This window comes from Perognathus longimembris, unplaced genomic scaffold, assembly GCF_023159225.1.
Source record: "Perognathus longimembris pacificus isolate PPM17 unplaced genomic scaffold, ASM2315922v1 HiC_scaffold_5522, whole genome shotgun sequence".
Lineage (NCBI taxonomy): Eukaryota > Metazoa > Chordata > Mammalia > Rodentia > Heteromyidae > Perognathus > Perognathus longimembris.
Window position 1 is genome coordinate 1 of NW_025960959.1, and position 58,497 is coordinate 58,497.

Here is a 58,497-nt window from a genome sequence, read left to right on the forward strand (position 1 = left end):
TAACTTACTTGGGCTGTCTTTCTAGGAGTAAAAGTTTCTCTGGGATGGGAAAACTGCGATGTCGGAGGGAGCTTAGCTAGGGCTCTGCTGCTCCTCAGCTGTCTTCCTGGAAGTCACTTTTGAGACCTTTACAGTTAAGTCTTTGAAAAATGTTTCTTAAATTCATGATTTTTTACTTTTAAAATTATGGGTGGAAGTAGTGTTGTGCCAAGTCGTGAAACCACCACCAAGAAGACCACCGAGACTCAGACATTCCGAAATGCAAAAGCAAGGCAAGGCTTTATTTAAGCGAGCTGCAACTTGGGCCTCGTCCTACCCCACCGACACAGCGGAGGTTAGGAGGAAGCCCCGAGCTGTGATTACACAGGGCTTATATAGGGAAAGAACAGGGTAACAAGAATCAGGTGTTCAAGCAAGCAAGATTAGGACACAGGTACAAATCTGATTGGCTCAGGGTTCGATTCTAAAATGGGGTTCACGTGGTAAAATGGGGCCGGACTTCAAAGTCTGGCACTTCATTTCCCCCTTTTTCTTTTTGGTACCTTGGGAGCCAATCATGGCTCCATTCTGTCCATTTCAATGGCTTGCATGTCTAGGGGATGATATAGAGGTAAGTCATGGGCCAGTAGGGCCCAATGTAGTAACCAAAGGGCCTGTCACCATTTCTTACAAGTATAGTCTCTGTACCTCTGTTTTGCATTCCTCTAGTTTATCCTGCCTCATCTTCCCAAAAACAACTCTGGTCCCTCGGTTTTAAAGGGGTGCTGATGGGTGAAGATCATCCATCTTCTGTAACTCTTCAGGCTGACTCAGGGGCGTTGAACCTTACCTAGCCAGGAACATATAACCTTAACTTTACCTCTCTCTCTTAACTTTAACTCTCTCTCTCCCGTTCCTGTGTAGGAGCAGACCAGACAACCCCGAATATAGAGTGGACTGGACGGGCGCCCGTTAGAAGGGCCTCCCGGTCCAGTCCTTCAGGTTCACGGTGGTAGTGGGAAGCCTGAGCCCCCTGTGGAGGGCTTGAGGTGTTCTCCAAGTCCTCCAGGACTGCCCATATGAGCGTGTCCACTCCGGCTGGTCCTTCACTACCTACAGGTTCAGATTCAAGTGGCTGGCCTAAACAGAAAACAAAACTACAAATCACACAGACACAGACACACAGAATGAACAGCGCTATTTTCTTACCTTCGGAGTCTGGGGTCTCGGGGGTCTCTGGGGCTATCCCGGACGAAACCCCAAATGTTGTGCCAAGTCGCGAAACCACCACCAAGAAGACCACCAAGACTCAGACATTCTGAATGCAAAAGCAAGGCAAGGCTTTATTTAAGCGAGCTGCATCTCGGGCCTCGTCCTACCCACCGACACAGCGGAGGTTAGGAGGGAGCCTCAAGCTACAATTACACACGGCTTCTAAAGGCAAAAAACAAAGTTACAACAATCAGGTGTTCAAGCAGGCAAGATTAGGACACAGGTACAAATCTGATTGGCTCAGGGTTCGAGGCACCCCAGGGGTGGTCAGAGTTAAGCATTCCCAGTGGTTAGAGTTCTAGACCGACTGGGCCCTAATGGGCTTATCCTGGGTCTGCTCACAGGGCCTGCTTATCTCAGGTTCACGTGGTAAAGTGGGGTTCACGTGGTAAAGTGGGGGCCTGACTTCAAAGTCTGGCACTTCAGTAATACTGAAGGTACAGGAGTTCAGGGTGCTAGTTGATTATAATGATCCATGTGGTCACTAGTCTTATATGTAATCAGAAAGTATGGGCTTTGTGCTCATTGAGCTAGACCTGCATTCTGAGCTTAGCTGTCATAGATACTGGAACAAGTTCTTTTTTTTTTTCATTAATTTATTGTCAGAGTTATGTACAGAGGGGTTATAGTTTCATATGTGGCGCAGTGCATACATTTCTTATCCAACTTGTTACCTCCTCCCTCATTTCCCCCCCACTTCTACCCTCCCTGTTTCCCTCTCCCCTTGAGTTGTGCAGTTGGTTTATACCAGATAATTTTGTAGGTATTGCTGTTGCCTTGGTTTGTCTTTTTATCCTTTGTCTCTCGATTTTGCTATTCCCTTTCCCTTCCCTAGTTCCAATACACATATATGCAATATCCAGGGCACCAAAATCACAGTGACATCAGAGGTTAAACCACAGGAAAGAAAGACAAAAGAAAAGGGCATATTTTCAAATGGTATGTTGAAAATCACAACAGTGTTAAACCACTTGTTTCCATAACTCGGAGTTTATTTCACTTAGCATCATTTTATGTGTTCATATGTACATAGCTATTGAGCTATTGTGCTCTTCTGCTAGGATAGTCCTAGACGTGTACTAATTATTCCTGATAAGGGAAACCATAAAGTCTGTGTTTCTTTGGGTCTAGCTCACTTCACTTTGTATGATTTTTTTCCATGTCCTTCCATTTCCTTATGAATGTGGCAGTGTCATTCTTTCTGACAGAGGCATAGAATACCACTGTGTATATGAACCACATTTTCTTGATCCACTCATCTACTGAGGGGCATCTGGCTTGGTTCCATATTTTAGCCATTACAAATTGTGCTATGATGAGCATAATTGTGCTGGTGGCTTTAGTGTGATCTTGTAATCTTTTGAGTAGATGCCCAAAAGTGGGGCTTCTTGGTCTTAGGGGAGCTCTATGTTTACCCATACTGCTTCCCAGAGTGGTTGAACAAGTTTACACCCCCACTCACAGTATAGTAGGGTTCCCTTTTGGCCACATCCTCTCCAGCATCTGTTATTATTAGTTTTCTTGATAATGGCCATTCTTATTGGAGTGAGGTGGAATCTCAATGTTGTTTTGATTTGCATTTATTTTATGGCCAGTGATTTTGAGCACTTCTTCATGTGTCTCTTGGCCATTCTGGTTTCCTCTTCAGAGAAGTCTCTTTTTATGTCTTTAGCCCATTTGCTGAGGGGGCAGTTGGTTCTTTGAGAATTTGTTTTGGAGGAATTTAATTTTTTTGAGTTGTACATAGATATGAGGCCTTCCTCTGTTTGTTGTATGGCCAGTAAAGATCTCCCAATCTGTGGACTTTCTATGTATCTTGCAAGCTATAGCCTTTGCCATGCAGAAGCCCTGCAGTTTGATGCAATCCCATTTGTCCAACCTTTGTTTGATTTGTTGTGTTTCTGGGTCTTTGTTAAGAACTTTCATCCTGTACCAAGGAGCCCAGGTGTTTCTCCTATTCCTTCTTGTAAAGTTTTCAGGGTATCTGATTATTACCTTAAGGTCTTTGATCCATTTGGAATTGATTCTGGTGCAGGGTGGTATATAAGGATCTAGCTTTAGTTTGTTACAGATGTTGAACCAGTTTTGCCAGCACCGTTTGTTGAAGAGGGCTGTCTTTCTTCCATCCTATTTTTTTTTTTAGCTCCTTTATCAACGATTAAGTAGGCATAGGTCTGTGGGTTAATTTCTGGGTCTTCAGTTCTGTTCCATTGGTCCTCAGACCTGTTCTTGTGCCAATACCAAGCTGTTTTTATTACTATAGCTTTGTAATACAGCTTGAAGTTTGGTACTGAAATTCCTCCAGCACTGTTCTTTCTGCTTAAAATTCTTTTTGCTATTCAGGGTCTTATTTGGAACAAGTTCTTATCTGTATAATTGGAATCATGATAATACTTCATAAAACTGATATGGGGATTAATTTCACCAGCTCTTAGTAAGTGCTCAATTAATAGTATATCTTGTCTGGATACTTGATATGTAGCAAAGTACTCTTTTGTGATACTGCTGAACTGGGTAGGATTATTGACAGAAGTTGTCAGAAGTTAAAAGGAATGTCTCAGGAGTAAGAAAACCTTGACTATCTGGAAGTAAGAAAAGATACCGATGATTAAATAAATCTGCTAAAGAATAAGAACAGAAAACCAAGAGTCATGCTTAGTTTTCAGTCCAGTAAGAATACAGATATGACATTTTGATTTTTTTTTCCATTAATAAGCTCTCCTTTAAATTTATCACAGGCTCTGTTACTGTCAAGGTCCCATCTTCTCCTCAAACCTATTTACAGTTATCAGGAAAAGAGGTTGATATGAACCCAGAAGTCAATGTTCAGGAAGTGGCTGAAGATGATAAAGATGATGGTGTAACAATTATTGGTAAGGAGGCTGCATTTTCCCTTGTATGGACTTGCTACTGTTGGTTTATAAGTAGAAATATGGTATAGTTCACTTCGGTCATAGTCCTTTTGTTCTTTTTCATTCTCACATTTAATGTTGACAATTATCATAGCATGATATAGACAGTTAGTTTGAAAAGACCTGCATAGATTATTTTAGAACCCTCCTTCCTGCTATCCTAGATAAAACTGATTTGAAAAATTGTCTGGAATGGCTGCTTTCTAATTCTTGGACTTAACCGGCAACATGTGATGCAAGATTAAAGATAACGTTACATGATTAAATAGAATTTTTATTGAACTTATTGGTTTGCTTTTTTAGTACAGCAAACTCTCAGTCCAAAAAGATTCATGTATTTTCCATTACATCCAGCTACACAGATTGTTAATACTATTCTTTTCTTATAGATACAATGTTTTAATAAGCACTATAGTAAATGCTGGTGGATTTTCTATTAAATTCTCACAGAATGGCATCAAGAACACTTAAATTACTCTGTAGGAAGATGCTTATTACTTCATAATTATTATGAAGCTCCTTAAACTACTTGTTTTTATTTATTTGTTATGTCTTGCTGGTTCTGACCAACAAACTCTGCATAAAGAAATGCTCATGCAATAATCTATCATATTTACTATCTCAGTGTCAAATAATTAATATTCCAACACCACCTGAGGTGAGAAATGGGTTTATTGACAAGTATTGTTAGTCTGAAGATCTCTTCCCCAACCTCTGCTTTTATAGGCTCATTGTGGCCCAGGGCTTTTTAAAGAGATACATTCTAAGAGATAGATAGCAAGCAATCAGAAATATGAAGATAAGTACCTTCAGGGCTTTATACCTGTCTTTGACAGGATTACTGCAAAAGGTCAAACACTCAGACAGTATCATTCAAACACCAGCCAGATCTGCAGTCAATTACAGTCTCCATAGTGTTCTAGAGTTTCCACAGGGTCCTGTGTTTGGACCCTTATTTTCTAAACCAGGAAGGGCCAAATTAAAAAGAGGTCTTTTGTACTCAGTGTACTCAGTGTAGCAATCAAGGTTACAGTTGGATATTGTACTTCATGCCTAGGATTTCAGCTACATGGGAGACAGAAATAGGAGGCTCACAGTTCAAGCCAAATCCATAATACTAGCCTAAATCTGGCCTGAACAAAAGCAGGAAACCCTATCTTAAACACAAGCTAAAACTAAAGATTCCGCTGGGGGTGGGAGGAGAGACATGGCTCAAGTAAGTATAAGACCCCAAGTTCAATTCCCAGTGCTAACAAAAAGAAGGGAAAAATAGATACTGATTAGCAGAGTCTTAGAGTTCTGGAGGGCACTCTGCACAGCTGGACCCCTGGTAGCTCTGGGCATTGTCTCTGAGAGGTATATTAAGGGGTTAGTGTGGAGGGTGCTCATATGAAGAGGCAGCAGTCTTCTTAGAGCAACTCGTATTTTCTTTTCATCTTTAAACTATTTGGTCCCCAAAAGGCCTCAAGCCTTTATTTATCATGTAGATGAAATAATTGAAGCAACTCAGAAAATCAGAGCAGTTTGGTTTCCCCCACCACCATAAGATTTCCACTCTGAAACTTAATTTTAGAAATAATGAGCAGCTTTATATGTGACTTGTTGTTATAAGCAGCCGAGCTCAGCTCATCTGGGCCTTCCTCAGAGAGCCTTTGAGGCAGAGAAGCGGAAAGACTACCCTCTATGCTATGAGGTTTGCATTTTTTCTGTAGCATGACTTCTACTGGGTAATTTCTACAAGAAGCCAGGCCAGTAAAATTTAGTCCTCTAGGCTCAGGCTTCCCACAGGATTTTTATGTACCACGCGGTAATTTTATTTATTTATTTCAGTTTTTTTAACTTTATAAACATACTTCAATTGTTTTGCTATTAAAATCTTAAAGTTTAAATTGCTTATTATAAATGTATCAAAAGGAAATTGCCTGGGCTGGGGATATAGCCTAGTGGCAAGAGTGCCTGCCTCGGATACACGAGGCCCTAGGTTCGATTCCCCAGTACCACATATACAGAAAACGGCGGCGCTGTGGCTCAAGTGGCGGAGTGCTAGCCTTGAGCGGGAAGAAGCCAGGGACAGTGCTCAGGCCCGGAATCCAAGGCCCAGGACTGGCCAAAAAAAACGAAATTGCCGAAATACTGGCCTTGTATATGTAATATTGCTAAATTCTTTTATTAAATACAGTATGCTATGCTTTCTGAAAGTAGAATTAGTCTTTTGATTTGCATGCCTTTTCTCTTTTCCATTGCTTATTGTACTAGCTATAATTTTAGTATGATGCTCAATAGAAGCCATGAAAGCAAGGATAATGAAGTGAAAAAAATCCCAAGGTATTGCTGGACACTGATGGCTCCTACCTGCAAATCTACCTATTCAGAAAGCTAAGTTCTGGGGGTCACAGTTGAAAACCAGCCCAAGCCAAGTCTGTGAGACTATTCAATTATGCACACACACATACACACACACACACACACACACACACACACACACACACACACACACACACACACACACACACACACACACACACACCAGAAGTAAAGCTGTGTCTCAAGTGGTAGAATGTTAGCCTGGAGAAAAAATGCACAAGGCCCTGAGTTCACCCCCCAGACTGGCACACACAAAATAATATTTTTTCAATGTATATCCTACAAAATTAAGAAAAGTGAGGGAAAGGAAAAGGAGTTGGTTGGGAGGGATGGATGAAAATGCTGAAAGAGGAGACATTGATCAAGATGAATTTTACTCATCAACTACTTTATTGAATGGCAACTCCTTTGTACAACTATTGAAAAACAACAAAAATATTTTTTAAAAAGTTCTTAACTAGACACTAGTGGCTTATGTTTATAATCTTAGCTAGTCAAGAGGTTGAGATCTGAAAATCCTGGTTCAAAACCAGCCCAGGTAAGGAAAGTCTGTGAAAGTCTTATCTCCAATTAATTACCAAAGAAGCCAAAATTGGAGCTGTGGCTCAAGTAGTAGAGAGCTAGCCTTGAACATAAAAGCTCAACAGCAGTGCCCAAGCCCTGAGTTCAAGTCCCAGGACTAGCATAAAAGTAAAACAAAGCAAAACATATTGCTAATAATAGCATTGTTTTTATTAAAAGATTCCTTTTTCATCTATTGAAATGATAAATCCATTTATAGAGTGAATTGCACAGGTTGATTTCCTATTGATAAAAAGGATTCATGTGTCCAGTTTAAATTCTTTGTATGGTGTATCAACTTTGGACACATCTTGCCAGATCCAATTTGTCAAGACTTCATTAAAGTCTTATCTCTGATGAATATTTGCCTGTAGTTTGGTAAGCTATAGTTTTTTTTTTAATTCACTTAGTGTTTTTATTCTTAGTGAGCTATTATTTGAAATCAGATCTTGGCAGCTTTTCAAGTTATGGGCTTAAGTAACCCACTTGCTTCAGCTTCCCACAAAGGTTTATTAAAGGCATGGATTACCAAGCTTTAAGATTATTTTTATGGTAAAAATTAGAAATATATAGTCTATATATTTTATGCTTTTCAGCAGTAATGGAGTTAGAACTCAGGGCCTTCTGATTCCCAAACAGATGACCTACCCTGGAGCCACGCTGCTTGCGTCCATGGTTTTTCTCTCTAGCGTGACTTCTTTCATGACTCAGAAGGTGATGTAGTTGAGTGAAGGCTTTATCACAAGCTTATAGCTTATAGCGAAGCCATGGGCAGAGAGGCCAGACTGAGCATATCTGCACTTTGCCCACTGACAGCACTCCTGCGGCCTGAGGAAGACCATCTGCCTCCTGAGGTTTTACTCAGAGTAAACCATCCGCTACGAGGGGGCGTGTCGGTGGGCGGGGCCGGGGCGGAGCTGTCTTCCAGAGGCGGCGCAGCGGCAGGAAGCTCCCGAGCTTCCCACGGAGTCAGCGACCCCGGAGAAAGCTCCCGGGACTGGGCCGGCCGAGTGGCAGGACTCAGCGTTCTGATTCCGGCGACTTCCGGGCGGCGGAGCTCTGCCCCTCCTTTCTTTTCTCTAGATCAGGTCTCCTTCTGGCTGCGCTGGACCTGCGCACGCGGGGGACTTCCGCATCGGGCCCTCCAGCCTCCCGCAGCGTCCCGCAGCGCCCTGGCGGGCAGCAGCCTGGGTGGTAGCGGCGCGCTTGGTGCTCGGCGCCAGCACCTGCTACTGCCATCTACAGGCTGAGGCGGGGCCCGCGGCGAGGCGGCCGGGGGCATCGGCTGAGCCCCTCTGGATCTGCAGGTAAGGCGGGGGGGGGGGGGGGGGGGGGGTGGGGGGGTGGGGGGGGCCTGCCCGGCAGGTGTACGGCAACTGACACCAAGGCCTCCCTGGCCAGGGCGGGCCCAGTGGCTCCTCTGAGCTCGCAGTGAAATCAGCGGCCCAGCGGGAGGAGGGCGGGGAGCCCCAGTGGAGAGGGCAATCGCCCCCTGAGAGAGTGGGCAGTCCTGAGCCACCTCCTGGCATCAAAAAGATGGCCCCAAAGTCTTCTGCCTGCTTCAGGCGTCAAAGCAGAGGACTGCCAAATGCCTGCTGATGGCCTCCTGCTTTAAAGCTTGCTGTGGGTCTTTGTGCTGTGGAAGGGATGCCGGGACTGTGGTGGGGACAGCTGGTGGGAGGGGGTGGGGGGGGGGCTAGAGCCAAGGATGAAATTCTACTTGTGCCAGCATGGGGGCTGTTCTGCCTGCAGTTTATCCCGCCTGGGGGGGAGGGGGAGGGAGAGAGATGCTGGAAACTGGAACTATTGAGAGAGAGAGACAGAGAGAGACAAAGAGACAGAGACAGAGACTGAGAAGAGAGGGAAGGAGGAGGAAGACCAGGAGGGGGAGGGGGAGGAGGGGGGAGAGGAAGGAGAGGAAGAGGAGGAGGAAGGGGAGGAGGAGGCTGGAAACTGGAACCTTGCCTGTGAGAGACACTGGATATAGGTCTGTTTACAAGGTTGTCTGCTGGATATGGGTCTGTTTAGAAGGTTTAAATCGTCATGGTTGAGTTTGAGGATATCAATTTTTGCTAGGAAAGCATCCAATTCTTCCAGGTTCTCGATTTTGTTGGTGTCAAAGTTTGCAAAATAGTCCCTTATTGTGTTCTGGATTTTGATTGTTTCTGTGGTGATGTTACCTCTTTCATCTCTGATCTTGTTTATTTGGGTAGTGCTGCCTTTGTTTTTTGGTCAGATTTGCTAGGGGTCTGTCTATCTTGTTAATTTTTTCAAAAAATCAACTCTTCATTTTGTTGATTCTTTCGATGGTTTATTTTTACTCTAAGTCATTTAATTCTTATTTGGTTTTAGTTATTTGCTTCCATCTATTGGCTTGGTGTTTGGCTTGTTGTTCTCTTTCTGGGAGCTTAAGGTGATCCCTTAAGTTTTTGAGTTGCTATTTCTCCAGTTTGTTGATGTAGGTACTCAGAGATATAATTTTTCCTCTGAGTACTGCCTTTGCTGTGTTCCAAAGGAGCTGGTACTTTGTGTGCTCATCTGAGTTTAATCCCATAAACATTTGGATCTGTGTTCTAATTTCTTCAATGACCCACTTATGGTTCAGCAACGTGTTGCTTAGTCTCCATGAATTGTGGGATTTTCTGTGGTGACTGTTTGAGTTGAGCTCTAATTTTATTCCATTGTGGTCTGAGAGAATGTAGGGAATGATTTCGATACTTCTGAGTTTGTACATATTTTCTTTGTGCCCTTTGTGTGATCTATTTTGGAGAAAGTTCCATGAGCTGCTGAAAAGAATGTGTATTCTGGTGTTGCTGGATGGAATATTCTGTAGATCTTGGTTAAGTCTAGTTGGTCCATGCAGTTGTTTAGTTCTGAGGTTTCTTTGCTTCGTTTTTGGTGTGTTGATCTGTCCAGATGTGACAGTGGAGTGTTAAAGTCTCCAACTATCAATGTGTTTGGATCTATGAGTGTTTTTAGAGTCAGTAGTGTTTGTTTGATGAAGTTGGGTGCTCCTGTATTTGGGGTGTAGATATTTAGGATGGTTATATCCTCCTGTAGGAGAGATCCTTTTATTAGTATGTAGTAACCTTCTTTGTCTCTTCTTACCTTTTTTAATTTGAAGTCAATTTTATCTGATACGGGGATTGCAACTCCAGCCTGCCTATGGGGGCAGTTTGCCTGGTAGATTTTATTCCAGCCTTTCACTTTTAGAAGATATTTGCTTTTGCTGGATAGATGTGTCTCTTGGAGGCGGGTTCATTTCTCTATCTTTATTGTAATCTTGATTATTTTCCATGTGTAGTATATTTTCCATGTGTAGGACTTTCTGTAAAGCTGGTGTGATGGAAATATATTGTTTCAGTTTTTCCTTACTGTGGAAGACTTTTATTTGACCATTTGACCTTCAGCTATGAATGAGAGTTTAGCTGGGTACAGTATTCTTGGTTGATAGTTTTTTTTGTTTTGTTTTGTTTTGTTTTTAGGGTGTAGTATACCTCATTCCAGGCTCTCCTTGCTTTCATAGTCTCTCCTGAGAAGTCTCGGGTAATTCTGATTCATTTTCCTTTATATGTGATTATTTTCCTCTCCCTCGAAGCTTTAAGGATTCTTTCCTTGGACTGCATTGATCCTGTTTTGATCAAAATGTATAGGTGGGATGTCCTATTCTGATGTGGTCTGGTCTGTTTGGGGTTCTAAATGCTTCTTGTATCTGGATAGGCCTATCATTCTGGATATTTGGGAAATTCTCAGCTAATATTCTGTTAAATAAGTTGCCTATTCCATTGACTTCTTTCTCTAGGTTTTCCTTGATACCTATTAGCCTTAAATTGGGCTTCCTGATTGTATCTTGGAGCTCCTGGAGTGATCTGTTTTGCTGATTGGATTGGTTTTGTATAGTTTTTTGTTCTTTCTCCATAGATTGTAGGGAATCTTCAGTTCCTGAGATTCGATCCTCTGCTTTATCTAGTGTGCTCTGTAGGCTAGCTACTTGATTTTTAATCTCCCTTCCTCTTACTGGTCTTTCTTGATGGCTTCCAGGTCTTAAGTCCTGTATGGACTTCTTTACTTCATTAATTTGGTTCTAAGTGCTGTCTCTCAAATCTTTTAGCTGGGTAGCTCTCTTGGACTCTTGAAGTTCATTTATCTTTCTATTTGTGTTGGCCATGAAATCCTCTATTACTTTATGGACGGATTGATGTATTAATCTTTGGTTCGCCTCCTCATGCTCTAGAATAGCTGTCTGAAGAGATTCAAACTTTTCATTTAACATTTTTATCAGTAGAGTTGTAGAGCATTTTGAGGGTTCTCTTCTAGGTCTTTGATTGATTGCTCTGCTTCCTTCTTCTTTTGAGCGGGAGATGAGATTCCCTTGTTTGCCATCTTTCTTGTGCTTCTTCTGCCCATTTTGGTTGGAAATGCCAATTTACAAGCACCAGTGAGCACCATTTAAGATCCAAAGCAGACCTTACCAAGCACTGTTGTATAAATCTTAGAAGTTCACAGTTATATACAGATATCTTCCCTCTCTTTTTTGTATATAAAAGCAAATTTGGTGTGCCAGAAGAATATAATTTTAATGTAACAACCAACCCCGAACCCTGTATTCAGTAGTTACTTATTTACCATTATAACCCTATGAGCAATTTTTATTCTCATATTTAGTTCTTTTTGGACTAGTGGGATTTCTCTATGAACCTCTTTGACTCACTCGTATTGAACAAGGATACCCTCTATCCTATAACCAGGGGTCAATGGAGTCTGGAGGTCCTAGAAGTAAATTTAGGAGGGTAAGTTAGGGGTATTGAAGAGAGTAGAGTAAAATGAATGGGGGATGATGATTTTGGTTTAGTTTCAGTGAAATGGAAAGGTGGAGAAGAGTAGAATCGGTAGAAAGAGCGAGGTTAAAATAATAGACAAAATGGAGAGTCAACAGAAAAGAGTAAAGGTATTAGTCAAAGGAAAGTAATTTTAAAGGGGGTGGATCTACTCTGACCCTCCTCCCCTAATAGTTAAATCCTGGGGCTCTGTGGTTAGCACAGCTTGCAGGTAGGACTTAGGTGTCCTCTGTAGTTGGGGGAAGCTGAGCAATCTCCGGAACCGTAGCTCCTCCCATCTGCTGTGGGACTGCTGCCTTTAAAGTCTGGCTCTGAATAGGCTTGGACTCAGCCAGGTGGGGCGCCTGGGGCCTGGTTTAGCTGGCTGAGAGCTGCTTGCAGTGGGGGAGGTTCCTCCCTCTTGGGCAGGGTGACCTCCTGGGCAGAGCTGGCTGTGGAATTCAGCTGTTTGCTGGTGAGACTTGGGCGTTTGTAATGGAGCTGTTTATCTGTCTCAGGAACTGTTTACTCTCCTGTCTGTTTGCTCCTTCCTGCCAGTAGCTGCTTGCCACTTTGGGTTTGATTTTAGAAATTCCTGCTGCTGGAGAGTCGGCAGCCACCGAGTCAGCGGGGCACCACTGGCTGAGTTTACCTGAGTCTGTGAGTCTCAGCCCGAGGAGAGATACTCCCACGTGGGCAGAGGGATCGTCTTCTGAGCAGAGCTAGCTCTCACTGTTCAGTTACTCTTGCCCTTTGCAAAGATGGCCCCTGTAATGGAGTCACCCCCCACAAGGGAGGGGATTCCTGGTTCCTGCTAGAGTCCACCACTCAGTCTCCAGCAAAAAAGATGATAAAAGGATGGATTTATTGGGGAAGTAAAAAGCAAACCGACTGGCCAGAGTCGCAGCCCATACTCGAGACCTGGAACTGTGACCACGTGTTGCCTTTCAGGCCTGGTTATATAGGCAAACATCACATAGTCAAACCTGCCACACGCAGGTGGCCAATGGGGTTACCACCCTTACAGAGCGTGCTATGTCATATGCAGGTGGCCAATGGAGTTACAGTCTGTCTCCCAGTATCTGTTTGAACCAACCTATTATTCTAGTTAGAATTGTATTTGGTGGGGCTCCCAGGATGCAGGTGAATACGCCTACTCATGGGAGGGCACAGGTTTAACCTTGAACATTCCTTGAACCTTCCACATCTCAAGAGGTCAAGTGCTTTACACAATCTTATCACAGCAAAGGGGAACTTCCCTGGATAGGGCGGGGAGATCTTAGTGAAGATGGAATTGGCTTCTGCTCTCTTTAACTAATCTTGAATGGAGTCAATCTGATACCCCTCCAACAGCCAATGATGGCGCTGGCCAGATCTGACCTCCCTATTACAGCTCTTTCATCCTTGCTTTCCCCAGGCCTGCTTTATTTCCAGTCTGCTCTGGCCAGGTCTATGCCAGAGGCAAAGATGGCACTTTGCTCTGGTGATGGGGGAAGGGCTGCCTTCTGTGGATGTGAGTGAGAATGTCTTTCATGGGGTATTCACACTTTCTCTGCTATTTTGGCCCATTTCATTGTGTATATGTACTACATTTTCTTGATCCACTCATCTACTGAGGGGCATTGGGTTGGTTTCATATTTTAGTTGCAGTGCTCAGCCTGCTATTGGCATCTGTCTGCCGCCGTCTGGAGGATTTCTTCATGGTCGCCACTGTGTGCTTTAGGTGCGCGGGGTGTGGGGCGCTGTGCCAGCGCTAGTGTGGCGGCAGGACACCACCTGGAGCTCAAATCTGTGTTTTCAGGCCAGCAAAGTCGATATTTCCTTTCTGGCCAGAATCCCTGTACTGTTATAACTTACTTGGGCTGTCTTTCTAGGAGTAAAAGTTTCTCTGGGATGGGAAAACTGCGATGTCGGAGGGAGCTTAGCTAGGGCTCTGCTGCTCCTCAGCTGTCTTCCTGGAAGTCACTTTTGAGACCTTTACAGTTAAGTCTTTGAAAAATGTTTCTTAAATTCATGATTTTTTACTTTTAAAATTATGGGTGGAAGTAGTGTTGTGCCAAGTCGTGAAACCACCACCAAGAAGACCACCGAGACTCAGACATTCCGAAATGCAAAAGCAAGGCAAGGCTTTATTTAAGCGAGCTGCAACTTGGGCCTCGTCCTACCCACCGACACAGCGGAGGTTAGGAGGAAGCCCCGAGCTGTGATTACACAGGGCTTATAAAGGGAAAGAACAGGGTTACAAGAATCAGGTGTTCAAGCAAGCAAGATTAGGACACAGGTACAAATCTGATTGGCTCAGGGTTCGATTCTAAAATGGGGTTCACGTGGTAAAATGGGGCCGGACTTCAAAGTCTGGCACTTCATTTCCCCCTTTTTCTTTTTGGTACCTTGGGAGCCAATCATGGCTCCATTCTGTCCATTTCAATGGCTTGCATGTCTAGGGGATGATATAGAGGTAAGTCATGGGCCAGTAGGGCCCAATGTAGTAACCAAAGGGCCTGTCACCATTTCTTACAAGTATAGTCTCTGTACCTCTGTTTTGCATTCCTCTAGTTTATCCTGCCTCATCTTCCCAAAAACAACTCTGGTCCCTCGGTTTTAAAGGGGTGCTGATGGGTGAAGATCATCCATCTTCTGTAACTCTTCAGGCTGACTCAGGGGCGTTGAACCTTACCTAGCCAGGAACATATAACCTTAACTTTACCTCTCTCTCTTAACTTTAACTCTCTCTCTCCCGTTCCTGTGTAGGAGCAGACCAGACAACCCCGAATATAGAGTGGACTGGACGGGCGCCCGTTAGAAGGGCCTCCCGGTCCAGTCCTTCAGGTTCACGGTGGTAGTGGGAAGCCTGAGCCCCCTGTGGAGGGCTTGAGGTGTTCTCCAAGTCCTCCAGGACTGCCCATATGAGCGTGTCCACTCCGGCTGGTCCTTCACTACCTACAGGTTCAGATTCAAGTGGCTGGCCTAAACAGAAAACAAAACTACAAATCACACAGACACAGACACACAGAATGAACAGCGCTATTTTCTTACCTTCGGAGTCTGGGGTCTCGGGGGTCTCTGGGGCTATCCCGGACGAAACCCCAAATGTTGTGCCAAGTCGCGAAACCACCACCAAGAAGACCACCAAGACTCAGACATTCTGAAATGCAAAAGCAAGGCAAGGCTTTATTTAAGCGAGCTGCATCTCGGGCCTCGTCCTACCCACCGACACAGCGGAGGTTAGGAGGGAGCCTCAAGCTACAATTACACACGGCTTCTAAAGGCAAAAAACAAAGTTACAACAATCAGGTGTTCAAGCAGGCAAGATTAGGACACAGGTACAAATCTGATTGGCTCAGGGTTCGAGGCACCCCAGGGGTGGTCAGAGTTAAGCATTCCCAGTGGTTAGAGTTCTAGACCGACTGGGCCCTAATGGGCTTATCCTGGGTCTGCTCACAGGGCCTGCTTATCTCAGGTTCACGTGGTAAAGTGGGGTTCACGTGGTAAAGTGGGGCCTGACTTCAAAGTCTGGCACTTCAGTAATACTGAAGGTACAGGAGTTCAGGGTGCTAGTTGATTATAATGATCCATGTGGTCACTAGTCTTATATGTAATCAGAAAGTATGGGCTTTGTGCTCATTGAGCTAGACCTGCATTCTGAGCTTAGCTGTCATAGATACTGGAACAAGTTCTTTTTTTTTTTCATTAATTTATTGTCAGAGTTATGTACAGAGGGGTTATAGTTTCATATGTGGCGCAGTGCATACATTTCTTATCCAACTTGTTACCTCCTCCCTCATTTCCCCCCCACTTCTACCCTCCCTGTTTCCCTCTCCCCCTTGAGTTGTGCAGTTGGTTTATACCAGATAATTTTGTAGGTATTGCTGTTGCCTTGGTTTGTCTTTTTATCCTTTGTCTCTCGATTTTGCTATTCCCTTTCCCTTCCCTAGTTCCAATACACATATATGCAATATCCAGGGCACCAAAATCACAGTGACATCAGAGGTTAAACCACAGGAAAGAAAGACAAAAGAAAAGGGCATATTTTCAAATGGTATGTTGAAAATCACAACAGTGTTAAACCACTTGTTTCCATAACTCGGAGTTTATTTCACTTAGCATCATTTTATGTGTTCATATGTACATAGCTATTGAGCTATTGTGCTCTTCTGCTAGGATAGTCCTAGACGTGTACTAATTATTCCTGATAAGGGAAACCATAAAGTCTGTGTTTCTTTGGGTCTAGCTCACTTCACTTTGTATGATTTTTTTCCATGTCCTTCCATTTCCTTATGAATGTGGCAGTGTCATTCTTTCTGACAGAGGCATAGAATACCACTGTGTATATGAACCACATTTTCTTGATCCACTCATCTACTGAGGGGCATCTGGCTTGGTTCCATATTTTAGCCATTACAAATTGTGCTATGATGAGCATAATTGTGCTGGTGGCTTTAGTGTGATCTTGTAATCTTTTGAGTAGATGCCCAAAAGTGGGGCTTCTTGGTCTTAGGGGAGCTCTATGTTTACCCATACTGCTTCCCAGAGTGGTTGAACAAGTTTACACCCCCACTCACAGTATAGTAGGGTTCCCTTTTGGCCACATCCTCTCCAGCATCTGTTATTATTAGTTTTCTTGATAATGGCCATTCTTATTGGAGTGAGGTGGAATCTCAATGTTGTTTTGATTTGCATTTATTTTATGGCCAGTGATTTTGAGCACTTCTTCATGTGTCTCTTGGCCATTCTGGTTTCCTCTTCAGAGAAGTCTCTTTTTATGTCTTTAGCCCATTTGCTGAGGGGGCAGTTGGTTCTTTGAGAATTTGTTTTGGAGGAATTTAATTTTTTTGAGTTGTACATAGATATGAGGCCTTCCTCTGTTTGTTGTATGGCCAGTAAAGATCTCCCAATCTGTGGACTTTCTATGTATCTTGCAAGCTATAGCCTTTGCCATGCAGAAGCCCTGCAGTTTGATGCAATCCCATTTGTCCAACCTTTGTTTGATTTGTTGTGTTTCTGGGTCTTTGTTAAGAAACTTTCATCCTGTACCAAGGAGCCCAGGTGTTTCTCCTATTCCTTCTTGTAAAGTTTTCAGGGTATCTGATTATTACCTTAAGGTCTTTGATCCATTTGGAATTGATTCTGGTGCAGGGTGGTATATAAGGATCTAGCTTTAGTTTGTTACAGATGTTGAACCAGTTTTGCCAGCACCGTTTGTTGAAGAGGCTGTCTTTCTTCCATCCTATTTTTTTTTTTAGCTCCTTTATCAACGATTAAGTAGGCATAGGTCTGTGGGTTAATTTCTGGGTCTTCAGTTCTGTTCCATTGGTCCTCAGACCTGTTCTTGTGCCAATACCAAGCTGTTTTTATTACTATAGCTTTGTAATACAGCTTGAAGTTTGGTACTGAAATTCCTCCAGCACTGTTCTTTCTGCTTAAAATTCTTTTTGCTATTCAGGGTCTTATTTGGAACAAGTTCTTATCTGTATAATTGGAATCATGATAATACTTCATAAAACTGATATGGGGATTAATTCACCAGCTCTTAGTAAGTGCTCAATTAATAGTATATCTTGTCTGGATACTTGATATGTAGCAAAGTACTCTTTTGTGATACTGCTGAACTGGGTAGGATTATTGACAGAAGTTGTCAGAAGTTAAAAGGAATGTCTCAGGAGTAAGAAAACCTTGACTATCTGGAAGTAAGAAAAGATACCGATGATTAAATAAATCTGCTAAAGAATAAGAACAGAAAACCAAGAGTCATGCTTAGTTTTCAGTCCAGTAAGAATACAGATATGACATTTTGATTTTTTTTTCCATTAATAAGCTCTCCTTTAAATTTATCACAGGCTCTGTTACTGTCAAGGTCCCATCTTCTCCTCAAACCTATTTACAGTTATCAGGAAAAGAGGTTGATATGAACCCAGAAGTCAATGTTCAGGAAGTGGCTGAAGATGATAAAGATGATGGTGTAACAATTATTGGTAAGGAGGCTGCATTTTCCCTTGTATGGACTTGCTACTGTTGGTTTATAAGTAGAAATATGGTATAGTTCACTTCGGTCATAGTCCTTTTGTTCTTTTTCATTCTCACATTTAATGTTGACAATTATCATAGCATGATATAGACAGTTAGTTTGAAAAGACCTGCATAGATTATTTTAGAACCCTCCTTCCTGCTATCCTAGATAAAACTGATTTGAAAAATTGTCTGGAATGGCTGCTTTCTAATTCTTGGACTTAACCGGCAACATGTGATGCAAGATTAAAGATAACGTTACATGATTAAATAGAATTTTATTGAACTTATTGGTTTGCTTTTTTAGTACAGCAAACTCTCAGTCCAAAAAGATTCATGTATTTTCCATTACATCCAGCTACACAGATTGTTAATACTATTCTTTTCTTATAGATACAATGTTTTAATAAGCACTATAGTAAATGCTGGTGGATTTTCTATTAAATTCTCACAGAATGGCATCAAGAACACTTAAATTACTCTGTAGGAAGATGCTTATTACTTCATAATTATTATGAAGCTCCTTAAACTACTTGTTTTTATTTATTTGTTATGTCTTGCTGGTTCTGACCAACAAACTCTGCATAAAGAAATGCTCATGCAATAATCTATCATATTTACTATCTCAGTGTCAAATAATTAATATTCCAACACCACCTGAGGTGAGAAATGGGTTTATTGACAAGTATTGTTAGTCTGAAGATCTCTTCCCCAACCTCTGCTTTTATAGGCTCATTGTGGCCCAGGGCTTTTTAAAGAGATACATTCTAAGAGATAGATAGCAAGCAATCAGAAATATGAAGATAAGTACCTTCAGGGCTTTATACCTGTCTTTTGACAGGATTACTGCAAAAGGTCAAACACTCAGACAGTATCATTCAAACACCAGCCAGATCTGCAGTCAATTACAGTCTCCATAGTGTTCTAGAGTTTCCACAGGGTCCTGTGTTTGGACCCTTATTTTCTAAACCAGGAAGGGCCAAATTAAAAAGAGGTCTTTTGTACTCAGTGTACTCAGTGTAGCAATCAAGGTTACAGTTGGATATTGTACTTCATGCCTAGGATTTCAGCTACATGGGAGACAGAAATAGGAGGCTCACAGTTCAAGCCAAATCCATAATACTAGCCTAAATCTGGCCTGAACAAAAGCAGGAAACCCTATCTTAAACACAAGCTAAAACTAAAAGATTCCGCTGGGGGTGGGAGGAGAGACATGGCTCAAGTAAGTATAAGACCCCAAGTTCAATTCCCAGTGCTAACAAAAAGAAGGGAAAAATAGATACTGATTAGCAGAGTCTTAGAGTTCTGGAGGGCACTCTGCACAGCTGGACCCCTGGTAGCTCTGGGCATTGTCTCTGAGAGGTATATTAAGGGGTTAGTGTGGAGGGTGCTCATATGAAGAGGCAGCAGTCTTTCTTAGAGCAACTCGTATTTTCTTTTCATCTTTAAACTATTTGGTCCCCAAAAGGCCTCAAGCCTTTATTTATCATGTAGATGAAATAATTGAAGCAACTCAGAAAATCAGAGCAGTTTGGTTTCCCCCACCACCATAAGATTTCCACTCTGAAACTTAATTTTAGAAATAATGAGCAGCTTTATATGTGACTTGTTGTTATAAGCAGCCGAGCTCAGCTCATCTGGGCCTTCCTCAGAGAGCCTTTGAGGCAGAGAAGCGGAAAGACTACCCTCTGTGCTATGAGGTTTGCATTTTTTCTGTAGGATGACTTCTACTGGGTAATTTCTACAAGAAGCCAGGCCAGTAAAATTTAGTCCTCTAGGCTCAGGCTTCCCACAGGATTTTTATGTACCACGCGGTAATTTTATTTATTTATTTATTTATTTATTTATTTATTTATTTATGTATTTAGGCCAGTCCTGGGCCTTGAACTCAAGGCCTGAGCACTGTCCCTGGCTTCTTTTTGCTCAAGGCTAGCACTCTACCACTTGAGCTACAGCGCCACCTCTGGCCGTTTTCTATATATGTGGTACTGAGGAATAGAACCCAAGGCTTCATGTATTTGAGGCAAGCACTCTTGCCACTAGGCCATATTCCCAGCCCGTGTAATTTCATTTTATTTTATTTCCTGTTCCATGGTTTCCTTTGCTGTTGCTGTCACTGATAAATAGCTCTCAGCTGTATAATTCTTAGAGTGATTTGTGTGTATAATATGCTGTTCTGAGGTCAAAGGAAAGCCCAGGACTTCTCAGGCTAAGATATTTATTTACCAAAATACTAAAACTGCTGAACTTTAGAGGACATTCTTTGAGCTTCCCTCCTGGAATAGCAATGGTTAAAATTAGTCAGTGGCAAAGTAATCCCTAATACATGTTTTTTAAGTAGGTAGAATTTGAAAATAGAGAACCACCTGCTAAAGACACACTGACATGCACTGGTCTTAACCCAGAGTCCTCCCATCCCTGTTGGAATCAGAGATGAACTTCAAGGGAGACCCATAAACTTCGTGAAAGCCCATTAGTTTTGTCAGAGGATGTTCTGACTCTTAAGAATTGTTCAGGACTGAACAGTTAAAAGTACTGTCTTGGTCTCTCTTAGGAGGAAGAAAGAGAATATACAGATATCAGAAAGAAGTATATCTAACTTGTAAATGAAGCTGTTTTGAAATCAGAAAGGCTTTCCTGGGAAGTTGGTTTGAATGACAAGACTGTACTAAAAACAAAATGAGTGAGTGGCTTTTTTTAAAATTTAGAATGAATAAGGAGATACTTGCTTAAGTACTGAGACTGTACATTACACTGATGATTAATTGTAAAGAAATTGACCCAATTGATGTGGAGCAGTCCTTATAATATACTTGAAGTTATGCTTATGCTACATAGCCATAGGAGTTCAGGTAGGCCAATGAAACTAGGAAAAGCAGTGCTGGTTTTAAATGCAATTTAATTTTAATTAGGCTTTAAAGAAAGATAACCAAAGCACTGTGAATTTGGTGTCTTGGTTTGAGCTGCTGAAATCTTGTTAGGAATATTAATGTAAGATGAGAGAGAGAGACAGAGACAGAGAGAGAGAGCAAAACAAAATATGTCCTTAACTTAGTAACTTCTTTTTTTTGGCCAGTCCTGGGGCTTGGACTCAGGGCCTGAGCACTGTCCCTGGCTTGTTTTTGCTCAAGGCTAACACTCTGCCACTTGAGCCACAGCGCCACTTCTGGACATTTTCTGTATATGTGGTGCTGGGGAATTAAACCCAGGGCCTCATGAATACGAGGCAGGCACTCTAGCCACTAGGCCATATCCCCAGCCCATAGTAACTTCTTAAACCAAAGAAAAATAACAAAGTTTAAGTGACTTTTTGAATTATTTATAATGTGCTCATATGAAACATGGAAACTTAAATAATAATGTAAATAAAAATAGTTGCTGTATACTAATTTCTAGTTCTGATCCTCTAATCCCTGTGTGCAAACTTGGTAAACAAGTATCCTCTTTTAGAGAAATACTTACTCTCAAGTGTGAAAATGAGGTTAAAAACAAATAAGATGCCACATTCTGTTAATTTTTTAAATCTTCAGTATTTTAACTCTTAAAATGTTAGGATTTTGAAATACAACATTATATAAAAAGAATAAACCTCTATCTTTTGCTTTCTCCATATTCTTATTGATATTTCTTCTTTTAATTCTGTGGGGTTGAGATTACTACAGCTCTTAAAGATCGTTTTTTGTGGTTGTTGCAAGATTTCTGTCCACAGCTTTTACTGAAGCATAATAACAAGTATTTGGAGATTTGAAGAATAAAACATTGGTGTCATCAGTACCAAGTGAGAAAGACGCTGTTCGGGACATTAGAACTCCTGGCATGCCACCTCTACCTTCCTAACCTTTTAAATCCATGGTTTGTGATGCCTCAAACTCAATGCCTTCCTCTGAAGTTGGTTAGGAAGTAGATCATAGAATTCAGTTCTTTCCATACATGGCTTCATAGGATTATTGTTAAGTTTTATTTTGTTTAAGAAGATACTAAGTTATTTAAGGGAATATTATATTCTTTTGTTTCTTTCTGAAATCTTTCATTAAGAGCCCAAGGGAGATTTCAGCAGCTCATACCAAGAGTAAAAGTCCTTCTGCTTCTGGCTTTTGCTGCTCTACTGGTCCAGAAAGATATTCTTGGGTTCTTCTTTCTAATACCCGCCTGCTCCATCTGCCTCCCAAGTAGCAAAGCTCTGCACGTGTGCACGCGCGCGCGCGCGCACACACGCACACACACACAGAGCAGCAGTGCACAGTTGTTCATAACTTAATACTGCTGGTATTGACTGTAGTACTATAGTTAGTGAAAGTGATCTGGACCTACAGGAAAGGAATTTTTGTTTTTTAAGCATAGAAACCAACATAGCTGTGTTTGCATACATGTACGTTGAAAAGTATTGAGAAACTAAAAAATATATATAGGAATTGAATCTTCTCATCTGAAACATCTCATTTTCTTGTCCCAACTACCTTCCTTCTTCCATCCTCTCTCCATACTTGCCTTGCTCTTCCCATTTCTTTCCACACAACCTAACAAAACACATTTTCTTCCGTGCTTCCTTGGGGGCTGGTTTAGCTCATGCCTACTTAATTTAATCCATATGATGCTTGGATCGTGCTATATATTTTATACTTCAAAAATGTTCATTCTTACTATCAATTTTTTCCAGTAGACCAAAAGAACCAGCCTTCAGGTAATGACCAAGGATTCTTTCTCTGAACACTTTAGGGGTTACAGCATCAGGTCACTTCACATCTCTACCTTCACCTTGTCCAATCGGGTTACCTTCTTAGCCTCTAATGGAGTTAAGAGAGGAGTGACAGAGGAAGAGCTGGAAATAAGATGCAAGGGACAGAGTCAACTTTGGACACCTGCTTGATTATCCAAGAGAAGATGCTCAAAGTACATGGGCCACTGGGAAAAGGATGTAAAACCACAAAGGTCACTATAGAAGAGAGATTCTCTTGCTTTGACTCAAAATGTTGGCTTTAATTAGGCAAGCATACAAAATGAACCTTCGTAACTGACTACTTCTGCATATTACAAATACCGCAGCCATACGCTGTTTTCTTTGAAAACAGTTCTCTAGGTTTATCCTATTCAGCTGCATACTTACATGGAGATGTGACTACAGTATTCCATCTTAAGGATCCGGAGCTATCTGCAGCCTATCTGAAGGTCCTGAAGGGTTTGGTAAGTAAGCAAGACACAACCAGATATCCAAAATGTGCAGATAATGGCATTTTGCCAATAACATCTCTGTCTCCGTGTCAGTAATCTGAACACAGAACCAAAATAAGTACTGGTTATTCAGACAACTCTATTCCACTGAAGAACATTGACTTAGTCATTTTAGGATACTATGATTAAAAAAAAAGTACAATAGATTAAATGGCTTAAACAATATACATTGATTTTTCACAGTTATGAAGCATGGGAGATGCAAAATGAAGGTCAAAATCAAGGTGAAAATCCTCCTCTTCAGGTGTCTGCCTCTCTCCACACTCTCCCATGGCAGAGAGAGAGACCTCTAGTCGCTTCCTCTTCTTATAGAACCCCATTTGAGGGCTCTGTTCTCATGGCCTCTCCTAAACCTATTCACTGCTCACCTCCTCATACTGTCACAAGGGAAATTAGAGTTTTAAAGTGTGAATTTGTGAGGAATGTAAGCACAAACATAACAAACAGAATCAGGAAACCTGTGCATTTTCTTTCACTCGGGTTATTACAAGGTGGGCCAAGTATTGGCTTAACTTGATTGCCAGACAAGGTCAGAATAGTAAAAAGATTTGCCTCAAAGGACCCCAGTGGAATACATTTTTATTGAAGAGTCTCAAGTTTGAATGGAAAACTTAACCAAGTTTCTTTAGTAATACCTATCACATCAATATGGCAACTTACAAAATATATTATAAAGAGGTAAATTACCTTTCAACTTAAAATCTACTCTCAAGTTTCATCAGTTTTGAAATAAGTTTGAGGACATGATATGTGATCAAACTAAAAGTAGACAACCTTTAAAGATCAAAATATACATCCCAACAGGACAACACTCTGGTAAGAAAGGTCTGGGCATCTCTGGTGGATGTATATAAGAAAGGACAAGGGAGTGAGTCAGATGTCTGGAGGCAGGCAAAGGAAGATGAGCAGAAGCCACAAAGACGATCAGAGTTCTGCTCAGAGAAAATCTGCCAAATATATTCCAACATCTTGCAAGTTTGCCTAGATGTCCAACAGGGGTAATTCAACCTCAATTCTTAGTTTATTTCACTCACGAGGTCTAGCTTTTGAGTTTATTGTGAAACTGAGACTTGCTATAGAATAAACTAGATTACTCTCACAAAGGAATTTTCCTTCCACCTGAATTTAATATTTTATGTTTGAACAGTAAAAAAAAATATGCCATGAGATTTGGCTTTTTTAACATAAAATTAAGAGAATTATGCAGGAAAGGCCTTTGGCTTGAAATGTACACTTTGCAAGTTGGGAAAAGGGATGCTGTCATTGTCTAAGCATTCCATGTTTCCTGAGCACAGTGCTCAGAACCAAGGTTTATTACTGACACTGATTCTCACAAAACTGTCTTCAGACATTATTTCTATATTATATGGTTCTCCAAAGATCTGATGTCATTGAGAGAAGATAAAAGCCCTCGGTATTGTTGAGGAAAGGAAGGCCAGTGGGAGTAGGGTGAGAGAAAGTCCAGGGCAGGTGGAGTTCACAGTGGTAGTGAAAGGGAGGCCATTTTGTGCAGATGGAAAATCACTGTTAATGTTTTAGGGATTTATGAACTGAGAACCTGGAACTGGAACTAGAGAGAGCTGGCTATTTTTCTGTCTAGTCCTGTTGGTAGATGGACCTTAAGGAATGTATATTTTGTAGTTTGACAAGGTCCTAGTTCTAATGTCAGCCCCTTTGGGAGAGGATATTGTTCCTCCCAAAACAATTCCCTTTGATTCTCTGAGAATATTTTTTTTTTGGTCCAGTCCTGGGCCTTGAAATCAGAGCCTGAGCACTGTCCCTGGCTTCTTTTTGCCCAAGGCTAGCCCTCTGCCACTTGAGTTACAGCGACACTTCTGGCCATTTTCTATATATGTGGTGCTGAGGAATTGAACCCAGGGCTTCATGCATACAAGGCAAGCACTCTTGTCACTAGGCCATATTCCCAGCCCAAATTTTTGGTTTTGTGTTTGTTTTATGGGCTTTGTTTTGAGATAGAGTCTTGCAATATATCTCAGGCTGGCCTCAAACTTCCTATCCTCCTGCCTCAGCCTCTCAAGTTCTGGAATCAGCAATGTATGCTGCCGGATGGCTCCCTATAGTATGCCACTATTTATATTTTAAATGAAGTGATTTCCTATAGTAGAAGTAACATAAGCATATTACTCAAAATTGACAAAAACTAGCCAAGTGGAAACAATTACAAATCCATGACCATAACATAACACATAACTACAACATTCAGTAACTATTTTTTACTTTCTTTCCTCTCTCTCTCTCTCTCTCTCTCTCTCCTCCTTTCATTTTTGAAAGTAGGGATTGCACATGTGTCTTGTGTTGTTAAGCAGGTGCTCGAATGCTTTAGCCATTTTGCCAGCGCCCCAACACCCTCCCTGCTTTGTGTTACCTCTGAGCAATTTTGCCCATGGGGGTATAAACCCCATGGTGGGATGCTTTTCCAGTGCTAGTGAAGCATGTTCTCATCCAGTCATGGCAGCTTTCCTAAGACTCTGGGTTCTGGTGGTCAGTAAAATCTGAAGCTTCTGTTCTTATTGCGTGTGTCTAAATTATAAAAATGCAATTCCTGGCCTGTTTCAGCTTCATCTCCCTAAAGGATATATTAGAGAAATATTTTGCTATTGCTGTTCAAGGATTTATTTATTTATTTATTTTTCTCAACTATTAATTTCATTCTAGTCATTAACTCCTACTTCGAATCACTGTCATATGGATCAAAGGTGACAGCAGGGCCTAGTATGCTGCCAAGGCCTTAGAACTTGGCCTCAACAACAGTCCCCCATCCCCTTTGAGCTACATCTGCTTTATTTGGCATTTTAGGATTGGCTAAGATGAGGTTTTACTATTATTGAATGGCTAGAGGTAAGGTAGCTTCAGGGAAAAGAGGTCCAAGAGATAAATAAGATGTTCATTTTTAAAAAATCACTGTGGGGTTTTGGGAAGCCTGGCATAGAATGGTGAGGCAGACGTGAACTTTTTTTATGGTAGAGTGTTTCCAGTGGATAACACATGCTTCACAAGTGCAAGGCTCTGAGTTCAAACTCCAGTATGACCAGAAGTTCAGTCCCTGCCCCAGCACTTCCTAGGCTTAGGACTTGGAGGCTGTCTCTAGTCTGCTAAATTTGTCCATTTTCAAGATTCCAAAATTTTGTTGGAGAAGTGGCGCTGTGGCTCAAGTGGCAGAGTGCTAGCCTTGAGCAAAAGAAGCCAGGGACAGTGCTCAGGCCCTGAGTCCAAGCCCCAGGACTGGCAAAAAAAAAAAAAAAAAAAAAATCCAAAATGTTGTTGGTTTGGGGCTGGGAATGTGGCTTAGTGGTAGAGTGCTTGCCTAGCATGCAGGAAGCCCTGGGTTCTATTCCTCAGCACCACATAAACAGAAAAAACTGGAAGTGGTGCTGTAGCTCAAGAGGTAGAGTACCAGCCTTGAGCAAAAAGAAGCCAGGGACAGTGCTCAGGCCCTGAGTCTAAGCCCCAGGACTGGCAAAAAAGAAAAGAAAAGAAAAAATTGTTGCTATTGATCCTCCTCTTGTTTTTCTTATCCATGGGAGTTCTTACACTTCTTCGGAATTTCCGTAGGCCACAGGATCTCATTACATAAAGTAGTGTTTGCATCCATCTCAAAAGATTACTGTGTAGATTATATGAAATAATACATTGATATTGTTCCTAACATAGACTCTATAGCACTCTATATTTTTTTCTACTGGACACAGTATTATTTTAGACAAATATTAACTATTATTCAGATCTCTGTAGAACTCTAACAGTAACTATTAATAACTTGTTCCTACGGGACAAATGGTTTTTGTTCTTTAAACTCAAGTCATCTTTTTCTGACCACAACAGCCCACAGTGGTTATGCTTTCCCTCTGATCTCATGCAGATCTTGTCTTTTTCAACTGATTCAGCACTCACTTACTTAACTCATTCCTGAATTGTGACTAACTTTGTGTGGAAATGTGTCTTTCCTGGCAACAAAATGATGTCAAGGGATAGGTCCCTGTCACTGGAGATAAACAAGCCTAAGGGGCACCTGGAGTGGTATAAACAGAAATCCACTGTTGAGTGACTGGAATCAATGGTTTTGATCCCAGCTCTGAGGTTCAATAGGCAAGTCCCTTGTGGTATTGTCTGGAACTCTGATAGCTTGGATTGTGATCCCAAGCACACAGTAAATTCTCAAGAAATACTAGGTAGTCTGCTGACTCCTGTAGAAGTATCTTCCAGAAAACTAAGGATTCTAATTTACTAATACAAGAATTCTTGTTACAAGGAATAGGATATTATTGTTTTCTGTCTAGAAGTGTTATGGAATCTTTCTTCTACCCAGGGCCATTTGGATATTTATAACATCAGTTGAGAGTCATACAAAATCATCAGTACAGGCAGATGGCTGTAGACAGCTAACAAGAAGCATATGTACCTAATGATTTCACAGGTATTATAGGGACTGTCTTCCTCCCTCCTGATAGAGTTTTAGGAGACAGAATTCAAGAAAGAATATTTAGACTTTGCAAATAACTTGCTGAAAGATGGCCAGCCTTAATGGGAGATGCACGCCCTTCAGAGTTTGAGAACCCTCCTAAGTGGCATTTACCAATGTCTTCAATTGAATCCATTCTGCTTTGCGACTTTAAAAAGCTCTATTATTCTTTGAAGCTGAATTTCTCAGCAAGTTTAATGTTTTTTATTGTGGCACTGGGTGGGGGGAGGTGGGCTCAGGGGTTTGTGCTTGCTAGGCTGTGCTTCACCACTTAAACCGTGTCCTCTGTCCTTTTTGCTTAAGTTGTTTTTGGTACAGCATCATACATTTTTGCCCGAACTCAATCCTCCTGTTTTCTGATATAGCTGGACTATAGGCTCATGTTGCCACACCCATCTTATTAGTTGAGATTGGCAGGGGTCTCACAAAGGTTTTTGCCCAGGCTCAAACCTCAATCTTCCTGATGTGTGCCTTCTAAGTAGCTAGGATTTAAGGAATGAGTCAACCACCCTGAATGACATAACTTCTTAAAAGATTATAATGTTATGGCTATATACACGAGAACATTCTCCTCCATGGGAAATCTGAGGCACAAAAAATTGGTCCAAGGTTTAGGCTAGATCACTGACAAACCTTGAGAGCTGAAGCCAGAACTTTTCCTCTTACAATTCATGTTTTTCTTTAGAGATGTTTAAGCCATATTAAATAGTTAAGTCTGCAGGCACATCTCCACATAATCACTTATGAAATCCCATCTTTCCCCCAACAGATAAAATAATATGCACTTCCAGTGCCAGAACTGTAGAATCACTCCTGTATCAAGGCCACTGCTTTTCTCTTGTGGGAAAATGCTTCACTAAGCGTCTTCCAGGTCAGTCTTTTACAGTGAAGACAGGGAGAAAATGAAAAACTTATCAAGTTTGGCTCCCTTCAGTGTGCCAGCCAACTTTGCTGTGGGGTTAATAAAGAAAAATTTCACAACATTGAGTAAAATATTTCTTTGTGTCTCCCAAGCTGAGTCATATGGTGGAAGATTAAATGACTACTCCCAGCATTGGGTATGTAGAGGAGACGGAATTCCACTCACATTTGCTGATCATCACAATAATGTACTTCTGATTTAAACTACCTTGACATATGGCCACTCCTAATCCCAAAAAAGCTGACCCTATGCATGACAACATCTCTTGGCTCTTTGCCTCCTTGAGGCAAAGTTGCTTTTTCTTCTTTTGTTTTTTAATACTTCTGGGAAAATATTCTGCTCTCAGGAATCAATTTCTCCAAGGAAGACTGTTTTCGCTTGCCTCAAAGGCTAGTAATGCATGCCACAATTTAACTTAAAAGCTAAATTCAAAGTTATAGTTTCTTGGATTTCACATGTCCATGAGATTTAAAAGTACACTCTACCAAACATGGCCTTGCTCCTGTTAGGTATCAAAAGCAGGTGGGGGTGGTCATGGGTTGGACACCAAAATCAAACTCTGGAAAGCCTGAAGGACAGGTCCTGCTGGAAAACTTCCGCATTTCCACTCTCCCTGCCCAGAGGCCTTCTAGGCTAAGCATGGCTGAGCGGAAGCCCAGCCTCAGAGATGCACCCTACTTTTCAGTAGGAAAAGAGTTCCCAGAGGAAAAGGAGAAAAGTCAAGGCCCAGGGCAAATAGCTTCAAAGATACTCAGTGACTTTTTTTTCATAATGATATGTGGTGATTGGGGGAGAAGATTGGGCTTCAAATCAGCTCAAATGGGGATTATAATTCTGCCATGCAGCAGAAATATATTTCAAATCCCTATTGCTCTCCATTTTTTCTCTTTCTCACATTCTACTTGTATTATAGATATTTATGTGACTTTTGTCTCTTGCATTGTAGTTTTGAGGGTGGAATCCGTGTCTCAATTTATCTTTGTAGCCACAGTCCCTAGCCTGCAGATTAGTTTGAGATAGGTGTCCAAAGGGACTGGGAAATGCTGCTTAGCCGATGGTCCTCAGAATGCAGAGTCCAGGCCTTCTACCCTTCAGTAACTGTCAGAGGCAGTGTACAGCATCATTTATGAGCAAGATCTTAGAGGATGTGGGCCTGAACTCAAGGTCTGCCACTAGAAGTTTTGCATTTCTGGAAAAGTTATCCAGCTTCTCTATGTCCTAGTATTCTCTGCAATCTGAGACTAGCATGATACCTTAACATGGTACCTACATCACAGAGTTTTTTGTGAAGATTGAATGATATAATATGAACGAAGCAATTATTACCTGGCAGATAGGAGGCAGTTATTAAAGAACAGTGGATACTATATTCTTTGTAATCAGCTCCTCTATGGCTGTGATTGGCACATTTTAAAAATCATAAACACCATAATACAAACATCTTGAGCAGACATATTCAATAAATGTATGTTAATCTTACAAGATTGTATATTAAATATATGTATATATTAAATATATTGTGTATTACAATATAATATAATGTATTATAATATGTTTATGTATAATATATTATACATAATATATTAAATATATTACGTATTACTTTTTTGGATTAAACCGAAGCCTTTTGATTAAACATATTAGAAAGCATAGGTCCCAGCCATTCCAGAGGACCATGCAGAGATAATCACAGACAGGAGAAAAAGGTTCATAAGGAGGTTTGTTAGTGGGGCCATAGTTCACATGGGAGAGGGAGCTACATGTCATCTGCACCTTATCCAGGTGGTGGCTTCTCTCTCTGGGGTAAAGGGGAAGTAGTTAGGTAGTGAGTAGGAGTGGCTCATTAGGTATGCGTGGATCTGGGGGCTAGTGGGAGGAGCGGAGGACCTGAGGCTAGGGAAATGCTAACAATATTAAAACAAAGTGTATGACAGTAAAAACAAGCCCAAAGAAAAGTATTTAAACTTCTGACATTTTCCTGCCACACCAAAACAGACTGTCTTGCTCACTTGCCAGAGTACATGCTGCCTCAACAGACACCTTTGGTTGGCAGTTAATAATGCTGAGTTACTGTCTGTACTGGCTCTCAACAGTTGGTAAAGACAAGGGAATTTTTGTTGTTGTTGTTGATTGTGGGTCTTACTGTAAGGCCTGAGCACTGTCCCTGATCTCTTTTGCTCAAGGCTAGCACTCTACTACTTGAGCCACAGCACCACTTCCAATGTTATGGTGGTTAATTGGAGATAAGTGTCTCACAGACTTTTCTGGCTGGGCTGGCATCACACCATGAGTCTCAGATCTCAGGTATTCAGGTAAGATTACAGGCATGACACACCAGTGCTTAGTTAGGAACTATTTTTAAAATACTGCATGTGACAAGTGCATAAAAAGAGATAACTAAGGGGGAAGGATTGTCAAACTGAGGATATGAAGTGATAGAGAGTGTATATTGGGAAAATTAAAAGGAATGACCAGAACATAACCAAACCAAAATATTTTAAAAATGTATTTGGTGATTAAAATTTGTTGAAAAAAGTTCCAAAATAGTTTAAGTTTTATATTTCATCTTTACAATAAAAAAAGAGCCACAACTGAATAAAAGGCAATCAAGTAATTTTTTTGGTAGTCTGAGATATTATTATTCCTAATCTACTTCTCTAAGATAAGCCAAAAAAATGGGTACACTGTCATTTAATTACCTGGTATTCCTACATAGGCCTCTAGAAGAGAAGAAATGCAGAGAAATATTAAATGTTGAGCAGAGAAATGAAAGAGTTGATGGATTTCTATTTGCATGGCTACCCAGCCATCTACTTATGCTTTCTGTAAGAAAACAGCAACTCAGAATTTTTTTTTTTTTTTTTTTTTTTTTTTTTTTTTTTTTTTTTTTTTTTTTTTTTTTTTTTATTTTTCTCAAATTTTTATTATCAAACTGATGTACAGTGAGGTTACAGTATCATACGTTGGGCATTGGATACATTTCTTGTACTGTTTGTTGCCTTGTCCCTCATGCCCCCCTCCCTCCCCCCCTTTCCCTCCCCCCCCCACTTGTTCAGTTCACTTACACCAAAGAGTTTTGCAAGTATTGCTTTTGTAGTTATTTCTCTTTTTTTACCCTGTGTCTCTCGAATTTGGTATTCCCTTTGAATTTCCTACTTCCAATACCAGTAAACACGGTTTCCAATATACTCAGATAAGATTACAGAGATAGTGTAGGTACAAACATAGGAAGGTGATACAAAACATTATCAATAATAGAAACTACACATACACATAGGACGTTGAAAGTAGTTACAACTGTGATATATTTAGTAAGTTTCTATTTCTTTTTTTTTAATCAAAATATATTTTGCAAGTTTCTAACTGTTAAACTGCTTATGCAATGGAAAGACATTTGTGTTAGTAACAACAGAAAGTAGTCAGTTTACTTCATTTGCTCATGATTGGTAAGAAGAACTAATGCCCCTGTCTTGGCAGGAGCTTATTGGAAACTTCCAGTTGATCCCAGGTGTACTGGGACTCCTGGGGGTGTGTGGTTCTACTATACAGTTCGTTCAGGAGACCAGTTCTTCTTATGGATACCCATAATACCATTGGATTATGTTACTAAGCAGCTAATCGTTCCAGGTTTTCGTGGATGTTGCTTTTTCAAAAAAGTACAGATGACTATTCCTTTAATTCCACCAGGGGAATTATCACTTGGTTCCTCAGACGCTGGAAAGCATTTCAAAGACTGAGAGCCGCTGGGATCATTGTTATTTTTTTTAGTCAATTATTTCCCAATACGGAACCTGCAGTACAAATGGACAATAAAAACTTTCCTTAGCAGTATGGTCAAGAAATACAAGGGCCAAATGTTTGAACGCCCTTGTTCTCATCCAATTGAGTGCAGAGCATCTGCTGCATCCGAAGGTTAGCACAGAAGGCCATGTTGGAAAGGAACCCTCTGTTTGTTGTGTCCCCTGCAAGTCATGAACATAACTCTATTCCTGAAGGAGAGGTGGAGTTATTGAAACCTTGTGCTTTGATAATTCCTGAATGACTTAATCTTACAAACTAAACAGAAATCAATACTGACTTGTTAAAATTCTTGCTGCATGGAACTAACATATTTAATCTGTCTTTGGCAGATTACAAATCAGTATGTGTCAACATCTAGTAAAATAAATTTTGGTGGCATTTATCGTCTGTTAACAGTGATTTGTAAGAACATTGCATAATCAACATTTTATAACAACTTGGAAAGTTCAGTGATTCAAAGATTTTAAGATCATAAAAGAATCACAGGAAGCAAATCAGCTTTTAGTGTCAGGACCCATGTCATCAATCCAGGACATCCATGTTGTCAAAACAGGATGGATATGGTCCATTCTGGGGGAAGAAGACTGTTAATTGTTAGCAATTCCCACACCTTAGGTCCTCAGCTCCTCCCATTAGCCCCCAGATCTACCTACACCTCAACACCCTGTCCTAGAACTATTCACTCTCACTCACCATTAAGACCTACCTACTTTCCCTATAGCTCCAGAGAGAAGCTGCTACCTGGATAATGTGAAGATGGCATATTGTTCCCTCTCCCGTGGGAGATATGGCCCCACTAATAAGCTTCCTTATAAATCTTCTTCTCCTGTCCATGACTATCTCCATATGGTCCCCTGGTATGGCTGGGACACATCCTTTCACTAAGGAGGTGGGGAGTACTTGAAACCTTCCAGCCTGAGTATCTGTATAAATGCTCCATGCTAGTTCTAACTCTTTCCATTTTTGAACATGGATAGTCCAAAGTAAAGGACTGGGCGCTGAGTCCCCAGCTCCCATTCAGATTTTCTCTAAAATGGGCTGTCATCTGTAGAACCACTTGACTTGCTGGACAATCCTAGATTAGGCTGCAATGGATGGCGTTCTGCTGATCTCTGGATTATGGTTCACTTCACTATGTGTCCCACATGGCTGCTCTTCCAGTTTCATTTCTTCAGCCCTCCTATCTATCTCTCGAAATTCAGACAAATCTGTTAAACTAATGGTCAAATAAGGAAGAGAAGCAAAAATTTATAATCTGAGAGAATGGCTAAGAGGTTTATACATGATTCATGACTAAAGGAAAGAAGAACAAGTGTCCAAGCAGTTATGGCAAGATGGAAAATCTCAGAAAGAAGTGGTTCTAAGGGACAATGTAAGAAGTAGAGACTGTAGCTTCTCCACTACTGCTAATGTTCCATCAGCAGAAACTAGCAGGTACCTCTGAGGTGATGGCACGACAGAACATCACAGGGGTGGAGAACATCTAACCCATGGGTCAGATGAGGTCCATGGAATCATTTGGTACATGACAGCACAGACATGCTTCTCTCTGCCTTGACTGACAATTTTATATGGGCACGAATGATATTATAAATATCCAAATAGCCTGTGGCAAGTAAAAGCCCCTACCCCTACTAGGTATATCTTTAAAAAGCTGAGGTAGTATCTCGGTGGTAGAGCAAATATTCAGCCTCCAGGACTAAAAACAATGTGTTCAGTTCAGTTACTGAACAAGTATTACCTTTCCACAAAATTAACTAGTTTGAAATAAGACAGTCTGAGTATGATCTTATTTAGAAACATGATATAACCTAAGTTCATTTCAATTTAGCAATTGCATATATATATAGATATAGATATAGATATATATTTCTCCTCTTGTTGTATATAACCAAAGCACCTGAATTCTGAGATAGCCACAGACCCCTCCTATTAAAAGCAGCCCACCAGCCCTGTAGTAAAGGTAAAGGAATATGCTTAGACAGTCATAGATGAAGTGTTCTCCCACGGGGTGACAGCTCTCTTCTTGGCTCCTGTGCCTTTTCTATCACTGACTTCACTTCTGAGCTCTCAAGATTGGATTTGGAGCTGCCCTCAGATTAGTCATCCCTTTAGAAGGCTACTGATTCAGTCAATATCCATGGATCATTGGGAGTGTTCCAGACTTCTAGTTTCCAGTTTGTCATATAAAGAACTTGGAACTTATCACTCCATCCTCCAAACAAGAAAAAGGCTAAACAAACTAAAAGCAAACACTCTTCCTAGATCTGTTGGATGACTGAGGGCAAAGTACATCCCTGAAAACTGGAGAAACAGAAGAAGACAGAATAAGGATTTAGGAAAAGACCCAGTCCCAGATGGAATGCTTTAGGGTAATTAACTAGCTGCTGGAGACTGAGAATAGATAGGGAATTGTGAAAATGGCAGCGGTCACTTTCTCCTTCCTACTTTTTTCTCCCTTGTGGGATTTAATTGAACTGGAAGAGGCAAAGAGAAAAAAATCACCTCATGGCAAGTGTGAGGCTTGGAGGAAACAAAGCCAATACACACACACACACACACACACACACACACACACACACAGAGAGAGAGAGAGAGAGAGAGAGAGACTTTTTTGAAAAGCAGGGAAGAGGAAATAAAAAGGATGAGAGATGATAAGAAAGAAATATTCTTTTTCATGAGTATGAATACAACAGCTGATCTTGTGCAACTAACAATGAACTATTTCCATGCTCCTTTTTTACACTTTTGTCAGCATCAATTAGTTGTCTACCAGAATTTTTGACAGGTCTGCATGTGTATACCATGTACTTTGATTGGACCCTCCTCCTGTGTCACTCTCCCTCAGCCCCTCCGCACTGTACTTCTATACCACCAGTGTCACTGTTCCATTTTCACAAATGCACATGGAGTGCTTTGATCGTATTTACCACCATCCATCCTCTCTATTTGTCCTCTCCACTCCTACCTGTACCCACACCCCAGATAGGACCTGTCTTCAGATCCTGATATCACTATCTTTCATTTATTTTTTCAGTGTATTGCTAACTGTTCAAAGGGATTTCACTGTGCAAATACAGTATTTTAATCAAATTAGTCCCCTCATTTACTCCATGCCCCCTTAAAATAGCTCTCTTAGATTACTGAAAATAAACATAGTGATTTTTAAGTTGAAAGCTTTAAAAAAAAAGATATGCCAGAGCAGGGTGCCAGTGGCACACAGTTGAAATCCTAGCTACTCAGAAGAGAGAGATCTGAGGATTGTGGTTTGAAGCCAGCCCAGGCAGATCAATTCAAGAGACATTCTTATCTCTAATTAACAAGCAAGAAGCCAGAAGTAGAGGTGTGCTTCAAGTGGTAGAGTGCTAGTGTAAGGGCTAACCTGACAACTTGAGTGACTATATATGTGTTAGTGTTAAAATTATAAGAGTTTCTAAACCCTGGTGATGACTCCATGCTAGACGGCTGCACCCCCACCCGTGAGACTAGTTTGTTGTAGTTTGACATTTACAAATATAGGGAGCCCTTGTTCCCCTCTGTACCTAGGTAGCAACCATGGTAATGGACAGTAAAAATTGATCATAGTCATAGACTATAGAAATAACCATAATAGTAGTAGAAATGCCATGGTAACTGTTGGGTTGGTTTACTTATGATTGAGTACTGGATTGTTTTAGCCCACTCAAGCTTGCTTAGTGGTAATGGGAAAACATGGTAGCAATTGTTAAAATAAAGTTGGTACTAGGTCAGCCTAACTACAGAATTCTGCTTCTGTAAACGGCTTGCTTAACCCGTTTGTGACTTAGCCCCCTGCATCAGTGCTAAGGGACCACCTGCTGTCAGTTCCTGGTACCAAGGCCAGTTCCCATGATCAAAACCAAAATAGATAGCTGAAAGGGTAGGTAGCCAATAGAAATAGGGCAAGACTTGCTTGCTTGCTTGCCATCCAAGCAAGTATATGCCTCGTTGGAAATAGCTTGTCCCTGTTGTAATTGCAATAAAAACCCTGCCTATCTGAGGGTCGCGTCGGTGACAGTGATGGTTGAGAGTCCAGACTCGAGCTTGCCATAAAGAATCTCATGAGTTTGCATCGGAATCAGCTCCGTGGTGGTCTTCGGGGACCCGAAATCTGGGCATAACACTAGTTATGAGCAAAATAGCTAAGCCAAGAGCAGAAGGCTCATAGTTCAAGATATACCAGAACTCGGCTGTAAAACCAGATAGTTAAAATATGGATAAATACTTCCACTTAATATAAAGGGGCAGCTAAAAAGTAATTTTTAAGCTTCTCTGAGTAAAAACATAGATGCCCAGAACCCATCTTTTTCCTTTGGATAAAGCTTTGTGTAAATGCATGTTTAACTTTTAATTACAGTAGGTAAGTCATAGTTTACCCTGGAAGAGTCTTCTGATTTATCTCTTAATAAGTTACATCCAGGGCTGGGGAATATGGCCTAGTCGCAAGAGTGTTTGCCTCCTACACATGAAGCTCTCGGTTTGATTGCCCAGCACCACATATATGGAAAACTGCCAGAAGGGGCGCTGTGGCTCAGGTGGCAGAGTGCTAGCCTTGAGCTGGAAGAAGCCAGGGACAGTGCTCAGGCCCTGAGTCCAAGGCCCAGGACTGGCCAAAAAATAAATAAATAAAAAATAAGTTACATCCATTTAAATGTTTATCATTTCTATTATGGAGTTATAATCTTGTCCAATATAAAAGCTCCTAATTCTTTCTAGGGGTTCTAAAGCAAAATACTTTTTCTCTTTAACTCTTCACACTAGTAGGTAGATTCCTTAGAATCCTACTAGCACCTTAGTACTCACAGATTAAAACTGGGGAAGGGAGTTGACATTGTTTACCACACACCTTTTAAGAATAGTTCCTAATTGTGTTACACTTTCTCTTTATGTATTATTGCATTGTCCTGATACAGTTGAGATATAGAAAAAACTATTTGGAGCTGGGTGCCAGTGGCTCACATCTGTAATCCTAGCTACTCAAGAGGCTGAGATCTGGAGGACTGGATTCAAAGCCAACCCCAGCAGAAAAGTGTGCAAAACTCTAACTGCAAAATAGCCAGCAAAAAGCAGGGACTTGAACTCAGGGGCTCACTGCTGTCCCATGGCTTCTTCAGCATTGAGCTTTACCACTAGAGAAAGACCACAGCTGAAGACCGCTGGAGATGGGTAAAGATGTACTGAAATGCTGTCTTCCCCTTGTTACCATTGTTCTTCACCACTTCTCTTTGGTATATGGGGCAAGTGTCTATACCTAATATGGGATTCCTGGACTTTGAGCCTGACATCAAACAACCCATTTTTCTTTCACAAGAATGTCCAGATCAGGAAAACAGAATGCAAACAAACAAACAAAACTCCTGTAGTGATTAAAATGAGAAATCCTTGGTTCAAATCTCCACCCTGTAAAGGGCCATTTCTGTGATTTTTTCATATTTACAAAATCTCTCAGTGTCTCAGTGTCCTCTTCTGTAAAAATAGACATAGTAATAGATTCCATCTCTTGGGGCCATTGTGAGGATGTCATAGGTAATCTATGACAAACACTTGGAAACAATGGTTAGGCTAGAGCATGGATTGATAATAGTATTTAGTTGATGCAGAGATAGGACCACCATCTATTCAAAGGATGCACAAAAGTAAATATAAGCTCAGTTCTTGTGTTTAAAAACTGGGTAAGGAGGATGTAGCCAGAATCTATTTGAAAAACTGAATTGAAAAATCCAGTAGGTCAAGCAGAACCTTGAAAGACAAATGAAGCCATGTCTCATGGTGCTGTAAACACTGGTTTAGGAGTGTAGGTTCCGGAGTCCCTTGTCTCGTCCTCATTTAGAATGCAAAGAAATGGACTTTTCCTTCTTTACCAAATCCTTTGAATCTATCCTGTCAAACAGTAAACAAAGGAACTCTTATAACAGCCCAGTGTTCTCACAGGGTTTCAGGCCTTCAGTGTCCTGAAATGCTCTCAATCTGTAAAAAGGAACTCAACTGTCCTGAATGTAAAACGGGAGAGTACAGGTCATTTTTGGTGCTAGAGGTATTTGTACCTTTGAGAAGTATGAATATGTTAATAAAATATAAATTGTTGGTCATATTGACATCTTAGTAGTAAAGCTTAGGAGACAAGTCAGCAAACTATTTCTGGAAATAATAAGTATTTTAGACTATCGGGTCATTCTTTTTCTATCTCAACGGTTCAATTATTCCATTACAGGGAAAACTGGCCTTGGACAATTTCGGTGAATGGGTGTGACTGTGTTCCTATGACAAGTTATTTAGAATAGGTCTGGGCACAAGGGCTAATTTGTCAAACACTAGCCTGTGGTCATACTTCTCAGACTTTTGTCATGTCCTTAGCCCCTTCATGGTTTCTACAAAATCTATGCACTTATAAAATATTTTTATGAAATTATTAAAGTTTATTTTTCAATAAATGGATTCAACTTAAAACTAATAATAAAAGGAATATTAATTATAGGAAAAAAGCTAGCCTTAAAAGTACCATTCAATTCCAGGCAGCAATGGTTCACTCCTGCAATCCTAGCTACTCAGGAGGCTGAGACCTGTGGATCATGATTCAAAGTCATCCAGGGCAGGAAAGTCTGTGAGATTCTTCTCTCCAATAAAATATTCGAGAAACCTTAAGTGGTGCTGTGGCTCAATTGGTAGAGCACTAGCCTTGAGCACCGAGAGGCTCAGGGACAGAACCCAGGCCCTGAGTTCAAGCCCCAGGACTGGGAAAAAAAAAAAAAAAGGATCATTGGAGCTCAAGAGTTTGAAGTTAACCTGGACAGAATAGTAAAGTCCTGTCTTACTGTGAGAATATATATATACATGTATAATTATATATGCATTATTTTAAAATAAACACACGCTGGTAGCAGCTAGCTAGTCTTGATTGACAGCTGTCAGACTTTGCAATGTACCTACTTGCCTTAAGTGGGGATTGTCAACTTAATGACCTTCTTTGTTGATAGGCTGGACTGTCATCATGGCAGACTAGCTGCTTTGAACACTTTATAAGCAGGAAACCTCCACTCAAGCTGTGCAGACCACTGTGACTTTGGCTGAAGCTGAAAACATGATTCTTGCTTTAGGAGGTGTTGCTCCATTCATGACTTTTCCAGACAGCTTGCATCCATGCCAGGTAACTTCACTGATAACATGACTAGTCTCAGCAATCACTAGATGGCTCTGAGTCTCAAACTATAAGCCTATGGGTTTCAAAGCTCAGCCAATAAGCCTATAGAGTTCAGGGCTGCCATCACAAGAGAATTACTGTTTGCATTACATTACGCTCTATTATCTCTAAGAAAGACAGTGTAAATTTGAGTGTCACAATGGATATGAGTTCTTTTACTCTATTTGAATAATAGAGCGAATCAGCTAGATGGAGAAAAAAATGGTAAATTACTAAACTGACGTAATTAATTGTATTTTTATGAGACTATGAAGAAGCGTTATATAAAGAGAAGCCCGGAATCTTGAAAGATTTTTAAATACATTAAACATTTTAATCTTTTAAAAATGTTTAATGACTTTCAATAATCTGACAAACTTAATTATCTTTCTATTACATTTGCTAGCATTTACATTTCAATAATGAGTCCAATTTTCTGTTTTCTTTTTATGGAAGTCCAGTTGTTTGTCTTCAAATGTGCATTTAACTTAGGAAAGGAGTTTGACCTTAAGCATTTCTCTTTCATTTCCTGACAGTTATTCACGGAGACATAAAAGCAAAACAAAAAGCAATTTAAGTTGTTATCTCAAGACTGTGGCAAAAATCCAAGATAATGATCCAATCTTGTGGTGGTCTTTCTTGGTTTGAAGATCATTAAACTTTGTCTTGCAGAATAAGTCTGCATTAGCACAAAAGTTTTTAGAGAAACCTTTTATCACAGATGCAATATGTTTACATAAAATATGTCTATATATCTATATCATCTCTAACTCTTTTTCTATCTATAACTTCTATATTTATATATCTGTATATATTATATCTGTATTTTTGTGTGCATGCATATGTATATATGTAACAGAAAAGAAGTTTTCTTGTCTTTTACTACACTTAGTAATATTTAACTATTAGTTGATAGTTAACTATTAACTTGGTTAGATTAACTAGGGGTTGAAAGTATATAGGTATCAGGTAGATGAATTAGAATGCACAAATAAGATAAAATGAAAATACTTAAAGGGATAAAGAATTACAAAGGATAAAGAATTATAAAAGGATAAGGAATTATAGCAACAAATATTTATAGCTAATATTAGTGCCATTTGTGAGATAATACTCACTTCAGCAGCACATATCCTAAATAAAAAGTACAGAAATGATACTGAAGAGTGATGACCTTACCACTAAATGGTGGTGGTCAAAGTAAATATCCATATAAGATAATGGTTTACCTTTTAGTTTGTATTTCAGTTCTGAATATGAGAAGTCAAACAGTCAAACTGATAACCCTAACCATGATGTGGGTAATATTAATGAGTTTGGTCTAAACAAATCTTTCTTTAGCAAGACATAAATATATTACCTATACAGGAAAGCTCAGATAAATCAAGCTACATTGACAATAAGAACTTCTTAGGTGAAAGTGTGTGCTTTGAATGCATACGGCATGCAATAAAAAAAAATTTTTAATGAAAAAAACTGGTAAAAAAATGAAACTTCTGTTCTTCAAAAGAAACACTTCAAAAAAGAGAACTACCTCCCAAGCTAAGAGGAAATTCTTTGAGAAACATTAAGATTGGACTAGTCCTATGATAAGTATCTTTCTTCATCTATTCTCTTCTACTCTGTTCTATGTATATATTTTAGAGATAAAGTCTTGCTAATACAGTTCTCAAACTCATAATCCTCCTATTTCTGCATCCTGAGTTTCTTACTTTCCACTTATCATGTTTCAATGATACAAACTAATTCTGAGCAATTTGATGAATGATAACTTCCATTCAGAGTTAGGCTTTTCCTGGTTAATTTCCTATGACTAAAGTTTTCAATAGCAATTATATTCTGTAGTTTGCTTGGGGCATAAAAATAAAACTTCAATAAATCAAATGTTCAAATATTTAGACAGTCAAAGCCCGCAGAACTTATTTTAAGTCTTATTCTTTTCTGGACAGTATGTGAGTGTTTGTAGTCCTACAAAATTCATAACTCCAAAGGTGATGGTATTATCTGGCAAACCTTTTGGGAGATGATCAGATCATGAGAACATAACCTTCATTAGTGCCTCTAAAAGAGAGACCCCAGGGAACTGACCTGCTACTGACTGCTACTTGTACCACTTGAGAACATACCTGGAAGCTGTCTACACAGAAAGATGCCTTTTACTAGAGTCTGAATCATTGGTACATTTACCTTCCACTTCTCAACCTCCAAACACTCTAGGAAATGAATCTTCTCTGTAAAACCTTCCTGGTTTTATGGTATTAGGACAGCACAAGAAAAAGCAGTCACCAGAGATAAATGTACCCGCAAATTATCACCAAAGATAAATGCACTCCCAAGTTCATTACGGTGTGATTTGCAATAGCCAAGACATGGAAACAAAGCACAGGTTTTCATACACATTGTAAATTTACATTGCCTAGTTCCACAATCTATGCTATCCAGTAGCCCTATGGGAAAAAGTTTAAGAATGTAGAGTTAAATATCTACCTTTTTCTCATTTTTTCCCCATTTTCGATAGTTACCTTTATTTGAGTGACTTATAACATCTTAATAGAGATAGAACAAATTTGGAGTGGTATACTCACTCTTCCAGGTATCATGGTGTGATGCATGCTAATGGGATGTTTAATCTTGGGCAGAGTCTATTTGTGACTGGGAAACTTTGTTGTCCTATCCTAAAAGGTATCATTTTATTTTAGGGCAATACTGAAGATTGCATGCTTGCTAGCCAGATGCTCTACCAGTTGAGCCACAGCTCCAGCCCCCTTTTTCCCTGGTTATTATCAAGGCAGAATTTTACTCTATGCCCACTGTGATCAGCCAAACTCCACCTTCCAAATATCTACGATTACACGCTTGAGCTGCCTTCCATACCCAGCTCTTTTCATTTTGTTCTTGTTCCATTTATCATCATAATCTTAATTTGCCCTCACATATTTGCACATTTGGATGAGACTTTTAGAAAATTGTTTCCATACATATGAAATTGATTACCTGTCTACCCATCACTACAATCAAGACTCAAAAGACCTTCATTTTGCCCTCTGTGGTTAATTCCTTCTCCTGATTCCCATCTCTCTACGACCACTAACGTGCTTTTTGTCATTAGAGTTATTTCTTTTCTAAAATTTAGCAGCAATGAGGTCACATTTTAGCACATTTTTATATCTCCCTTCCTCAAAGTAGTATGATTCTTTAGATATTTATTCATATGCATATGGATAGTTTAGTCCTTCTTATTGCTGATGAATGTCCCATTGTATTGGTATACAATAATTTATATGAGTTAATGGACACTTATGGACCATTATATATAATGTTATCATAAGCACATGTCTTTACAGGGACACATATTCTTATTTTCTCCTGAATTAAATACCTCAATGTAGAATGGAAGGATTGTAGAGTAGGTATCTATGTTTGTAAGAAAGGACTGCACAGTTTTCTATAGTGATGATAACACTTTATATCCCTAAATAGGACCTATGGGAGACCAGGTGTTCACTACCCTAACTACCACCATATATTAATTGTTCTATTGAGTATGCAGTAGTATCTTAATTGTGTTTCACATTTGTATATCTTCCATCAAGCATGGTGAAGAATACACATCATAAGTAGAACTTTACTCTTCCAATAAATATTAGGTACACGCTTTTTTTTTTTTTTTTGGCCAGTCCTGGGCCTTGGACTCAGGGCGTGAGCACTGTCCCTGGCTTCTTCCCGCTCAAGGCTAGCACTCTGCCACTTGAGCCACAGCGCAGCTTCTGGCCGTTTTCTGTATATGTGGTGCTGGGGAATCGAACCTAGGGCCTCGTGTATCCGAGGCAGGCACTCTTGCCACTAGGCTATATCCCCAGCCCAGGTACACGCTTCTTAAGCTCTCTATGCCCAAGTTTTAAGTTGTAGTTAAAAATACTCCCAACATCATGGGATAGTCATGAGACTTAAATGAGATATGTAGGCAAAATGCTTAATATCACATCTGCAGTTTGATACGAGTTCAGCAAAGTTTAGCTATTTGTTGCTATTGTTATATTAGCTCACAAAAGAGATAACAAATTTGTAATCTTTACAAACCTATGAGGAGCATCACAAATGTTGTAGCATAAGGGAAGGGGATGTAATAAGTAACTATTTGGGATCATGTCCATTTCTTCCACTCCCACATGCCCCAATGACAAATCCACTGGCAGGAAGCAAGTAGGGTTTCCATAAGGAGAATGGGTAGGGGCACTCAGTTAAAGGTCCATGGACACTAGCACTGTTGAGACAGAAGTAAAAGCTAAAAGAAACAGGGAATCAGGAGATCGTCATTTCAGCATAGATGTTCCAAGGACAAGATGGTTAGGAAGAGCAAAGAGGTAACAACAGGTAGCCAGTGTGGATAGGTATCTGAGTTGAGGCCTGTGGCTGCCTAAAGAGGCTTCGTTGACAGTTCAAATGAGTGGAAGACAGATCGAACAGAGAGGATAGGAACTGCGAGGTATGGACTCAACTGAGGTAAAGACTGAGTTAGTGCTGGAAAATCAAACCTGTTTTGAAAAACGGGGAACCTGCTGGTTGATGAATATATAAGCTCCTCCAAAATGAAAACTCTCAACTCCATCACACCCTCTCAAACTCCCAACTCCATCACGTTAGCAAACATTGTTATGAATAAAATAACCCAATCCACATGGTAGAGAAAAAAAGCCCATGCCATCAGTTCAGATCTCAGTCACTGACAAATACTTTCCCTCCCCAACACTTTCCATTCTAGTTACTACGCATTATTTCCTGAGTAACCTCAAGCGCCATGCCCACCCACTGTAACCACCCCTCTTCAGTCACTCTGCCTAGATCTGCTGCCCACTTATCTTCCTGTTCTCTCACCATGCCATGACTTTTGTAGTCAGTCATAGATTTATCTGCTCTTGGGCTGAAACTTGGATCCCTACTTTTTCCTCTTGTCTTGCCCTATCTCGTTCTTATCTCACCCATTCTTTGAAGGGCACAGGGCTATGCTTCTAGCCTCTGTATGTCTTGGATCATAAGAATGCTTTGAAAAACATCTACAGCACTGCCATGGCTACCTGTACTCATCGGTTTGCATGCTGAATTAAGAATTTGTCAGGCTCTACTGGAGAGTTGCCAATGGAAAGGGAGAGGGCTAATAAACTAAGTGAATGAAACAAATATGATTAGGGCGGTGTGTTTATAAGTATGTGAACAATATAACCCGTTGAAACTGTTTTAAGAAGGGACAGTGGAATAAGGGAGATTGACAGGAGTTAGGTTAATTGAGTTTATTATATACGTATGTAAAAATATCACAAGAAATCTTCCTTTGAACAACTAATGCATGTTAATTAAAGATATTTTTTAAAGAATAGGAAGGATGTTTGGTTTTATGTCAGACCCAGTTCCCTTATCTGTCTTCTCTCGAACTGTGCCTTTCTGATCTTAGACAAATTGGGGATTTTTCAAGCCAACTATAGTGGTACATGACTGTAATCTTCGTATTGAGAAGGCCTTTGCAAGAAGATGGAAGATCCTGTATCAAACGAGATCCTGTATCAAAAGCAAAAAAAAAAAAATACCTTTTTCTCCTTTCCTGGAGGCAGATAGATGTTTTATTTCACAATAGATTTTTGAGGCCTCATTAAGGTCTCCGGAAGTGTTTGAAAACCTGCTTGGTTTTCAGGATTTTTGTTAACATGCTGTGTATTTGTTGTCTTCATGCAGCTGGTGACCAGTTTTCCTGTCTGGGCTTTAGAAACAAGTTTCTGGCTGAAGCGAAACTACAGTGTAACCCACTGGCTGTCATTTCACGTGGACCCATGGAGCAAGAAGTCGTTGGTATTGCATTCTGCTTTGGGTTTCAAAGTGCTTCACATTTGATCTTTCCCTGTTCTGATTCCCCCAGTTTTGGGATATCACATGGGAGACTCAACGATTAGTTTATCCAACAGTGAGTTCTGTAGTATAAGAACTAGCTGCAAGAAATTTCCTGCCAGGTTATTTGGCTGAGTGAAATTGTCTGCTACTTTATATTTGCAAACATGCATTTGAAAGGACAAACGTAGCTCAAAATACATCACACAGTCCAAATTGGGGGCAGGACACTAGGGGAGCAAATGATGCCACCAGGATTTGTCTGTACAATTTTCAACCTAACTAAAGCAAAAGAAGACACTGCACATGTGCAGAGAGCACGAGACACTGCTTTAGAGTCAGAATCAAGTGTCTAGGTCACATACAGAGCAGCGCATGATAGGCAGCCCACTTCTGAAGAATGATGGTGTAGGCAAGAAGTTGACATTGGCAAGTCCAAAACGCAACCTTTTGACTTCTGCTCCATTTTATCCTTTCCCATGTGACTTCCCAGAAAAAAAAAAAAAAAACAAAGAAATAAATCTTGCCATAACCTTGAGCTTGCTGGATATAATTTTACAGGACAAGAAAAAAAAAGGAAAATTGAAAATTGTAAACAACAGTTAAATCAGACCAGATCCCATTTTGAGTATTAGCAGAGGAGGCTCCTCGATTGATTGAAACTTGATAAAATGCCTCAAATGGAATGAAAAGGAATACAGCATGATAGAGAACACAGAGAAGCTCCCTTCCAACATTCCACGAGCAGTTTTTTTAAAAATTTTATTTTTTTATTTAAAATTTTTGTTTTAATATTTGGTGTTTCTTTGTGTTTCTCTTCTCTGTGCTTAATTTTTCTGAGCATTCAAGTGAAACCCAGGAAAATCATCACTTTGTCTTAACTCAATTTCAAGTCACTCATTTTCACACTATTTCAAGGGAGACTATTTTATTGGGTCTGTCAATAGCTCCCTGTGCTTCCAATTCTGTAGCCTAAACCAAGAGAATCTTGTAGCCCCGAGACCTCTTTCAATAACAGTAACCATCAAACACAGATCCAGAGATGGGATAAGGTATGTATCTCTCTCTCTCTTTCTCTCTCTCTCTCTCTCACACACTCACACACACACACACACACACACACACACACACACACAAACACAGCAGTTGCAGGGAGCAGGAAGATCCTCTGAGAAGCCGCTCAAGGGAAGAAGCCAAAGTGAGCAGATCACCAGAAAAGCTTTAGTTGGAGGTGACAGAGAAATTGATCCAAGCATGGAGTTTACTTGACACCGTAGAGCATCAGCCATCCGAGGACATTTTAAGTAGAAGGCTGATTTAACTCCTGGGCCTCTTGCTGAAAGCCATGTTATCTTCGCTATGGTAGCGTAACTTGTCTTAGCCTCAGTTTCCTCATCATGGATATAACAGGTTCCACCTCAATCATAACAAATATGAACTATGATGATGCATAAAAACTGGATAGAATCCCTGGTATAAAGGAGAGGCTCCTTACATTTGATGTCTGGACATTACTACCACTATGGTTATTATCACTATTTACCTATAATGAAGGGGACAGGCACAGAACTTAGTAGGTAGTATTTTGAACAAATGCAAGGTAGGCAGCACAAAGTGACACCCAACTTCTCTATCCTTATCAAAATGAAGAAATTAGGGAGAAACGAGATGAAATAAGGTGTCTGGTGCCACAAAGACAAGAGCAACACAGATGAAATTCAAATTGAAGCATTTAACTTTGTCTTGATAACTTAGCAGTTAGTCCATCTGATCTGAGAGTTTCTTAGATTTATCTAATCTCCCCACATTTCCCAGATTGTGACACCTTCCCTTTTAGTTTCTGTCCGGAATATTGTTGCTCTCTTCTCAGACTCATCACCTTCTATCACCCCAAGAGCTACAGATCAAAGATTTATCAACTGAGTCCTTGTAAGCCCTCTGCCAAGACCACCAGAAAAGTGAGTTTTCCTTTCCCTTCCTTGGGTTCACATTGACAGGTGAATGATTTCCATTTTGATCAAAGCTACTGTCTACTCCTTTACATCTGACCTCTTAACTGTGTGTACACAGAAGGCATCAAAGGGACAGCTGGAAATCAGACATGTCACTGTGTTAGTGTGTACCTATGTGAACATTATGGTTAACACACATACTCACAGAGATATACAAAGTCATAGATTTTGTTTGATTTTTCTAATTGACATATATATATAATAAGCTTTATGTTTCTTGTGAGTTTTTCTTGCACAAAGACATTGTAAACTCATCAGTGCTGTCATTTGTCAGAACAGTTATCCACTGGCAGGAGTAAATGAATGCATATCCTGCCATTATCTATCTATCTTGGTGAAGTATCTATCTTGGTTTTGCTTCAAGACTGGCTCAAGTTAGGAAATCCAAAGAAATGAATAGCAAGAAGTATTATCTTTTGACTTTGCTCTCTGTTTTCTGTGAGAGAATACCAAAACCCCAGTGCTCTTTGCATGATCACATTCTTGCCACAGAAAACCAAATATATGAAAGTAGCATCACACATATTGGGTTCCAAAAGCATAATTGCACAGATTTACTCTTTCAAGAAAAGAAGACTAATTTCACATGGTACGTTGAACATAACAATGATAAACCACTTAAACCAGTTATTTCCATAACTTGGAGATCATTTTGCTTAGCCTCATCTTATGTGTTCATATATTCATAGCTATTAAGATATTGTGATCATCTGCTAGGCATATCCTAGACATATACTAATTATTACTAATGAGGGAAACTATATAGTGTATATTTCACAGATAAAAGGCGAACCAATGCAACAGCAATACTTAGAAGACAATATGCAGTATACCAACTGTACAACTGGGGGAAGGGAGTTTGGGAAAGGGAAGGTGGGACAAAAGTGAGGGAGGAGGTAATAAGTTTGATAAGAAATGTACTCCCTGCCTTATGTATGAAATTGTAACCACTCATTGCATCACTTTGACAATAAATAAATTCATTAATTAAAAAAAAAGAGAAAGGGAGGCCAAAGTTGAAAAGGCAAATTCTATATCAAATCATGATCTGCCATGCCACACCAGCCTGGTTTTAAAACAGTAACAAGGTAACTTGTGAAAGTCATAAGCCATATTTTCTTTTCTTTTTTTTTATTTTTGCCATTCCTGGGGCTTAGACTCAGGGCCTGAGCACTGTCCCTGGCTTCTTTTTGCTCAAAGCTAGCACTCTGCCACTTGAGCCATAGCGCCACTTCTGGCCATTTTCTGTATATGTAGTGCTGGGGAATCGAACCCAGGGCCTCATGTATACGAGGCAAGCACTCTTGCCACTAGGCCATATTCCCAGCCCATATATATATTTCTTATTTGAAGTTCAGTTCTATATTGATTGGATTCATCCACGCTCAAAATCTCAACAATTAAACAACCTAACCACCTAAGAAGATTAATACACTTAAATACAGAGGTTCTAAGTTCCAGTATCTCTGAATGTGAGCTTATTTGGAGACAGGATGTGTATAAAGACAACGTTTATAAGTCAAACTGAGGTGGATAGAGTGAGTACAAATCTAGTATGACTGGCATCCTTATTAGGGAAGAAATTTGGACACAAAGATATAGGAAATTCACAAAAGATGGCTATCTACAAAGCAAGGAGAGTGGCCTGGACCAGGTGATTCCTTTATCATCCTCAGAAAGAAACAATTTTGTCCCTATCTTCATGCCATACTTCCAGCAATTCTCAGTGTGAAAATATTTATCTTTCTCAAGCTACCTGGTCCATGGCACTTTGTGACAACCTCCCTTACACACTAATACTGAGCTACAAAACAAACACTGGAGGACTCCAGGCAACGATGTGAATGATTCCAAGCTATTGCAGCCTCGTGGAAACCCTCACTTTTAAAAGAAGCAAATAGGAAATATTATTTTCTATGACTATTGACTTGGGAGGAGAAAAAAATCTTAGGACCTGTATGAGATCAGCAGGTGCAAATTTATAAATGTTTAAGTGCCTTGTACATTAAAGCTATTAGCTAATGTGATACCTCTACCATCTCTTGGCTTATGGTTTTATTTGTTACTGTTTTATTTTAAATAGCCAAAAGTCTCAGTGTTAGTCTTGGTCCCCAACTAGTGACAGTAACTTAAGAGGTGGTGGGAACTGTCGGAGATGGGGCATAGCTGGAGGAAATAAACCACCAGAGTTTTTTTTACACCTGGTCATTCTTGCTCCCTGCTTCCTGTGTATCATGACACAAATAGCCTCTACCACATGATTGTGTGCTACACCAGGGACACCTAGAATCACCTTAGCTAGAAAACATGCCTTGAAACTTTCAAAACTGAGAACTCAAATGAGAGTTTCCCTCCAGTTTTTCGTGCCAGGTATTTTGTCATAGTAACAACAGTCTAACAAAATTATAGAAAAGTGCCCCAGGCTCATACAGAGAACACTTGATCTCAGCTTATGCTGCTATTGTGGGCAGTAATGGCCTAGCTGGAGGAAGTAGACCTTTTTTTTCTGGTGTGTGTGTATAGGGGGAGTGGTGGTGACTTTGAAGGTTACATCTGGTTGTTGGTTCTTCCTCTCTCTCTCTCTCTCTCTCTCTCCTCCTCCTCCTCTTCATCTTCTTCTCTCTCCTCTCTCTGCCTCTCTCTCTCTCTGCTTCTTCATCTATACTCTCCTTATGTTATAATGTCCAGCACCACATCATGCCCAAAATAATGGAACTATCCAACCACATACTACCACCACTGAGATTGTAATCCAAAATAATTCCTTCTCTCTAGTGGTTTGTGTCAGGCTCTTTTGTTACAATGACACAAAGTCTAATACAATGGAAAATATGTGTTAGGGTTTTTTTTAATTCCAAAATTCAACATCAGGAGTAGTAGAAGAGGAAGGTAAGGAAGGTATAGAAGAGCAGGCTTAAAAGGAAATCTTACTTTACTGAACACTGATTGTCAGCGACTCAGAACTGTTTCTTCTCTTGCCTCTGCACAGAGAGTTTTCTATTGCTTTCCTCGGCCCTCATCCCCACTGAGCAATTCTGCTTCTTTCTGGCTCCATTTTACACACTCTGGCTGGCACTTTCATCCATTCTCATGGTTTCTAATATCATCTAAAGAGACTCCGATTCCAGTAGTGCATCAGAACTTACTCTACATCCTGGCTCTAACTCTACTTGCTTGTGGGTAACTTAGAGCAAATAGTTCAGCCAACGTCTCAGTTTCTTCAGATAATGACAGTATGGCCATCTTAGGCTATTATACCGGTTGAATGAGGAATTTTCTGTAAGTTTTTAGCACAGGCTTTGCCCAGAGTGAGCATTCAATAACTGAATTAAAAGAGAATTTAAAATTCATCTTTCAGGGCTGGGGATATGGCCTAGTGGCAAGAGAGCTTGCCTCCTCTACATGAGGCCCTGGGTTTGATTCTGGCCCTATATCTGGCCCTATCTTTATGAGTATTCTTCCTTTATCCTCATCTGTGAAGGTAGCCAGCAGAGAATGGAAGATTGAATACAAAATGAATCCAATTAGAAAGAAAACATCCTCCCTTAAAGTCTTCCTAAGAGGTACTTTTATGCAGGAAAGGAGGAAACCAAGAAAAGGGAAAGGTCAACATTAAGAATGAGAGGGCTGGGGATATAGCCTAGTGGCAAGAGTGCCTGCCTCGGATACACGAGGCCCTAGGTTCGATTCCCCAGCACAACATATGCAGAAAACGGCCAGAAGCGGCGCTGTGGCTCAAGTGGCAGAGTGCTAGCCTTGAGCGGGATGAAGCCAGGGACAGTGCTCAGGCCCTGAGTCCAAGGCCCAGGACTGGCCAAAAAAAAAAAAAAAAAAGAATGAGGAGGGGGCTGGGGATACGGCCTAGTGGCAAGAGTGCCTGCCTCATATACATGAGGCCCTGGGTTCAATTCCCCAGCACCACATATACAGAAAATGGCCAGAAGTGGCGCTGTGGCTCAAGTGGCAGAGTGCTAGCCTTGAGCAAAAAGAAGCCAGGGTCAGTGCTCAGGCCCTGAGTCCAAGGCCCAGGACTGGCCAAAAAAAAAAGAAAGAAAGAAAGAAAGAAAAGAATGAGGAGGAATAAATGTCTATGAGCTTCCTGGAAAATTGGGGAAGTTACTGAGGATGTGCTGTGTGTGTACATGTATATGATGCTTTGATCATGTCCCAATCCTTGAAGGAGGTATACCTGCTTAATTTTTTGTGGACATTATAGTCATCATATGTAGCTCACCTGTGGTCATAATTTGTCTATGCAGATAGTGCACTGGCTTCTGCTTGGTAGGAAACAGAAGGAAATTATACATTTCTAAGTACTGTATGATCTATCTAAAATTCCACATCTTAACAACTTCTTTAAAAACACAAATGCCACCAGGTGCTGGCAACTCCTGCCTGTAATCCTAGCTACTCAGGAGGCTGAAGTCTAAAGCTAGCCAGAAAGCAAAGTCCATGAGAAACTTGTCTCCAATTAACCATGAAAAAAGCCAGAAGTAGAGCATTCAAATGGTACAGCATTAACTTGGAGCACCAAATGCTTAGGGAGAGCACCCAGGCCCTGAGTTAAAGCCCTAGGACTGGCACCCATAATAAATAAATGAATAAAAAATAAATAAGTGAAAACATAAGTGCCTTTTAGATGTATCTTTGAGGATGGACAAATGTTAAGATATTCCCAATATCTTATGTCTATAATCCCAAACCAAGAGAAACTGAAGCCAATATGAGTTCCAAGCCATCCTGATATATATATATATATATGTATGTATATATATATATACATATATATATACATACATATATATCACAAAAAGAGTTGTCCTATTCATCATGTATCACAAATTTCAGGTGATGGATTTCAAACTAGTTTATCTTCTAAAAAAACATTGGTGGCACAAGTTTGAACTCAAGACATATTAGACAAGTACTCTACCATTTGAGTTACACCCTCAACCCTAGGAGATGGATTTTAGAAGAGCTTAAGTTCTGGGAAATTCACCTTCATAGGCTCAGGAGAATCAAGTAATGCACTTAAGATGGTATGTTGGTTGTTGAAAAACTGTCCTTTTGCATGTTCTAGTAATATGTGGAAACCAAAGTAAGGACCCCTCAGGATAAAATCTTAGGCAAGGAAAATTCATATTTCATATTTTGATAAATACTTCTAAATTACCACCCAAAAAGTAGAAAAGCTGTACTAAATCATCCTCCCAATTGAATAGGAAAGTTAATATCCCCATCTGGGCTCTCCTATTTCTGTGCACAAATCTGTGCTCTCTCTTTCCCCCATTCTCTGTATCCGCAGCCCACCATACACACACACACCATGTGGTGAGCAACTTGTGTCAAAAAAATAGAAAGACAGAAAGACTCATTTCTTTCCATAGTGCCAGAATTTACCGCATTACAACATATCCACAAGCTGCATAAATTTCACTGGCATGCTTTCAGAACTACTACTAATGCAACTTGATGGGCAAGTGACAACACAGGTTCTCTTTGTTCCAATTTTAATTACACATATGAACTCTCAGATCACACATTACCTTTCATTAAATGACAGTGCAGGTAATGCTAAGAAAGAATTTAAAGACTTGCATGGTTCACAAAAGCTGTCCTGGAGGCCCAAACAGAGACAGCTGATAGAGACAGAGGAGGGAAATCTCTGAAGGAGATAAGAACTTATGCTAAACCCACGTTATTGAAGGCACAGAGCTGTCTAAAGCAGATATGGGCAACAGGCTATTTCCAGTGTCACTTTGAAGTGGGCAGTGTCAAACCCATTGCTTTATAAAATGAAGGTGGTCAAGGCCATGCATGACCTAAACTTGCTGTTCTGTACATTAAGTAACCCAGAGCAGACCTAGGAAGTTCTTCTCAAATTCTTTATCAAAAACTCCTCTGTCCGCTACCCCCAAACCTAGAAAGCCTACAATTGACCTGTGTATTATCCTTCTCCTCTCTTGTTTAACTGAGAGATTCTTTTCCAAAGGGAATGCTGTGAGGTTTCTTTCCGACAGAATTCCTTCAGGTCCTTGTCTCAGGCAATCAGTGCCCACTACCACCTGCTTAAGACTGTGTGTGTGTGTGTGTATGTGTGTGAGAGAGAGAGAGAGAGAGAGAGAGAGAGAGAGAGCACAGGGTTTGAGCTCAGGGTCTCATTCGTGCTAGGCTGTGGCTTCACCACTTGGAAGCCCCATTTCTTGCTAGTTCCCTATCACGAAGCTTTCCACCAGGCCTGCCCTGGAACCCCATCCTTTTGCTCTCAGTCTCCTGAGTAGTGAGGATGGTAGGTGTGAAGCAATAGCACCTAGCTAACACTCTTCACCTTACTCCACTCTCGTTTTCCTCCCTCTTTGGGCCCTCTGACACTTGTTTCTCCTCTTGTCCAAACCTTCAAAGTTGGAGTCTGGGGTTCTGTCCCTGGCCTGTACATACTCTTTCTCCCTGGGGTTTACCACCCCCTCGGGCCTCCCACTTGAGCCACCATCACTCCTGGGTCTTCGAGGATCTTTGTCTGTGGTGGATGGGAAGCCATACCTGGGTAGGATTTCTTCCAGGATTTTCTTAGCCACTATATTCGCAGTCTCATGCTTTGTTGGATAGGCTTCAACACATCCTGAAAAGGTGTCTACAAAAACTAGCAAATATTTGTATCCAAATTTTCCAGGTTTGATTTCTGTGAAATCTACTTCCCAATATACGCCTGGTCTATCCCCACCGAGGCGAGCTCCTTTAGTCATGCTTTGTTGATTGGGGGCATTGGTGAGCTGACAGGGCTTGCACTTTTTAACAATATCTTCAATAAGTTGATTTCCTTGTCTAATTTTCACTTTGGAGTGTCAGAGCAAGTCCTGCATTTTTCGGGTTCCCATGTGAGAAGCTCAGTGGATTCTCTTAAGGATCTCCTTACCCAGCCCTTGTGGCAAGATAAGTTTCCCTTCACAAGTTTTCCACCAGTCATTGTTTCCTTCTCTGTGCAAGGGTTTTGTGGGCCATGGGAATTTTCTTTATCCACTCCAAGCCTTCTTGGGAATACTGGGGCACAGGAGGCAAAGCTCATGGCCCTGGGTCTACTAAAGTCTGTTCCCAGGTACTCTGACTTGTCTGGCTGATTTAGGCACAGGGATTTTCAGCACAGTCTATGTGCATCTGACAGCCAACGCTTGCTCTCCTGACTGGCTGGGGAACTGATCTCTGATGACCTAAAAAGTTACCTTTGCATGCCTTTAACAGATCTCAGTAAGGACACAATCTCAGGTCTACAAGCTTTCTTTCCTAAACAGATGTATCAGCTTAAAATTCTCACTGCCAGTCAGAGCTTTGAGTAAGTGCAGGGGGTTGAGATTTTAATCTGTCCTCTCATTTGACAAACTTACCCTGACTAACCACTATCACAGATGACTGGCAAGTTCCTGCCCAGTAGACAGACATGGGCATTGGAAAGGCATGCTTATGAACTATTCTTCTAGGACTTCCCGGCTTTGATTAACTTTTGAAAGGCCAAACAGGAGTGACTCTAGGATCTGACACCATCTCTGCCATCCAAGCAGCGGCTTACTGCCTCTGGATGCTCCATCACTTTTGTCCCAGAAGGAGTGACTTTTCACTGGACTTGGACTGAGGGCCTGAGCGCTGTCCCTCAGCTCTCCAGCTCAAGACTAGCACCCTACCACTTTTGGGCTCCACACCACTCTGTTCCCAGCACTCTGCTGGCTGATTAGAGACAAGTCTCTCACAGGGACCTTTCTCTGCCCAGGCTGGCTTTGAACCACATATTTCAGATCAGTGAGTCTTACAAGGGGCCACTTTACTCCAATTATAAGCAACAAGGTGGTCCACACAGAAGTAGTTTTTAAGCATGCTCTAACCTGGAACTTATTAAGGGTCAGTATTAGATCTCAACAAACTTGTAGGAATCACCTGTGCTTCTCTGTGGGCCTGCTGGAAACTGTTACAAAAAAAACTACAAAGAAGCTGGAATGGCAATTAAACATTTTGCTAGCCATAATTCTCCTTTTCTCACTTTGCAATAATTATTTAGGACAATTTTACTTCCAAATTTCTTATCTAGAAACGTATTCTTGATTTCCAAAGCCTTTTTAACACTAACACAACACTTCAACTTTTATCTGCATCAGAAAAACTGAAGCTCACAGGCATTCTGAAACCAGGTGCCGCCCTTTGCCTATGGGCTGCTTGTTTCAAAAGAGCCTCTTTTATTTTTTCTTCAGTCCCAATTACTGCATGGCATGAAGACCTTTGAATTTTTCCTTAATGCAAGAATTACAATTGGAAATACTTATCCATTCAGCTTTCCAGTATATTAGTGAGAAACATTGGCCCATTTTTCCATTTCTTCCTACATACATAGAGTTAATGAGAGTTTACTTCTATCCGCATTAGTTTAGTATATATATGTCCTTTTAAATCCAAATTTCTGACACTTAGCTCTGATTTTTTTTTTATTTTAATTAAAGAACCCTGAGAAATCCCTTAAAGCATTTGGATCAACATCTGCTGGGGGGCCCATGCAAGGTGAGCGCGAACCGAGGCTGCGGGCCAGTGGCTCGCAGGGCCTTCTCAGGGCTGCACAAAGTGGAGGGGAGCGTCCGGTAGGGGAAGGGTGACGAGACAGCGGAGGCCATCCCCCACCTTGCTCATCCGTCACGTGTCTCAGGATCGAGGCGCTTAACTCGGGACCCAGGGGACCAGCCTAATACCCGTCTGTGGGCTCCTCGAGATGGGGCATTGAGCCCCTCTCCTCATGAGCAGCGGGGGAGCTGTCTCTCTCCCAGGCCTAGACGTCCTTCTTTACTGTGCCTGGGGCAAAGCAGTCCTTAAAGGCCTGAAAGATTGGGAAAAAAAAAACATGAGAGGGAGCTCGTCTCCCAGGTCAAGTTCCCTGCTTTCCACTTCCTGCTCTAACCCATCCCACATCTCCCAGGAGAGCAGATTAGCTTCTGCCAGCCAAGGGACAACATGTGTCAATTTCTCCCAAATCTTTATGACCTGGGAGTCTGAGATATCCTGTCCAGCATTTTGGAGCATGAATCTCAGCACCCGGAAGGCTGGATTACACAGCTGGCTTGGAGTTTGCCCCATTCTTCCTGGGGAGACGCTTACCTATGGAGACTCACTTCACCGGGCTCACCGTCCTCTGCTCCACGTTCAGGCACCAGCTGCAGGGGTTCCTGCACCCTGGGTGCTCTCCCAACCAGCGGGAGAGGTGAGGAAGCACACCCTGCCGAGGGTGAACCCAGAATAGGTAATGAGACACAAGTCACTTGCAGGTAGCCCAACCCAACCTTTCTGCTGTGGTTAGTCAGTCGACTCGGGAGAAGTTCAAGACTGCTCTCCGTTTATTGGTGCGGACCCGATCTTAAGTATGGGCAATGACGGCAGGAAGAGGAGGGTGTAACATACCTAGCCAGGGGCTATGATTGGCGGTCCGAGCTGTCAGTCAAGGGCAGAAGGCCATGGGACCTCCCTAAGGGGCAGCGTAAGTCTACGTCACTACTAGCAGGACCGCCCCCAGGTTACTGCCGGCCGCCATCTTGCTGCACCTGATGATGGGTAAGGCAGGCAAGGTGACACACCCAACCTAAGACTGGTGGGTTCGCTTCTTTAAACAAAGACGGGGGAGATGTAGGGAGCTGGCAGCAAAGTTTATCCTGACCTCTGGCTGTGGTGTTATCTCAAGGAATGTGTTAAGATTTGGCTTAATTGACAGCCAGCACTTACCAAGATGTTTTACTGTGTCCATAGGAGCCCAGTTTATGTTAACCATTCAGCCTTGTCTTGTGTTACTGCCTCTTGTTATTTACCGACTTAAAAGCTTTCTTATTTTCTTAAACTTTAGTAACCCTATGCCATTCCCTGGCTCCCAAACTGCATGTAAGCTGGAAGTTAAGAATAAACGCTGCTGCAGTCTTGAGCTACAAACTTGAGCTGCATACCTCCTGAACCCCATCTTTCGTCTCTTGTCTTTTTCTCTTGTCTTGTATTTTTCTTTTTCTTTACTCCTTGCCCCCTTAATCAGGATTCCCTTTCGTTGCCGGCTGGCTCCAGCATTCCACTGGGCTGGCAGACCCTGCATGTATGTTTGCCTGAAGAGCTAGGGTGTCAGCCAATGACAGGTATGACCTCCCATGTGGGGGCAACCTAAGACAGGCACATTCTCGAGTAAGGTGCCTCCTGCTACTTAAAAACAGAAGGGGGAGATGTAGGGCACTGGCTTGCAGCTTTAAGAGGCGGTCCTAGCAGGCCCACTTCTTCTCCAGCCCTGGGGCCACTAGCCCCGCCTGCCTTCTCTGGGTCTGGAACCAGAAAGGCAGCTCTAACCAGCCCCGCCTCCCACCTCGGACCACATGTGCGCCAAGATGGCTGCGGGTGATGAACTCAGAGGCAGTCCTGGGGGCTGTGACAACTGCCCTTAGCGGAAGTCCCATGATGTCACTCTTGGTAGACAAGCCTAACCAGCCTATCACCATGCCTAGCTAGCTGCTCCAAATCCCTCTCCTTCCTGCCACCATTACTGCTATATAAATCCAATCCCAGAATAAAGGCCTTGGATGAATGCTTGACTTCTCCCCAGATCGCCTGCGTGTCTTCTCTGGGCTGCACGCAGGCGGTAGGCTGCTCTTCTACCTCTTCTCAGCTCAACCCCATGGGATATGCTCAGTGCTTCTCCTGCTGGCGGGGGAAACAAATGGGCCAAGAATCCCAACAACTTAGCACTTGTTTCCCTCTTCCCTCGTAAGGGTGCGTGGTCCATCACCACCTACTTGTATCTTGCCTGCCAATGCTCTTTCACACTGACAGAGGAGGAACCACTCTGCTTGGGGATCTCCTATTGTCGAGGCATGGGACAGCATCAGTCTTCTAAAGTAGTCCTTTCCTTAAATTGCTTATAGCCCCTGCCTTGGTCATTTGTTAGGTCTCTAGTAAGAGGAGTTAGTCAGTCAGATTTTACAGACATTTCTGCAGCTGCTGAGCCCCAGGGAGAAGGAGGTATGCTGCTCGCCATCTTACCCTGTGTCTATGCAGGACCTTTCTGCTGCTGTTGGT

At 41.1% G+C, this 58,497-nt stretch overlaps 1 long non-coding RNA gene across 1 annotated transcript; it reads left to right on the forward strand.

Moving 5' to 3' along the window:
• Positions 1–3,778: 3,778 nt before the first annotated feature.
• Positions 3,779–47,563, forward strand: LOC125345328. The gene is made up of 6 exons (XR_007209721.1): positions 3,779–4,124; positions 8,172–8,395; positions 17,743–17,877; positions 20,466–20,594; positions 45,266–45,379; positions 47,286–47,563. It is a non-coding gene; the product is annotated as an uncharacterized LOC125345328 (long non-coding RNA).
• The last annotated feature ends 10,934 nt before the right edge of the window (positions 47,564–58,497 follow it).